We start from the raw sequence: 72,089 nt of genomic DNA on the forward strand, positions 1-72,089 counted from the left end.
ATCCAACAGCAAGGACCAGTTTGGATTGGAGGCCAGTCAGGAAAAGCCACTGTTCCTGATAGGACAGAAGGTGAACTGAGTAGGGCTGGCTCATGGACCCACTGGTATGCACAAAATCTGGCATTGGGAGAGGTTCTGATGGAGGAGCCTGGGCAACTCCTCTGACGGGACACAGACCCTGCAGGTAAGTGCAAGAAACATGATAGAAAACAGCCCAGAATAGGCCATGGAAAGTTTCCCACTGGCATACATTTGGCATGGGTCAGGGGAAGACCAGGCTGAATCAGTTCTCGTCATCCACTGGCAAATCTGAGCACCAGAACAGAGTGTGGGTCGAGCCAGGTTTGGTCACGACAAAAATCCGTGCACAACATGGAATGCCAAGATGAGGTTGCCTGTGCCGGATGTGAACATAACACCCAACCAGCAACGTGAGAACCAGGAAGGGAGGGGGCAGAGCCGGCAGGGGAATAAGGGGTGGTCCCCTTGCTGGACAGCTACTCCCACTGGAGAGCGTGGGTTAGGATGGGGGCAGACCAGACTGGGCAGGGCTACAACACCTGTGCGCCTCATGTGGACCAGATCAGGGAAAAACCAGGCTAGGCTGATTATTCCTACTGGTGCAATCTACAATTAGAGTGGGTGAGGGTTGTTGGGGCTTAGCCACAGCATCAGCTGGCAGAAGCTGGCACTGGGGGCTAATTCTGTCAAGTTAAACCACAGAACCACCTGGAAAGTGCATAATCTGGGAGTGGGAGTGGCCTGGGAGGGAAATAGTGGGCTCCTCACTCTTGGGTTACCACTCCCACGGGAGGGCATGAAAACTAGGACAGGGTCTGGGGTGGCTAGACAGATACCCAACAGCATCTGTGTGGGCTGCATAGTGGAGCTGGTTAGATGGAACAAAGCTTTAATACCCAATAACATGTACGAGAGCCAGTGCAAACCAGGGTAGGGGGCGGGCCTGGTGGGGGTTATTGTGGGTAGCTCTGACTAGGCTGCAGCTCCCACTGGTTTACGTGAAGGCCGAGTATGTGCTGGCTGGACTGCAACACCCATTGGTTCCAGTGGAAGGCGGGGCTGAAAACAGAACCAACCCAGCAATTGCAACCACCAGCTGATCCGGGCGATGGACTGTGCCGGGCCCTGTACTTGCTAGTACATACAAGAATCTGGTCTGAGAACAACTCAGACAAAGTTTCTTTGGAGATCTCCCCAATCGAACTTCCGGACTCAGAACCCTAACCAAGAAGAGACAGAAGACAGAACAGGTCAATCAACCATCTCAGCAATATGTTGGCAATGAAAATACTGGGCAAACAGAGACTCTATGATGGACTATGTCAATCAGTGGATTCTTCAAAGACCTCATCGTGCTTGGAGTGGCAAGATTGGCAGTGATTCATAACTGGTGAACTATCAAAACCACTTGAGCAAGACCCTAGGAACATACCCCACATCAGGGACCTGGGGAGGGTGGAAAATTGGTTGGGCCTTCTCCCTTAATAACCCCCTTTAAACATGAAGGAAACAATATGGAACTAATAGTCTTACCCACTTTCCTATAGCCCTTGAACCTTTTTACCCTAATTAACTATGTAAAGATTGTCAAAAATATAATAAAGAAAGAAAGAAAGAAAGAAACTAAGAAAGAAAGAAGGGCTCAGTGTTTGAAGCAAGTCTGAAGTGCCTGAGAAACTACCAGATGGAGTTTTCAACTGCTCTCTGGAGCAACGGATCTGGAACTCTATGATAATTTGCATGTAGCTGCCATGTAACTCCCAACTAGGATTTAGGTGATGGAAGGTGGCTCCGAAGGCTATACAGTTGCTGGGACTTGAGGCTCTACAATCATTCCTGGAACCCAAACATTGTGTCTGACCTGTATGGAGGAATATACTATTTTCTGGTTTTCCTTGCAGCTTGAGCCAATTTGATAATTTCTCCACATCTAGCTGCTTGATTGTTATTGTTGTTGTTGCTTTCTTATTTCTAGGCTTTGGTTTCTTCATTTATAGATGATACCAAGATTTTTTAATCTCCAATATATGATTCTATGATTTCCTATGTATGGATAATTTTTTGGTTCAACAGATTTTAACAAGATAGCAATGTCCATAAACTCCAAACAGACAAGAGGCAGACTAACAAATTAACTGGGACTATACTTGTGTTGCTTGTGGAAAGTTTATTCAAGAAATGGCAGAAATGTTGGCCCAGAAATTGCACACAAAGAATTGTAGCTACTATTCAGCTGGAATTCCCACTAACCAGTGATGCACTGCCCTTTACAAAAGATATTCAAACTTTAATTAGTGAACTTAATTTATCATTGGGCTGACTATCACCCTTAGATTTTTTTCCCCTGTAAGTCTCAGTAATTACAATTGGGGGTAGTGCAGCGTCTGGCATAGTGGGAAAATGTGCTTGGGTTCACCTGTATCCTGTATTGCAGTGCGTGGGTTTTGAATCTGTTCTGTTTCTGATTCCAGCTTCCTGTTAATAAATACCCTTGAGGCAGTAGATGAGGGACCAAGTGCTTGGTTCCCTGCCCCCATATGGGAGACCCATGTTGAGTTCCTGCTTCCTGGTTGCTATCCAGTCTAGCCACAACTGTTTCAAGCATTCAGGGAGTGAAGCAGCAAAAGGAAGATTTCTGTCTTATTTCCTTATCTCTGTGTTTTTCTGCCTTTCAAATAAGTAAAAATTTAAACATAATACTAATTGTGCATGATGCTTAATGTATATGCATTTTTTATTTTTTAGAAGCGAGATTAAATTTATTTTATGCCTCACTAACTAACAGCTAGATTTACCTAATTGTTCTGAGTGCAGAGTTAGTATCATGTATATGCATTTTTACAGCCTCAGGGAAGCAGTGATGGTACAGCATTTGCAGGACACACATTCAGGAGTTTCCTGAATCCTTGTGAGACATATGTAGTGATCTTAGCTCAACTTACAAACATCAAGAACATCCTTGCTGTATATATGTGTACAGTACTGAAGAGTTGTTTAAATTTCAGTTGTAATCATATGCTCTTCTATAAGTTATAGTCAGATGACAATATTATATTTTCTAACCTCCTTGTCATCATTATTAGCATTACCATACAGCTTTATTGTTCAAATAAACATATTTATACTCACATACGTACACATTTCCCTCTTAACTATTTCTTATCAGGCAATTGTTTCACAAAATATATATTATTTTGTATGTATAATTTACACCAAGCTCTGTTGCTATTAATTTAAATAACTACAGTCTTCTTTCGGTATTTGTGAGACAGTGGAACCAGGGATAACAAGATCTGCAGATATTCAAGCTCTTCATATAAAATAGCATAGGTTTTTGATACAACCCACTCACATCCTCTTGTATATTTCTGATCATATGTAGATATCTTATAATACTTGGTACAATGTAAAGGTTATGGAAATAGATGCCATGCTGCATTGTTTAAGGAGTGATGACAAGAAGAAGTTTGTACACATTTGGTACAGACACACGTTTTTCTCCAAATCATTTTGATCTGTGGTTGGTTGAATCCAAGGATACAGAACTTAAGGATCATTTGTGTATCTAAACATTTTGCCAATCAAATTGGGTTTTTTTAGGCCTCATTTGCACTCAGAGAAAACATTGGATGATGCTGTGAGCCAATCTTCACAGAACACATTACATTCTTGAAATGTGTACTAGAAGTTTAGGAACAGTTCCACAATGTTTTCTGTAGGGCCACTTTCACTTCCTGATTTCTCAAACTGTATATGAGAGGATTTAACAAGGGAATCACCATTGTATAAAACACAGAGACCATCTGATTTCCTGCCTGTGACCCATGTCGAGAGGGCTGCAAATAAGTATACATGGTTGTTCCGTAGTACAGGCCAACAGCAGTCAAGTGGGAAGTACATGTGGAGAAGGCTTTCTGTTTCCCAGAAGCTGAGGGAATTGCCAGGATAGTCATGATAATGGACACGTAGGAGATCAGGATCACCACAATGGACGTGACAAGTGTGAATCCCCCACATCCAACAACCAAGATCTGGGTGAGCCAGGGATCTGAGCAAGCCAGTGCCAGCAGTGGAGGGATATCACAGAAGAAGTGGGGAAGGAAATGTGGTTGACAGAATGACAGTTGTGTGAGTGCAGCTGTAACAGCAATCATGTTCATCAACCCACCAAAGTAGCATCCTGCTACCAAGAAAAGACAGCGACCTCTTGACATGGTGATGTGATAGAGCAGTGGCCTACAGATGGCAACATAACGATCGAAGGCCATGGAAGCCAAAAGGTTGCATTCAGTTGAGGCAAAGATTATGAACAGACTCATTTGGGTCACACATTCAAGGAAAGAAACCTCTTGCAGCTTTGATAGCAAGTTTACCAAGGTCTTTGGAGTTATGGTGGAAGAGAAACAAACATCAAGGAAGGACAGATTCGAGAGGAAAAAGTACATGGGGGTGTGGAGCCAGGGGCTGGTTTTGATAAGGACCACAAGGCCTAGGTTACCCAACACAGTGATCACATAAATGATAAGGAAGGTTCCAAACAGCAGGATCACAAGGCGAGAGTCATCTGTCATGCCAAGAAGGATGAAATCAGCCACCATAGACGAATTTTCCATTGAAACTGGGAGAATTATTCTGGACTAGTTAAAAATTCTCTAGACATTCTTTAAAATGGGGAGACAAGTGAAAACAGAAAAATGTGGTAAGGCACTTCCACTCAAAGCACATTAATCCATGACACTCTTCAGATGTTACTACATTTATATTGTCACTTTAAAGCTCTTCCCAAATAGTATCACCATTTCCTGTGCATAACATGGAAGGCCGAAAAGCTGAAGAAAAAACAATGAAAACAAAAAAGAGGTAAAGGAAACTCATGGAATAAAAGGAGATGAGATTTTAAAAATATAGAGCAAAGGCCCAGTAGAGAAACCTTTATTCAAGTGTTCAATAAGTGATGAGATAACGAAAATAGGTGTCATTCAGAGCTCTAAAAAATCAGTGCCATGGAATTCCAGTTCACTTTCCCTTTCTTCCAAATCACGCCCAGGGAAATATTAGAAATATGGTAATGGGAAGATGATCATAGCAATTTCATTCTTCATGAGCAGTCCTTTTCCTTCATCTTTAGTGCCTGATACATAATAATATCTGAAACAGTAGAAGTCACCAATACTGATGTTTCTGATCAGACAACAGAGGATTTACTGGAACCTTGATTATTTCTTCATATTCAGATTGTAGCAGAAGTCAGAATGTCCCTGAACAAGCAGAGCAAACAAGCGCAGATTTGAAGTCATCATTTGTAACCTGTGAAAGCCCAACCAAAGGACAAAATAACCATAGAAGTCATGCAGTTCCTGGCTGAGCATCACCTAAATGATTCCTTTAACCATGCTTGGGCAAAATAATAAAGCTGCCAAAGGAACTGTGACTGTCACAAGTTCTTATGGAGCAGCTAAGTGTGATCAAAGCTTAAGGTTACACAGTGTTTGGAATCACACAACCGAATGTATAGATTCTGTCCCTCTCTTTCATGATCACAGGTCATTTCAGATGTTGGTTTGCTGCTTCATGCCTATGTCCAGCTCTTACTCTGGGGGAAGCAAGAAACAAGGGAATGGATGGATCCATGTAGATTCTTTTCAATTTATAGAACCTACACTAACTCTGAGCCACTGTGGCTCTCTGGATGACTGTCAGCAAGTGGTGTCTAGAAGGGATTGCTATGTTTGGATAGATGCTGGATAAGGAGACTTCTGGGATCTTTACCAGTTTTGGTTCAAAATAAATCCATGTCTGTTTCAATTCACCAGACAACATAAGTTCTTTACTTGGTGTGAGATCTCTGATTCTGGATCCACATGATTGAATTGGAGCCTTAATTCAGGATATCACTGGCTCTGAGACCTATGACTTCACCTATCTGTGCTTTAAGTTTATAAATAAAAGAAGGATATTGGGCGTAACATGATGGTTCAGTGACTAAATCTTTGCCTTGCATGTGGTGGGATCCCATTTGAGCTCTGCTTCATGTCCCAGCCCCACTTTCCTTCCAGCTTCTTGCTTGTGGTCTAGGAAAGCATTAGAGGATGGCCAAAAACCTTGGGACCTACATCCATGTGGGAGACCCAGAAGAAGCTCCTGGCTCATGGCTTTGGATCAGCTCAGCTCTGGTCATTGAGGCTATTTGGGGAGTGACCCAGCGGATGGAGGATCTTTCTTTCTGTCTCTCCTTCTCTCTGTAAGTCTACCTTTCCAACAAAAATAAATAAATATTTTTTAAAAAGAGAGATAAATTAGTAGGACCTGTGTCCTGAGGCCAAGATGAAGATGAAATGAAATATTAAAATTAAAACACTCGTACTATGTTAAATACTCTCTGAGCTCTTTTTCTCCATTCCTTTACAAGCACTCCCATTTATGTAGGAAAAGACTTTAAAGAGTTCATGAAAAATATGTATTATCAAAAATATGTGTAGATTCCAAAACTTTTTGCATCAAAGTGAGCTTATCCTCTAATTCTGCTTTCCAGAAATTTTTAGCAGTTTGTTTATATTTACCACATTTTGTCTCCCTCTCCATTTCACAAAATGGAAGCAGAGATTATGTGTGCGTGTGTGCATGTGTGCATTATTGTCATTTTAGATGAACAGAAGTGAATTTAGGAGAGATTGGCTGAAGCTTATTCTTTATAACTTTCTCTCACTCATGCACACAGACACACATTTAGACACACATTTAGACATACATTTAGACACACACACACAGAGCAACGGTAAGAAGAGCAAAGGTAGGACGAGTCTTTCCCTGGTGGTATTAATTCACTTTCTTTTGCTCTACCTGAACTGCTGGAGTTAACTCCTGTGTCTGTTGCCCACTCCAGCTCATCAATGCACTAAGAACAACATTCATCAAACTGCAAGCGGGGAGATGAGAGGAGAAAAAACCAAGTTGAATGGAGGTAATGGAAGAACAATGGCTTACGGGGACAAAGTCAGGAGTTCTAGTCTTGGTATTAATGTGCATTGTCATTTGGCTGTGGAAAAACAACTTCTCCACTTTTAGCCTCGGGTATTCTGATTTGGAAAACTGGGAGAAGCAATACGCATATTTTGCCTCTATTGAGGATTGGCGTGAGGATCAGATCAGATAATGAATGTGAAAACGCTCTGTAAACTCTGAAGGATGATACAATACACATGGAACAGATCCCTATTATTATTCTATCATGGGAGGTGGGAGAAGGAGGAGGAACGTGTCAGTCTGAACATTTTCTGTGCCCTGCCCCGCTGCTGCTTACAGAACTATGCTCTTTGTCCTCCCACTTACCCCCTACACACATCTTCTGCTCTGCCTCTCCACTGTGCAGGTGTCAACCTGTGAAGTTTTAAACAAACAACTCTAGGCTGTTCAAATATCTTGTGTTACAAGAAAGACAGGTTTTTAATGTTAGTTTCACGTCCTTGCATCTTCCTGTGCTTGCTTCGGCAGCACAGATACATTCTTACATCATCCTTTAAATGTCCCATTTTATAATAACTCTATTTCTGGGCATCCACATATATTGTAGGTATTCAATAAAGAATACTTGGATGAATAAATGACTTTCTATTAGTCCTTAAAGCATACTGAGGTCTCTTATTAAAGTAAGATCGAATTGCCTTTTCTTCCCAAAGGAAATAAACATAGAAAATTAAGACTTTACAAAGGAAATAATTTGATACTGCTATCCATACATGCCACTACATTAACTAGTGAACAAGTTTATTAATATTTTGATTAATGTGTCTTGGATATTTACTTCTTGGAAATAAACTCTTTTTGTTGAAGAAGTGGCCTTTCATAATTTTTAAAAGATGCATTTATGTATTTGTCGCCAGGGGAATTTATGTTCATAATATTGGTTGTTTTAAAATGCTTACTTTCTATTTTATAAATTCCTCAGCTTAGTTTACGGTATTTTAAAAATAGCCTAACATTTGCAATCTAAATAAATGTTCATCTAATTTTGTATTAGATAAAATTTCTTATTAAAGGCAAGGCTTTCACAAGTTCATATATTCCAGTCAATTGAATTCCAGACTAGTAAAGAGAAGTACAAAAAGGTGAAATGACTTGTCTAAGCTCTTGCAATGAATTAGTGGCTGAGCTGGTGTGGAATTCTAGAACTTCTGACCTGATCCTTTTCATAATGCCATCTGCCTTTCTTCTCAACTTGTTTGCTGAAGTCATTCTGGGGGAAATTTTCACCTTTGGTGAATTTGTCCTTCCAATAACAGATGAAAGGTCATTTGTTGACACTGTATTTGAACCACATAATCTTGAGCAAATTACTTGCTCCTTTGGTCCTAGTTTCTCCATCAATAAAATGAAGAAGCTAGACTAGGTGGTCTCTGAGGCTATTTCCAAGGTTGAATTCTGATTTCCCATGAGTGTGGGAGTCATACCATACACAGATCACTATTGATTCTCAGTATCTGATAGAGAAAACATGAAGGAACAAATTTCTGTGATTCCATGGCTCTATGTCAGATAAACCACTTTTTAAAACAGTTGTCTTCTCAGCCCTCATAGTGCCAGAAATGTCATGTTATCATTTGGTCTCCATGAGCAGGCAAAGTGTTCCAAATCTCTGTCTTCCATCTCTTTACCGAAACTTACCAGGCAAAGTTATTGGGCAAAAACACACAACAAAGTAGTTAAGAGATTCTCGAGGTGTGTCAATTTGAGTCCTAGCTCCAATTTCCAATTCTAACTTCCACTGACGCTCGCCCTGGGAACCAATAAATGATGGTAGTTAGATATCTGACATTCACAGGAAGACCTACATTGAGTTTTGGGTTTCTGGCTTTGGCAATGTCTGAGCCACAGGTCTTGCAAGCATTTGGAGAGCAATCCAGTGGAAAAAGACATCTCTGTGTGTATCTGTCTCTCTACCTTTCAAATGAGTGGAAAAAAGAAAAAGAAGAAAGAAAATTGCCTAATGTAACTGGCTGTATCACAAGTTAAATAAGAAAATATAGATAAAGTATTTAATAGATATATAGGTGTTTAGAAATGTTGCTTTGGGTCTGGTGCAGTGGCCTAGCAGCTAAAGTCCTCATCTTAAACACACCGGGATTCCATATGGGTGCCAGTTTGTATCCCAGTGGCCCTGCTTGCTATTCAGCTCCCTGCTTGTGTCTTGGTAAAGCAGTCGAGGACGGCCCAAAGCCTTGGGACCCTGCACCCATGTGGGAGACCCAAAAGAAGCTCCTGGCTCCTGGCTTTGGATTGGCTCAGCTCCTCCTGTTGCGGATGCTTGGGGAATGAATCATTGGACAGAAGATCTTCCTCTCTGTCTCTCCTCCTCTCTATATGTCTGATTTTGCAATAAAAATAAATAACTCTTTTAAAAAGAGAAATGTTACTTTGTCTCTTTTTAAAAATGTGTTTTTGTTGCATGATTCAATTTATGTGAAATGCCAAGAAATAGGAAAATTAATAGGCATTGCAAGTTGATGAGTGGTTTCCAGGATCTTGAAACATGGTGCAGGGAAATGGTGGCATGGGAATTTTTTGTGTGTGTGTGTGGCTGATGAAACTATTCTAAGACTAATGATGGTTATGGTTGTACAACTCAAAATATATTAAATGATGAATTTGTGCATTTCAGAATATGTGAGTTATAGAGTACATGAATTATATCAAAGACAACTGTTACCCCTAAATCATGATCGATACAGGAGAAAAATTGTCCATTATGTACCAGTCATCCTTGGCTGCACCTATATCCTTCTATTGACCTACAACTGAGTCCTGATAAGCACTGGATGAGATCATCAATTTAAAAGTATTTTTAAAAATTTTACTATGACAAAAGAAATGTATTCAAAGGAAATGTAAAATCATAATTGGGAAAATAAAGAAAGACGTGTAAGTGGAAAGAGACCTCCTGTCTGGCTGGCAAGGCTAAAACATAGGAAAGATGACATTCTTTAAGTTAATGCACTGATTTAATGCAATATCAATTAAACATTTTGTAGGATATTTTACAGAGCCTAACAAATTTATAGTGAAGTTAAGCTCAAAGACTAAGAGGACAAGAACACTGTGTATTAAGTAATGATGCTAGGTAGATTCTCGGATTTTAAAGTTTACTAAAAACTTTACATATTAAAGGAGTATTTAGCATTGGACTAGAAGCAAAGAATGACCAAGAAAATAGCTTGTGTTGGAGGGAGAAAGCGATACTCTTACAAAAAATAACCTCCAGACCATAAATAGCATACTAACAAATTCCAGAAAACTATTACTAAGGAGAAAAGTGGATTTTTGTATGTAACTCACATCATAGCCTTCAAATTCCAGATGTATCAAAAAGTCAAACATAAAAATCAAATCTGGGAACCTAGGAAAATAGAGCAGCTTTGTTAGTGTGGCTATTGTGGCCACTGAAAAAAATAAGGCGTCATTAAAACCAGAATGATGTGCTCAGAAACAGGATGATGTGTTCAAATGTATGACTAAAAATCTCTTACACACTGTACTATAATGAAATTAACATCTAAAAAGAAGTCATTAAAAGGGAAACTCACACAATGAGCAGAATTTTTCAAATGCCTCAGTCAAAGCATATAAAGAAATAATACAACATATGATATTAATGTCAGAAGCTCACCTGATACTTTTTTTAATAAATTGAATTGATAGCATGCCCATTAGTAAACACATTGAGAAGTTGATTACACGACAAATACATAACTTCATGAAAATATAAACTGAAACACAACTTTACCTGACTTGGTATATATGTATTCAATAAAAACCACTATTAGGAAACAAGTCACCATGCATATTGCTAGTGGCAATGTATATTTCTGGAATATGCTACACAATGTGTAACTGGTTTCTGCCTAGGCAATTCCATTTGCAGGAATATACCCCAAGGATATAATCTAAAATAATTGAAAATATGCAAAATATTCATTGCATCACTGTATAAATATTCATGAAGAGTATATATACATATCTTTAAATCATCATGCTTGAGGGATTCATTTACATGTAAAGACCCAGTTTCTACCCTCAAGGAACCTTAGTACAGTAGGGAAGGCAATTGTACATGTAGTAAATTCTTTCATAAAAATAAAAGCTGAGAGATACAGGAGCAAAGAAGGAGGGATGGTTTTATTCCAGGGGAGGAGAGAAGAGTGAGAGTGGGGAGAAGAAAGTTCTCAAGGAGAGGCAGATGGGGTACGGTGCATAGCCCTTGAAAAAAGGTTTCATAAAGGTTGGGAGTGGTAAAAGGAAAATGAAAATTTTTGAAAAACAAAATCCAAATATCCAATAACTAGGGACTGGCTAAGAGATCATTGATTATTAGGAAACTGAATGACAGTGCAGTCACCAGAAACTGGTAATGGTGACACATCACCAAGTTACCTAAAAGCATGACCATGCTTTCAGCAGGTCAGATAGGCACGCAGAGGGATGGATATCCCACAGTGCTGGATTCCCTAAGGTTACTAAAGTTACACAATTGAAAAAAAGTCAGCAATACAATATAAAGGTACGTGCTAGATCGAACCCACCAGCATTTGATCTGGTCCATCTCTGGGACTACCACGTCAAGTTTGGAAGGACTGTGGCAGTTGGGTTCCCACAGTGCTTTCCGGAAAGTTTAGATTGGGAGTTGTTTAAGCAGGGGGCTGGATCTGGCATGCTCCGATCTGCTACAAACAGAAGTCTTTCATAGATGTGCTTCCTCCCCTTCCTTCAGCCTCCCCAACCCCCCCTCCGCCCCGCCACTCAACCTGAGTTCACTAAATCCTCTTCTATTTCAACAAAGCAATCACAACTCTCAGTGTCCAAAATCCCTGAGTAATGGGACGGGAGTTAGAAGGACTCAGAACATCTGTCTTGTTTTACTAAGTCTACTGACAAGGAAAAAGCAAAGCACCAGAGACTGGGAACCTTGGTTTATGTAAGCTTGGAATTCATCAGCTCTGATTTCTGCCTACTACATTCTTACCCAAATTTATGGTGTGTTCTCTCTGCAGACATAAAATAAAAATGTGAAAAGCAATTTAGAGTTACTCAAAGAAAAACTTGTCTCTGTGCCTGAAGTTTTTTTCAAGTTATAGGCCCCAGGCAGTCACATCAAAATAGATCAGTTTTTATTGTATGGCCAGATCAGTACCTCTCAATGAAAGGGCTTGCCTCACTTTTCACTCCCTTACACTCTGTGTGATTTCACGAAAATACGCAAGGTGGCTATACTCACCTGCAAATTTTGGTTCTTTCCCTTTTTGCTTCTAAGCAGACCTTCGGCATTTCACTCAACCCATCCAATTGTTTCTTCTGAGAAGATAAAGACCATTAGCTCCTGGGACTCCTCTACATATAAATGGCTACACACGCAATTCACATGGTGTGATGCAGAATCATTCTCTCCTGAGGGACTCTGAAGCTAACCTGAGAGCTTCTGTGTAAAGGGACTCTTTCCTTAGTGTCTTAAGCTTGTGCAAATAACAACGACAAAAAAACAGGAACAACATCAACTCCTTCGACTAATTTTTTTTTCAGCCAGATGTCACTCAGTTGCATTACAACCATTCTCTTGTCCTAATTCCCCTTGGAGGCTAGTAGGTCAGTGACAGCACGCATGTATACCTCTGTGCTGATTAGTATAGGGTCACATTTTCAGGCCACTGTTTAAAAAGAACTATGAGATTATAAGATGGGCCCTGTGACCTAAATCTCTCCTTGTATCTGCCCTGATCCCATATGGGTGCCAGTTCATGTCCTGGCTGCTCCATTTCCCTTTCAGCTCCTTGCTTGTGGCCTGGGAAAGTAGTAGAGGATGGCCTAAAGCCTTGGGACTCACGTGGGAAACCAGGCAAATGCTCCTGGCTTCTGGATTTGGATTAGTTCAGCTCCAGCCATTGCAGCCACTTGGAGAGTGAACCAGCTGATGGAAGATCTTTCTGTCTCTCCTCTCTGTAAATCTGACTTTCCAATAAAAATAAATAAATAGATCTTTAGAAAAAAATATGGGTCCTGGCCTAAGTTCTAACATTTGCTGGATGTCTAACTTTCAACTAATAACACCCCTTTTCTGGTCTTCAGTTTCTTCATATGTGAAATATCATATTAGTCAGATTATTTATAGGGGACCTTTTCTACTTCTAAGATTCAGTGATTCAAAGACAATTGACATGTTTCTGAAGCAGCCTGTACATGATACAGTCTCAATGAATGATATCACTGTTAGCTGCTTTATAGGCCAACACACTATTACATTATGCCGAAAATATACATGTTAAATATTTATATGCACTCTTTTTAGACCTCAAAATAAACATGGATCTTCTCCCCTTACTCAATCTGAATAGATCAGTAACAGTATAATTATGATATCAGAAGTTTGATTTTGCATATAAGAGAAATTATCTTAGATGAGCATTCCAAAAACAAACAGTGAGTTAATGACAGAGCGCAAATAAAATCCAGAACACTTCATGTCCAGATTGGTAGATGTTCTCTATGAACTGTGATATAAGACAAAATTAATAGTGATGTTTTATTCTCTCCATGGCATAGTTAACTCTACATTAAGAGGAAAATAGCATACTGTAACTTTGAGTAACTCATGCTAAAACTTTTTTATTTTGAAGAAAAAGAGCAAATTAAAATAATTGAGCACTTGAGGAAGCTTCAGAGCAAATTAATGTCACCATTTGTTTCTCATACCTCCTCTTGTCTCTCTCCAAGTTAGCCTGACCATTTGAGCAAAGTACTCCAGAAAGCTGTGAGTCATCCTTAGCATCCTAATGCCTCCTGTTTTTATCATTTCTTCCCTTAACAAAAGATAACCAAATCTTTCTAACTTAATGTTCAAAACTCTTTTTGATTCTGATCTGCTAAGATTTGGATGTCTCCTCCAAGACTCATGCTGAAATTAATTGCTATCAAACTAATGGACCTTCTTGAGGTGATTAGGTCAAGATATCTGCCCTTGTGAATGGATTAATGCAGCTTCTTGGAAATGGGCTAGTTATTGTGCAGAGTGGCTCCTTTGATGAAAACGATAAATTCAGCCCCATTTTCCTTCCTCTGTCTCAAGCATGTTCTCATGTCTTCTGCAATGCTATGACTCAGCCAGAGGATTCTCATTAGATGTATCTCTCAGTCTTGGACTCCCAGCCCCCAGAATCATGAGCCAAATAGACTATGATCGTTTATAATTTACCTAGTCTGCAGAATTCTCTTAGAATGGCAGAAAATGGACTGGGAGAAGGTCAGCTCTTCCTATCTGCTCTTACAGGTCACAACCATTTCTCAGCTGGGTTACTACAACAATTGTTAACAAATATTCATTTGGGCTTTCCATATTCCGCTAGAATCAGTGTGCTATATAAGTGTATACACACACGCATATATAGCGCATATATATGTATATATTTATAGATTGACCTTTTAAAGTAAAAAAGTCAAGATTGAGATTGTATGTACTATTTTTAATATATCTTGTGCACATTTCCATCACTAATGATTGCATTTTCCTTTGGCTAGTTTGCTGCATATATGTTTTGGCTTTTCCCTAAAAATGCTATCACATTTTATTGCTATAAATAGCTTTTCTAACTGTTCTAAATAATAAATTGCATGTGACTAACTTATTTACCTACTATGTACTAAGAATTTATTACACCTTAGGCATTAGTGATACATAATGAGCAACACAATGTCTCTATTCCTGTAAGTATGCATACCAGTTCACAGAGACAAATAATAAATGTAGAATGTGATGAACGTTTCAGAATAAGAACATTAACTTTCATGATGAAAGATAAACAAGGATGTTCATTTATAAAAAGTAGATTAGAATCATGTTTATTTGCAAATGACATTTCAGAGGTATAAATCTATAAAGAAAAAAACAAAAAACAAAAACCCTCCAAAAAAGAAATGGTGTAAGGATAGCCACATTTTAGGAATAGGAAAATAGAAACGAAAATATTAACCAATTTCCTGACCCAAGAAAGCTGAATCGTAAAGCAGTACTGAGCCAATGAAGAAGACTATTTGCACCAGTGAATTCTCACAAGGTTCAGAAATTGGCAACATCAGGTACCTTTGTGAGTGCGAAAGTGGAACTTAAAATACCAACAGTGTTGGAAGATGATTTGCGGCCCTCTGCCCTTCAGCCCACTTTATTCTTCACAGCTGGGTAACTTCTGCACATAACTTCTCATTCACAGATGACTAGATGTTTTTCTTGAGATTAAAACATTGTTTGGACTGGATGTCACATACAGAATTGACTATGAGATTAAGCGAAAAGCTGGCTTTGTACTACATTTTGAGATCACAGACCATCCTCTCCTATGTGGCTCCTATAGTCAAGGCTTACATACCTCCTATGGATTATTAGAAAATTAGTTTTGAGAGAATTGGACTGCAGTTACAGAAATTTTTGTAATGATAATTAAAACTTCACTGAAGTAAGAGATTCAGTCTCATAATGAGGTTCATCATGACAAAAGTCTAAGGATTTGTTTTGTGTCCCACTCAAATAAGAGTATAAGGAAACATTCAAAAAGTCTAAGACATCTTTTTAAAAAATGATTTCGCAATAGTAGGAGATAAAAACAAGGAAAAAATCTCTGGAAACGAGATGAGCACTTAAAAGTCATTAAGTTGATCAGAAATATAATATGGTAATATACTCTCTACAAAACTAGAAAAAATAATTTCAAAATTTATAAGGAAACAAAATGTTCCAAATAGCCAAAGCATTATTTAACAACAAAGACAGAATTGGAAGCATTAGAATACCAGATTTTAAGACATACTACAGGGCTATTGTAACCAAAACTGTGTGGTAAGCACAAAAGTAAACATATAGACCAATGAAACAGAATAGAAACATGAGAAATAAATCCAAGCATCTACAACAAACTTATCTTTAAGAAATGTGCTGAGAACATTCCCAGGAGAAAGGACAGTTGCTTTAGTATGTAATGTTAAGAACATTGGATTTCCAAATGCAGAAGTTTGAAACAATATCCCTAATTTGTCCCTTATACAAAAATAAACCCCAAATAGATGAAGGTTGCAAATTTAAGACCAGAAACTATCGAACTATTAGAAGAAAACAAGGGTGAACATTCCAAGACATTGCCAGAGGCAGTAAATATTTGAATAAAACTCCAAAATCATAGGCAATACAAGCAAAATTGGACAAATGGTATTATATCAATCTATGAAATTTCCTGACAGCAAAGCAAACAATTATGACATTGAAGAAACAACCAACTTAATGGAGGAAGATAGTCGCAAACAATGCATCTGACAAATGACTGACTTCCAGAATATGTAAAGAGCTGAAAAAATCCAGCAAAAATGAACAATCCAGTTAAGAAATGGCCAAAGAACATAAATAGTTTTCAAAAAGAGAAAGATAAATGGGCAGAAGACCAGGAGAAAATACTGAGGATCACTTACCATCAGGGAAATGCAGTAAGTACCCCGGATGAGGTATCATTTCACTCCCCTTGGGTTGACTGTTATCCAAAAGTCAAAAAATAACAAATGCTTGTCAAGCTATGGAGAAAAAGTAGCCTTAATACACTATTGATAGGAGTGAAAATTAATATAACTGTTATTTAAAACAGTGTGGCAATTCCTCAGGGGGAAAAAATAACTGTGTCATATGACTCAGTCATCCAGTTTCTGGTAATAAAGGCAGTGAAATCAGCTCATGGAAGAGATACTTGAATTTCCATATTTACTGAAGCAAAATTCTCATTAGCAAAGATAGGGAAACAGCTTACATGTCTTCCAACAGATGATTAGATAAAGAAATGATGGTATATATACACGATGGCGTACTGCTCACTAATGAAAAAAGAATGACCTGGTTTGATGGTTCAGTGACTAAATCCTCACCTTGCACATGGCAGAATCACATATGGGTGCCAATTCATGTCCTGGCTACTTCATTTCCCATCCAGCTCCCTGCTTGTGGCCTGGGAAGGCAGTCAAGGATAGCCCAAAGCCTTGGGACCCTGCACCTGTGTGGGAGACCCGGAAGAAACTCCTGGCTACTGGCTTCAGATCGGCTCAGCACTAGCTGTTGTGGCCACTTAGGGAGTGAACCAGTAGATGGAAGACCTTTCTCTCTGTCTTGCTTTCTCTCTGTGAACATGCCCTTCAAATAAAAATAAATAAATCTTTCAAAATTTTTAAAGAATGAAATCCTGACATTGAAAACAAAATTAATAGAACTGGAGTTTATTATGCAAAGTGAAATAAGTCAGACATGTAATGACAAATTCTACATGATTTGTCTCATATGTAGATGTTAGTACATATAGAGCTTGTATAAAAATATATGGATGTCATATTATTTGATATGTAAATCATTATAAAAATAAACATTGTCTTCACTAAGTTAAACCTTGTATATAACAATATGCCATTCTTTCTTCACCTAATGAACATTGACATGAATCCCAAATTATGTAATATTAATATACCCACTTTAAAGAAAACTCGTATTTGTATGTATACAGTATCAACATATGAACTGAATATAGAGCTAGGTTAAGAATTCTTAAATCTCAAAAGGTAAATAATTATAATTTAAAAGTAAGTAAGTAAAAGAAAAGATTGTACTCATTGGAAAAGAACAATAGATTGCTAAAAAATTAACTTTAAAGTGCTCACAAATATTTTAAGACAGTAGAAATTAAATTTCAATAACAGTAATGGAAAATCAAGTTGAGAAATTCTTGCAAAATACAGGCCAAAAGAACCCTAAAGTAATAGAAAATAAGAGAGAAAACATTTTTTTTTCATTTTTTTTCTTTTTATTGTATTGTTGTTGACAATCTTTACATAGTTAATTACAGTTAAAGGAAAAAGAAGAAAAGAAAAGAAAGAAAAAGAAAGAAAAAAAAAAGGTTCAGGGGGATAGGAAAGTGGGTAATGCTATTATGTCCATATTGTTTCCATCATGTATCTGAGGTAAAGGGGGATATTGAGGGAGAAGCCCCACCCGGTTTCCCGCCCACCCCAAGTCCCGGATGTGGGGCATGCTCTGAGATATGTGCTCAAGTGGTGTTAATAGTTCTCCAGTTATGAATCGCTGCCAGTTTCGCTCGATGAGGTCGTCCACTGATTGATATGGGCCATCATAAAGTCTCCGTTTGCCCCATAATTTGCTGCCAACATATAGCTGAGATGAATGATTGACCTGTTCTGTCTTCTGTCTTTTCTTGGTTAGAGTTCTGAGTCCAGCAATTCGATTGGGGAAATCTCCAAAGATACTTTGAGGTATTCCCAGATTAGTTTCTTGTATGTTCTAGCAAGCACAGGGCCCGGCACAGTCCATCACCCCGATCAGCTGGTGGTTGCAATTGCTGTGTTGGTTCTGTTTTCAGTCCCGAGTTGCACTGGAACCAGTGGGTGTTGCAGTCCAGTCTGGTTCGGCCCTTACATCAACCAGTGGGAGCTGCAGCCTAGTCGGGGCGACCCACAATAACCCCCACCAGGCCCGCCCCCTACCCTGGTTTGCTAGTATGTGTAGCAGAAGACCAGTCTGTCCCCCATCCCATTTGGCTCTGGTACTTATCAATGGGTATTAAAGCTTAGTTCTATCTAACCAACTCAACCATCCAGCCCTCACAGATGTTGTTGAGTGCCTCTCTATCTAGCCATCCCAGCCCCCGTCCTAGTTTTCATGCCCTACCACGGGAATAGTGACCCAAGAAGGGGGAACCCACTTTTCCCTCCCAGGCCTCTCTGTCCTGGTTTATGCACTCTTTAGGTGGTCCTGTGATTTGACTCGACAGAATTAGTCCCCAGTGCCAGCTTCTACCAGCTGATGCTGCGGCCCTGATCTAGTCCACATGAGGCGCACAGGTGTTATAGCCTTGCTTAGTCGTGTCTGTCTCTATCCCAGCCAACACTCTCCAGTGGGAGCAGCTGACCGGCGAGGGGACGAGCCCCTTAATCCCCCCGCCAACTCTGCCCCTTCCTTCCTGGATCTCACGTGTGCTGGATGGGTGCTGCATTCATATCCAGTACAGGCAACCACGCCCTGGCATTCCATAATGTGTACTGGTTTTGTCGCAACCAAACCCGGCCCATCCCATACTCTGTTCTGGTGCTCAGATTTGCCAGTGGTTGACATGAACTGATTCAGCCTGGTCTGCCCCCGACCCATGCCAAATGTATGCCAGTGGGAAACTTTCCATGGCCTATTCTGGGCTGTTTCCTATCATGCTTCTTGCGCTTACCTGCAGGGACTGTGTCCTGCCAGAGGAGTTGCCCAGGCTCCTCCATCAGAACCCCTCCCAATGCCAGATTTTGCGCTTGCCAGGGGGTTCTTGAGCCAATCCTACTCAGTTCACCTGTCCTAGCAGGAACAGTGGTTTTTCCTGGCTGGCTTTCACCCCATTCTGGTTCTTGTTGTTGGATGTTTCAGCCCAGCCATGGCTCGTCCATACCCACATACAGCTCACACATGGCTCAGAAGAGGAGTGAGACCCAGCCTAGTCAGTCCCACATCTACCCTGGTTGTCCATAACACCAGATGGTGTTGGGATCTGAACCGGCCTGGTGCATCCAATCCCAGCCCACACTAGTGCCTCGGGTGACTACAACTGTTTCCTAGATAGAACACAGCCCCCATTCCAGCACATACACTCCTTGGTGGGAGCCTCATTCCAGTTTTGGTGTCCCCTTACCTCCCAGATTAGGCCTGTTCCTAGCCGTAAATCACGCACCTGACCGTGGTTGCTCTGAGGACCATTAGGTGCAAGCCTCAAGTTCATTTGGGATTCCCTCATTGCCAGCATTCTGTTTCCTCCATTTTGATTGAAGGGGTCCCCAAAGAGACTTTGAGGTGTTCAGAGGTCAGGTTACTAGCAAGCACAGTGCTTCACGCCCCAAGCACTGTGGGTTCAGGAGGGAGCCTCCCAGGCAGCAGGTCAATGAACCAAAAGTCAAAATCTCTCTGGTCCGGTGGCCAGCAGGCGGAGCCTGGCGCCAAATGGCGCACTGGCCGCCCTGAAGCAGCTCCCCATGTGTACGTGGTAGCTACTGTGTGTTCCCAGGCTTGAGGCGTGGCCATCCCAAGGCCCCCCCGGCAGGCAGCAAGGTAGCTGCCTGCCGGAGGTTCAAGTCCTTGGGCCCCAGTCCCACCCTTTCTGGCTCCTCCCCCCAGCTCCAGCCACATGGCGAGCAGTAGGGGAGGCCCAGACTCGCTACACAGACCCCTGGGACTCACCCAGAGAAGGGGTAGCCATCGAGGTTCCGGCAAATCTGGGAGCAGCTCCCCACGTGTACGTGGTAGCTACTGTGTGTTCCCAGGCTTGAGGCGTGGCCATCCCAAGGCCCCCCGGCAGAAGAGAGAAAACATTTTTAATGAAAGATTTATTGTATTTATTTGAAAGTCATAGTTACATACAGAGAGTGAAATATAGATGAGAAAGATGTTCCATTCAATGGTTCACTTCCCAAATATCTACAACTGCCAGGGCTGAACTAGACTGGAGTCAGGAGCAAGGATCCAGGAGCTTCTTCCCACTCTTCCACATGGGTGCAGCATCCCAAGGTCTTGGGGCATCTTCTGCTGATTTTGCAGGCCATAAATAGGGAACTGAGTGGGAAAGTGGAGTAGCTGGGACTAGAACTGGCACCTATATGGGATACCAGCATTACAGACAGTGTGTACCTGATATGTCACAACGCCAGCCATTAAAGAAAATGTTTTGTAAAACTTAGAGGATCGGAAGTGGATATTTAGCCTAATAGTTAAGATGGACATGCTTCAAATTGGAGTACCCTAATTGGATTCCCAGCTCTGGCTCCTGGCTCCAGATTCCTGCTAATGCATACTCTGGGAAGCAGGAGAGATGACTCAAAAGATTAGGCATCTGCCATTAATGTAGGAGAAATGGATTGTATTCTTAACTCCAAGCTTCACCCTGTGCCCAGCTTTGCCCATTGTATTTAGGGGAGTAAAACAGTGGATTGAAACTGTCTGTTGGTCTATCATTTATCTGTCGTTTATGTGTCTATCACCTCTCTCTCTCTCTCTCTCTCTCTCTCTCTCTCTCTCTCTCTCTCTTTCTCCTTCCCTAAAAATACAATAACTTTAAAAATACAATCAGGGCCCTGACGAGATGGCCTAGCGGCTAAAGTCTTCTCCTTGAACACCCCTGGGATCCCATATGGGTGCCAGTTCTAATACCGGCTGCCCCACTTCCCATCCAGCTCCCTGCTTGTGGCCTGGGAAAGCAGTCGAGGATGGTCCAAAGCCTTGGGATCCTGCACCCACGTGGGAGACCTGGAGGAAGCTCCTGGCTCCTGGTTTCGGATCATCTCAGCTCCAGCCATTGCGGCCACTTGGGGAGTGAATCATTGGACAGAAGATCTTCCTCTCTGTCTTTCCTCCTCTCTGTATATCTGTCTTTCCAATAAAAATAAATAAATCTTTAAAACATTCAATCAGAAGATCAAGCAAAGTGGTCTAAGTCTAGGAGTAATAGGCTTCTTAAACGAGAACAGAGAAAATGAAAGTGGGGTGATCATGAAGTAATATATTCAAAGAAAATTCCTAGAGCTGGAGAAACAGTTTCCAGATCAGAAGAGATAATAAAATTTCTAACAAAAAGTAGGTCCACACTAAGGTTCACCATGTTAAAATTTAAGAATGTTGGAGACCAATGGATTATTTGGAATAATGGTGATCGAAAAGTAAAGATGAGGAAGGGCCCCAACCGGACCATAATTGCATGACAATGTGTGTCACTATAGCCAACACATCGATTTCTTTCTATGCTACTCTAAAAGGTCATCTAATGCGCAAAGATTTCCCTTATCTCCATTGTTTCTTTTTTGTGCAATTCACTATAAGAAACATCAAATAGTTCATGAAATAAGAAATTAAAAAAGAATTTGCATTTCCATGAACTTTTTGAAGACCTTCTAAAATTATCTTTTCTATGGAGTAATGCAGTAGCCTATATATAACTGAGATCTCTGCTTTTGTTCTGATCCTCTGTAGCCCATTCTCTAGATAACAGCCAAAAGCATTTGCAACATGTGACCAAGACCTGTTTTCTCCTCCTACTATTCCAATTACTTTTGGGGATATTTTTGTATTACTTATTTTTGCTTTTAAAAAAAGATTCATCTGTTTTACCTGAAAGTGAGAGTTACTCAGAGAGAAAGCTTCCATCCGCTGTCTTCTTGGCCTGGCTGGACAGTTGCTTTCCTCACCACGATCTGACTTGGAGTGGGGTGGGGCTTGGAGCCTGCTTTGGCACCCATTCTGATAAAAGCACTGATATCATCATGATGGGACTACCCTCAAGACCTCTCGTAGCCACAGTTATCTTCCAAAAGCCCCAAGATACAAATGCTATGACGTGCTAGTAGCTGATGTTTAGGGATTCAACATATATCATTTGGGAGGGGGGAGTGGGTACAAAAAACTTCACAGCAGTAACAAAAGTGCAAAAAGGCAAAATTGCTGATTAGACTACTGGGAGATTCAATTGACTAGCTAAAGTCCATAATCAGTTGTCTTTTACTCTGATGGAACTATATAACATTTGTTCACGATGGAATTCAGAGGTAAGTTCATTTAGGCACATAATATTTTTTTCTTTTTTTTCTTTTCTTTCCTTTTCTTTTTTTTAAACTTTGTTTATTTATTTATTTATTTATTTTTGACAATCTTGACATAATTAGGGTAAAAAAGTTCAAGCACTACAGGAAGATGGGCAAGACAATTAGTTCCATATTGTTTCCTTAATATCTGATGTAAAAGGGGATTTTAAGGGAGAAGCCCCACCCAGTCTCCCACCCACCCTTCCCAGGTCCCTGATGTGGGGCATGCTCTGAGGGTCTTGCTCAAGTGGTTTTGATAGTTCACCAGTTATGAATTGCTGCCACTCCCACCACTCCAAGCACTATGAGGTCGTTGGAGAATCCACTGATTGACATAGTCCATCATAGGGTCTCTGTTTGCCCAGTATTTTCATTGCCAACATATAGCTGAGGTGGTTGATTGACTTGTTCTGTTTTCTGTCTTTTGATGGTTAGAGTTCTGAGTCCGAAAGTTCGATTGCGGGGATCCCCAAAGAAACTTTGTCTGAGTTGTTCTCAGACCAGATTCTTGTATGTACTAGCAAGTACAGGGCCCGGCCTAGTCCATTGCCCCATCAGCTGGTGGTTGCAATTGCTGGGTTGGTTCTGTCTCCATCCCTGTCTTCCACTGGAACCAATGGATGTTTGCAGTTCAGCCTGGTTCTGCCCAGCACACACTCGGCCTTCACATAAACCAGTGGGAGCTGCAGCCTAGTCGAAGCGCCCCCTAATAACCCCCACCAGGCCCGCCCCCTACCCTGGTTTGCCAGTATGTGTGGCAGACTAGTCCAGTCTGTCCCACATCCCCTTCTGCTCTCATACATGTCAATAGGTATTAAAACCTTGTTCCAGCTAACCAGCTCAACTATCCAGCCTTCATGGATGTTGTTAGGTATCTGTCTAGCCACCCCAGACCCTGTCCTAGTTTTCGTGCCCTCCCGTGGGAGTGGTAACCCAAGAATGAGGAGCCCACTACTTCCCTCCCAGGCCGCTCCCACTCCCGGATTATGCACTCTCCAGGTGGTTCTGTGATTTAACTTGACAGAATTAGCCCCCAGTGCCAGCTTCTGCCAGCTGATGCTGCGGCTAAGCCCCAACAACCCTCACCCACTCTAATTGTAGATTGCACCAGTAGGAATAATCAGCCTAGCTTAGTTTTTCCCTGATCTGGTCCACATGAGGTGCATAGGTGTTGTAGCCCCCTGCCTAGTCTACCCCCATCCCAGCTCACGCTCTCCAGTGGGAGTAGCTGTCCAGCAAGGAAACCACCCCTTATTCCCCTGCCGGCTCTGCCCCCTCCCTTCCTGATTCTCACGTTGCTGGTTGGGTGTTATGTTCACATCCGGCACAGGCAACCTCACCTTGGCATTCCATATTGTGCACTGATTTTTGTCGTGACCGAATCTGGCTTGACCCACACTCTGTTCTGGCGTTTGGAATTTGCCAGTGGATGACGAGAACTGATTCATAGGCACATAATATTTTTAAGGCCATAGGATAATATGCATTTTTCAGGCACAGATTGATGGCCTATTGTATAAATCTTGTAGTATGTCATTCTTTATCACTAGTTTGACAAAACCAATAGCTTTAACATCTTACTATGTATTGAATAATTTTCTATTTATTTTTCCTATACATATTTTGCCATATTTATTTCTGTGTACATTATGGTTTGTTTCTCTTTTAAATGGAGTCATTAGAAATCAAGTTATTGGGGCCTGGAATGATACCCTAGTGGCTAAATCCTCACCTTGCATCCATTGGGATCCCATATGGACACAGGTTCCCTGTTTGTGGCCTGGGAAAGCAATAGGGGATTGCCCAAAGCCTTGGGACCCTGCATCCACGTGAAAGAGCAGGAAGAATCTCCTGGCTCCTGGCTTTGGACCAGCTCAACTCCAGGCATTGCAGCCACTTTGGGAATGAACCAGTGGACCGAAGATCTTTCTCTCTCTCTCTCCCTCCTTCTCTCTCTCTCTCTGTATATCTGTCTTTCCGAAAAAATAAAAAAATAAATAAATCTTAAAAATATGTATTTTTCATGAACCTTTTTGGAATCCCCATGCGCTTATATATTCATCACTCAACTCTCTAGTGTACTACACTTCGGAGCCACTCATTATGAGACAAATATAGACTGTCATATCCTCAAATCATTCAAAGGTAAATAGGAAAGTGTTTTTCTTTAACAGGTTAGAAATTCAACATTTAGCTTAGAGAAGTCCTAAGTTCAAAGCCACAGTGAAAACAGACTCCAAACCATACTGGGAACATATAGGTCATGTTTTCCATTTTAAGGCTTTTCCAAGTGAAGATTTTGTTATTATTCCAAGAGACTCAAACCTTAGTTTGCTTCTTAATGAATTCAACAAAAGTCTAAAGCTTGCTCAAACACTCGGTCACTGTGGCCCTCACAGTGTACACTTCAATTATGTCTTTCGGAAATGATAGGAACGTAACTAAAAATCAGGAAGACCACTCCCCTTCAGAAACCTTCAAATATCATTTCTGAAGGATTATCATGTGTACTTGTTCCCTTGGCATTTCAGGTAGCAAAATTTCAGCCTTTCTCAAGCCAATCATAAGCTTGTAAGCACTTTGTTCATATGCCAGCTGTCTTTAAGAACAGTGTGCTCCCTAAGAGCCACACGGCAATAAATATTACTTAACAGACCAATAATTCCATGCCGTAATTGAAAAACGCCAAGATTAGTTCTGAGACTGAAATACTGACTAGGAAAGGATCTCAATAATCTCGTGATTGTTAAACATGTATGAGGGTAGGAAAGGTCCCCTTTCCAAATCTCAAGCCCTCCCAGGAGTATATTTTGTGAAGACATACCTATTTCTTTAAAAGGCAGAGTTACAGAAGTTACAGAGAGGGAGGGAGGGAGGAAGGGAGAGAGAGAGAAAAAAAAAGAGAGAGAGAGAGAGTATTTTCCATGTACCTACTGATTCAATCTCCAAATGACTACAACAGGGAGGGCCAGTCCTGGTAGAAACCAGGGGTCAGGAGCTTCATCTGTGTCTCCCACATGAGGGCAGGGGACCAAGGACTTGAACCATCTTCTACTGCTTTCCCGGGGAGCTCGAGCAGAAGCAGAACAACTGGGATTTGAACTGGCATCCATATGGGATGTTGGCATTGCAAGTGGCAGTTTAACTCACTATACCACAGTGCCAGACCCTCTGAAAAGTATTTTTGTAGTTCAAACCCACCCAACTTGGACTAGTCTTGCTTCATTTCGGATTGTTTTGTTTACCCTTGTTCAGCTGTTGCATTGAAAACACTTTTGTGGGGGTGAAAATGCATAAACGTCCACATACACACTTCCCCTAAATAGCTTGTTTGTTAGACATAGCTGCTTTGGGGTATGGTCCCAATCACCTAGGCTTTGAAAGTTATAAATTTCTGCTTCTTGAATCTGTTTCCACTGATGGAATAACATAAACTTGTAAGAAGGCATAGGAGTTAAGATTTGTCAAAATACAGCTCAGACATCTAATAGTGCATACTTTATAGTACCGATGCTCAAATATCTCACTTCTGATATCACCTTTCATTAGTACCCCTATGTGTTGGTGCCTCACTTATGTAATATCAGGAAACACTTGTTGAAGCTAATCGCTACAAAGTTGTGTGCATGTGAAAGAAAAAATTATTTTTCCTTAAGGACATGAACATGTGAGAACTCTTCCGGAGGATCTGCTGATCAGTGAACTTGGCAGGTAATCTGCTCCTTTTCCTCCACAATTCCGTTTCCTTCTTTTCTCTGCCCTGTTAAGGGTGTTTGGGGGGGGGGGCGGGGGGAGAAGAAAAGGCAAGAAGGGGAAACTGTGTCCATGGGCCAATGCCATACTCTTCTGCCTTTACTTCCTTCTCCTGGATCCTGAAGAACAATTTCAGTAGTGCTTCCTGTCCTGTGTAAACGAAGCAACAAACCATTCATAATCCTGGTGGTCCACCTCAGAGCCATTTCCAATGAAGCTGCGGGTAAGAAATATGCTCTGCGTTAGCTGGCAGGCTGCTGCAAACAGTCCCAGTGTTTTTCCCACACTCTTACTGAGCAGAGGACTCAAAACTATTTTATTCCTTTTCTCCTTCTTCTCACATTTCCTTATCTCCAACAAGAGCCACCTCCACCACCACCTCCAGATGACCCCTCCTTGCTAACACAATCTTCTGAAATAAAGTCACCTACCCACACACACAAACATAGGTGAACTGATTAGGCAGAATGTAATTTTACTGTCACGAACTCTCTCAAAGCTGGAAATTGGGAGATATCATGAATTATACATCAAAACACACACACACACACACAAAACCCACTGTTTTGGATGAGAAGAAATTTTATCATTTCTACTACCCACCTTCTAGTCATGGAAGATCACATCTCCACTATGACAGACAAAACTGTACCCAATTACAGATTATAGAATTGTTGTATGTCAGTGTGAAGGGAGTGCAGAGAGAATGTAGTCCAAGCACCTCGTTTTGCAGAAGTTGTGAAACAATGCCCAGAGAGACAATGTTCTAAAGGTCGCTCAAAAGGGAGACTTAACATCGTAGGCATGCTTGTAATGCTCTTTGCTGAAACAAACAACTGTATATTTAACGCCAAGCTTAACTGTATATGGATCTACCCCTGAAATGAAGAAACACCCATCTCTTTTCACAGCACAGATGACCCCGTTCACCATGTTTGAATACCCCTGTTCTCTTCGGCACTGCTTTGCAGCTTGTTGTCAATTCCCAGGACGCTTTCCTTCCCTTGTCTCTGAACAGCTCCCAAGCATGAGGAATCCTTAAATGCATTTGCTATGACGTATGCTGAGGCAGCCTTTCAGAGAAAAGGTCAGTGTCAGTGTCCTCTGTTTCCAAATACGACTCTTTTACAAAATGAGACATTCCAATACTGAATACCAATTGCCTAAAGACTTACAAATCTCCTCTAGGAAAGCCCAAGACTGCCAAAGAAGTGGCAAGTCCAACGATAGTTGCAATATTATTTATCAAACTGAAAAAAAAAAAAAGGAGCACAAAATGGGCATGAAGAAACAGCATCTGCTGGCCTGGAGGATTTTGTTGATAGGTCTGCGGGAGGTAAACATGACTCCTCATTCTTCTGTCCTTAAACTTATTTCTCTTGTGCCTTAGAAAGTCAGTTATGTCTAAGAGCTACTCTCTGGTCACTAAAAAATAGGAGTCAAATCTCTAGAGAACTACAGAACAAAGAAGTGGAGTCACAGAGAGAAAAGCGATTATTTGTATCCACTTTGCCTTGTAGTTTCTGATGTTAGTCATTCTCTGTTACCTATATGTCTGGTCTGAATGCTGAGTCACACTCACTGCTTTGCTTACGCACTGTCACATGCATTGTTAATCAGATGGTACACACGAAGACCTTTCTGTAACACCTAATCCACATTGCTTGGTCTCAACCTTGTTAACCCTTGATTTTAGCCAAAAGGCCGAGAGGCGATAATCTCAACCTTTTTTTTTTTTACAAGCTTGGAAAGCTCAACTTTTTACCTCTGTATGTTTTTCAAGTGGAATTTTGACTTGTAGAAAGTTTCCCCATTTTCCTTTAATTTTTCATGTTTCATTCCGAAATCACTTTGCTCCTAGTGTCTTCTGTAATCCCTACTACCATATCAAATTATTTCTTCCGTATGCATTTTATGCTTTCAGTTCCATCATTCACAAATTGTTGCCTACCCATTTTTCAGGTACTGTGCTTAGCATTGATACTAGAGCAGAATTTATAGACTAAGAAAGAGAAGAGTTCCAGCAAGTAGTTTTTATAGGAGATGGATAGGTGGCTATAGCATGTAACTGCAAGGAATCTAGCCTTAAACTGAGAGGTCATATGAAATGTATTTGAAAGGACCAATTAAATTGAGACCTGAAATCAGAATATGAATTAACCAGAAGAGGTTATTTCCTTTCAAAGAATACAGGCGGAAGGAAAGACAATGAGGCACAAAGTAACTCTGGCATTTAAGAGGAAAGGATAAAAGGGGAGAGTGGTAAACCTAAGAATTCAGAATAATGTCAGACATAATAGTTCACTTTAATAATTTTAGACCTTAAAATAAGCAATAGGAAGTCACTGAAATACATTAGCAAGGAACCTCTTTGAAGGAAACAAAAAATACACACTGATCCATGAGACTAGCTAGCAATGGGGGATGGGAATAAGTGGATACTTTTGAAAGAAATTAAAGGTGGAGTAATTACAAGATATAAATAATTGAATCTTAAGAAACAGTTAAGGAAAAATGGAAAACAGCCCAGATGGGCTTCAGGCAGTGAGCTTGTTAGACGATGAATATACAGGTGGAGATAACAAATAGTAAGTTAGGTATATAGTTTTGTGGCTCAGAAAAGACAAGTAAGCCAGTGATGAGAAGAATTATCACTGTAATGACAGAAGTGGAAGCCCTGAACATGGGTAAGTTTATTCTAGGAAGAGCGTAGAGTAAGCAATGAAACATCTGTGACATTACAATGCATACTTAAGTATTACATAGAAGAATCATGAGAAGAGCTGGAGAAGGAAGGGTTAGAGAAGTAGAAGGAAAAGCAAGGGAGGGAGGGACTCAAAAATTCAAGGAAAGAGGATAAATTCAGATACAATGTGATTATCTGAGGTGAATACTATAAACTTGCCAAGATGGGTGAATTTAGTAATATGTGTCATGGTGACCGTATCAAGAGATATTTCAGTGGAATTATGTAGGGCAGAAGACAGATTGGAGTGGGCTGAGGTGAAGAAATGCAGACAGAAATATAGACAATTCAAGAAATATTTGTTTAATGGTGGGAATGAGAGAGTTCACTAAATTAAGAGGTTTAAGAATGCAGGGGTGGGGGAGGTTGTGGTATGTTGCAACACTGGACAGACTAAACCATGTTTACAAACCTAAGACAGAATCCAGTAGACAAGGATTGGTTTTAGGTATAGCATAGTTTCCAGGAGCCAGAAGAAAGAATTGCCCTTTAATGGCAAGAAAGGTATCCCTCCAGATCAACCTGAAGGGGAAAAAAAGGGATTACTGAAATGTCTGGGGTCACCAGGTTTGGTAGTAGTGTTTTCTCTAGATTTAGTGATAGAGGCTTGGACGTAAATTTGAATACGTCATGAGGACATTTGCTGAGATTAGAGGAGAACGATAAGAGGAAAGTTTTCTCAGATAACTTTGGATCAACTTTCACACATGTCATTTTTTCTTCTCCCTGAGGTTCCCCATGATTATTAAGAGATGAGATAATACACTGGGTAAGAACATGGAATCTGAAGCAAAGTATCTTGGTATGAATCTTGTTCCCACCATCACCTGGCTGTGTAATTTGGGGGTAATTCACTGAAGTTTTCTGCCCCCAGTTTCCTCTTGTATGAGAAAATGGTTGGAATTGTATCTATCTCATAATTTTATTCTAAAAGTTAAACGAGTTAGCACACATGAAGGGCTTAGAGCAATACAACAAATGGTAAGCATTCTGTTGTCCCTTTGGTTAATATTATTCAAATTTCATCAGTTTGCTATTGTATTGCATGAAGATGCTATGAAAACTGTTCAACATTCAAGAGGGTGAAATTTTTTCCCAAAGTGGATAGTTTAGTTTTCAAATTTGAGTGAGTATACAACAGGGGCACACTATTTGTTTCTATTCTCAGTGATATATATATATATATATATATATGTTCTAGGAAATCAGTGACTACTGAATGTAACCCAGTAGGGAGGCTATGGTCCATAGAGGATGGAATTAAAGTGGTTTCTAATAAGGAGGCTTGAGTCTGTGTCCTGAGTCTCAGGGGTATTCTTATTTGTAAGTTCAGAAGCACAGACAACACAACCAATTGAAATTTACTATTCCAGCCCAGCTTTCTGTCTTTTCTATATTACAAAGAGGAAACTTTCACCTATAGATGAAAAAAATCACCAACTATTTTTTCAGTCAAGTGAAACTGTTGCTTTCTGGAATAACTTTGGAAATGGTCACATAATATCTGGGTAAGTGTCTTAAGAGGGGTGACCTCAACTTGCAAACATTCACTTCCCACATTCACTGCAAAGGCATTGTGTTAACTTAGTGACTTGACTATAAAAGATAAAAGCCTGAGAAGAGATAGACATCTGGCTATAAAAGATGGCGACAGTGTTGGGGAGAGATGAAAACAGTCAGTTAAGTGGTGCTAGCTGATACAATGCCTTGAGGGTCATATCAGGAATGGGGGTTGTCAAGCTTTGCTAACACAATCTACATTAATGAAAAAGCACAAATTACAGGAAAAATAATAATGTGCTACTTCATTATTTTAGTACATTCTGTACATATGAAATGGCTCAGTGTTGCCTGGCAGAGATCCCATCAGACCCGTTCCTGCCTGACTTATAATTAACACATTTATTTGTTAGCATGCAAATTAGCACAGCCATAGTACTCAGGAAAAAAATGTTACTAAATAAGTGCCACATTCTTTCCATAATCTTGGTCCAACTATTCATCAGTGTTATCCAATGCACATCATAGAATGCACAAAGTTTAACAGCAAACCAGCCAAAAACAAGAAGTAAATTTATACAATGGAAGCATAGTTTTGTTAGATTGGAAGGACATGATAAGGAGCCAATGTGTATATTGAATCTCGAAGGAACACAAAGCAGTTTACATTTTGGTACATTTTGGAATTTAAAAAAAAAAGGTAAAGCTTCCTATTCTTAAGCACATTTGGTATTATTTAGACTTAACACAGGTATGAGAAAAACTTCTTGCAGATAAGATTCAAAGCCTAGTTCTACTACTTACTAGCTCTGTGACTAATGGAGCAAACCCTTGCATACCTAGAATACAGATGATGCAATTAACAACACCCATTCCTCATGCAAATTGTGATATAAGCAGTATAGTGGCAATGCAGTGTCAAGGATTAAGTATGAAGGCTCTAAGATCAGACTGATTGAGTGCACTATCCTGGATCCACTGCATTATGTATCATTTTAATCATCTCATGTCGACCTTCTTTTATGTTCTCACTCATTAACTGTGTCTCTTAGTAGTCCCACTTAACTCTCAAGGTTGTGTTCAATATTTGATGAGATAATCCAGGTAAAGCACTTCACATAGTAATCTATAGTAATCACAACATAGTAATCCATCAGTAAACTCAAGCTCTTAAAGTGTTAGCTGTATCTTCCTTCCTTTTGGCTTCTGCTCAATTACATCATTTATGGTCTTGTTAAGGATTCTAAACACAACCTCTGTGTTGTTTAATTTAATAGGCAATCTTACCTGTTGTCTCTGAAGTCTTTAATGTAAGTGAATGCTTACAATGGGGAAGATTGCAAGAAGATGTAAAGAGAATTAATTGAAAGATGAAATTTTGAATCAGATGCCACAAGGAGATGGTGTCATCTCTGGGGTGATAAAACATCAGTTTCCGAAATGGAGAACGTGCAACACACAGGTTATAAAAGACCCATGAAATCATTTGATCTGACCATGCCAAGAAAACCATATGTGGGACTTGAAATTCAATAAATTTATATAGCAGACTAATTTTAAATTGATAATTTTGTGCAGGCCTCAGCTCATGTTGTAACTATCTAAATGGTCCTTGGTAGGTTCTCCTGCCTTGAATCATCATATATATGTTGGATATGTGCCTTTCTAAAAATAGGAGCTGGTTTAAATTTAACCTGAAGATTTCTTTTTGCCTTCAGAATCTGCAATCTTTTTAAATTAGTGAATAGTAATAGTTACTATTTGTGCAATAATTAAACCTGACATTTTACACAGAATCTTGTAAATCTCACAACACTCCTGTAAACCAGAAACTCTTTGTAGCTTAAACTGGGTGAAAAGCTTAGAAGAGGGCCCGGCGGCGTGGCCTAGCGGCTAAAGTCCTCGCCTTGAACTCCCCGGGATCCCATATGGGCGCCGGTTCTAATCACGGCAGCTCCACTTCCCCTCCAGCTCCCTCTTGTGGCCTGGGAAAGCAGTCGAGGACGGCCCAATGCTTTGGGACCCTGCACCTGTGTGGGAGACCTGGAAGAGGTTCCAGGTTCCCGGCTTCGGATCGGCGCGCACCGGCCCGTTGCGGCTCACTTGGGGAGTGAAACATCGGATGGAAGATCTTCCTCTCTGTCTCTCCTCCTCTCTGTATATCCGGCTTTCCAATAATAATAAAATCTTTAAAAAAAAAAAAAAAGAAGAAAAGCTTAGAAGAGCACAGAAACATGATCATACAGATAGGTATACATTCAGAATGTTCCTTTTTCATTCATTCACTCCTGTTCAGGTACAATTAATGTTTATTGACCACCTATTGCACCAGACTTTATGTTTGGCAGTCATGTATAGCCCTGAATGTGGAAATTCAAGCCCATGCTCTTTTGAAACCTGTTTAAAAAAATAGGGAAATAATATAACCAAGAAATGGCCAAGCTCAAGGCCTGATTCTATTCTCTATCATGGTACAGTTATGCCACTTCACAATTTTATAGTGAAATTAAGTTCTTTTCTTTTCAGACACAACACAACCACACATGAAGGAAATCAGACTACTATCTGGGAATTCTTCCTTCTAGGACTCATGGTGGATCTGAAAACAGCAGCTCATTTTATTTAGTCATCTGGTCACCATGGTAGGAAACTTATTCATCATTCTGGCTATTATTAGTAATACTCACATCCAAAGCTGTATGTACTTCCCCCCGCTCATCTATCCTTTACTGACATGTGCTTCCCAGCCACTGCAGTACCCCGAACACTGGCAGATATTATAAACCAAAGCCCAAGCATCTCCTTTGCAGAATGCCTTATATAAATGCTCCTGGTGGACCTAGCTAATTTCCTTTTGGCAGCCCTGGCCTATGACAGGTACATTACCATCTGTCGCTCACTATACTATGCTGCATTATTGACTCCTAAACATTGTGCTGTGTTCCTTGCGACTCCCTAGGTTACCTCCAGTTTTATCTCAGTGGTGCATCTCAGTAAGCTGACCCCCTCGGCTCTCTGTGATTGGAGAGTAATCCCACGCTTCTTCTGATACCCGGAACCCATTTTAACACTTGATTTTTCAGATATCCAAATCAACTACTTGGCAATTCTAGTTGTTGGTGGAGCAGTTCTCTTTATGGCCTTCATTTTCACTCTTGTTTCCTATGCCCTTATTGAAAGTACTGTGCTTCAGGTTCCCATCAGCCAAAAGGAAGTGGAAAACTTTTGATATGTGGTTCCTATCTCTCTACTGTGTCTCCCTTCTATGGATCCTTATTGAACTCTACTTTCTCACCTCTTCTGCCTACTTAGTAGAAAAGGATAACGTGGTTGCTGGCATGTATACAATTGTAAGACACATGATGAACCCATCCATCTGTAGTCTAAGAAAGAAGGACATGTAAGGAACACCGAAGAGACTACTCAGTAGAAAAAGCTCACTTTGAAGTCCACGAGTCATACCAAAACAGACATCTGTGTCAGGTGCTTAACCTAGGACAAGCTTGTAGACAATCCAGAACCCAAGGTTACTGTGTTATCTTAGTGATTGTCTGCCTATAAATTTCTTCCCCGGAATGTCACGGAAGATTCTAGACCATACTCATTTCCCATAGGAAAACTATTAACAAAAAGCACGAAATAAAACACTTCGTTGTGCCATAGTTTCTACCACTTACATGCAGAGTCGTATCTGAAATTTCATAGCTGTGTAGTCATTGTTTAATAATTGTTGATTTCTTAAAATTTCTGTCTCCTTTCCCCTTCCAACAAATCTTATGTTATATCATGGGGCGGGGAGTGCAGGATGGGAGGCAGGAATTAATAATGGTGCCTCACAAACTTAAACAAGAGTGTTTCAAAAATTTCATGATGAATAAACTTGAAAAATAAATTTGTACTATGATTACAGCACAGTGGGTAAAGATGCTGCCCATGACAAAATGAGTGCTGATTTGTGTCACAAATGCTCCACTTCCAAATTCAGCTCCATGTTAATGGCTGGAAAAAACAATGGAAAATTCCCTAATTATCTGGGTCCCTAAAATCCACGTGGGAGATGAACCTTCTGGTCCTCACTGTGAGCTGACCAATACATTTATTTTGGTGCCAAGAAATTAAAACCAATTCACAGATTTTTCCTGGTACATACTATCCATGAACTATTTCCCTCTCAGGTTGCTCTCACTCCCAGATTATGCATTTTCCAGGTGGTTCTGTGATTTAACTTGACAGAATTAGCCTCCAGTGCCAGTTTCTGCCAGCTGATGCTGCGGCTAAGCCCAAACAACCCTCACCAACTCTAATTTTGTTTGCACCAGTGAGAACAATCAACCAAGCCTGGCTTTTCCCTGATCTGGTCCACATGAGGTGCACAGGTGTTGTAGCCCTGCCCAGTCTGGTCTGCCCCCATCCCAACCCACGCTCTCCAGTGGGAGTAGCTGTCCAGCAAGGGAACCACCTCTTAATCCCCTGCTGGCTCCGCCCCCTCCCTTCCTGGTTCTCACGTGTGCTGGTTGGGTGTTATGGTCACATCTGGTACAGGCAACCTCACCTTGGCATTCCGCATTGTGCACTGGTTTTTGTCGTGACCAAACCTGGCTCGACCCACACTCTGTTCTGGTGCTCAGATTTGCCAGTGGATGATGTGAACTGATTCAACCTGGTCTTCTCCTGACCCATGCCAAATGTATGCCAGTGGGAAACTTTCCATGGCCTATTCTGGGCTGTTTTCTATCATGCTTCTTGAGCTAACCTACAGGGTCTGTGTCCTGTCAGAGGAGTTGCCCAGGCTCTTCCATCAGAACCCATCCCAATGCCAGATTTTGCGCATACCAGTGGGTCCATGAGTCAGACCTACTCAGTTCACCTCCTGTCCTAGCAGGAACAGTGGCTTTTCCTAACTGGCCTTCAACCCAGCCATGGCTCGCCCATATCCACATACAGCTCACATACGGCTTAGTAGGGGTTGAGACCTAGCCTAGTCCATCCCACATCTCCCCTGGTCCTCCAGGACAACAGATGGTGTTGGGGTCTGATCCGACCTGGTGCATCCAGTCCCAGTCCACACTTGTGCCTAGGGAGACTACAAACGTTTCCTGATCAGAAGGCAGCCCCCATTCCAGCCCATGCGCCCATTGGTGGGAACCTCAACCCAGTTAGGATGTCCTCTTAGTTCTCCAACCATGCCTGTTCCCAGCCATAGATCACGCGCCTGCCAGTGGTTGCTCTGACTCAGCTTAACTCAGCCCGTCACCTGTCCTGGCCTCTGCCTTAGACACTGTGGCTTAGCATCCCTGGCTCACGCAGACTAGTAGGTGCAAGAGCCTAGCTCAGCATGACCTGTGCTCCATACTGGTTTCTAGTTTCAATTGTGGACTAAGATTTGCTCAGTCCTGTTCAGTACACCCTGTTCCATTACCAATTGACACATTAGCCAGCTGTTGAAGCTACTTTGCCCAGCTCGTCCGACCCCCAGATCTGGATCCCACGTTCACCAGCAGGAGCTATGACTCGCCAGGGGAGTTTCCCAAGTTCCTCCACTTGATCCACTCCCAACCCAGTTCTCATACATGCCAATGGGTTTTACCAGTGCCCGGCTCAGTCTGGCTTTTCATTTGGCCATGTATGAGCTGGTGAATGCTGTAGCTGGCCCACCCCACACCCTATTCAGGATGCACATTCGGGTGCTGTTGCCTTGACCAGTCCAGACTGTTGTGGGTCCCTTGGCCTGTGATTGATGGCAAGCTCCTTGGTCACACCTAGTTTAGTCCATCACCACCCAAACTCTTGAGCTAACCAGTGGGGCTAAAATTTCCACAGGTTGTGGCTCACACATCCCCCGGCAGAATCTACCCCCAGAAATGGTTCTCGAGTGCTAGTTAATGTCATGGCCCTGCCTAATGTGACCCGTCTGCTGATCCATCCTCATGTCAGGTAATAGGATATCCTGCTGGACGAGCCCCGAGCCTTAGCTTTTGCATGAACTGGTGTTCAGTGCTCAGCACTGTTAAGTGATTACAAGTCCTTCAAAGGAAAAGTTACTGTCATTGGGCATCTTTAGGATTGACTCACATCCCAGAAGCACTGTGGGTTCAACCAGGAACTAGCTAAGCAGCGATTCAAAGAACAAAAACCCCAGAGCTCCCCGGCCGGGTGGCCAGCAGGCAGAGCCTGGCACCAAATGGTGCACTGGCCCGGGGACAACTCAGCACATGCACATGGTGGCTGGCGTGTGGGATCCGGTTATGAGATGCCCCATCCTAAGGCCCATGGTCAATTAATTTAAATATGCTTCTGATAATAGTGCTTTATTTTAAATGTAGAAACTAAAAAATGCTTAGTCTAAAATCTCATGGGCCAATTAGAGAGCTCACCAGGGCTTCTAGTATCCAGGAGAGAAGCACTTAATTGTGACTGTGATCATGTGATCATATACTTACCATGTCATGCTACAATTAAATATCAGAAAGTTAAATGTGTAATCTGTACTAAGGGACTGTACTGCTGTGATATCATGGGGACATAGTTGGAGAGAGGGAAATGGCAAGGGAGAAAGGGGAGGCGAATGGAGAGATCTCTGTATCTACAAAACTGTATCAAAGAGGGCCCGGCGGCATGGCATAGTGGCTAAGGTCCTTGCCTTGAATGCCCTGGGATCCCATATGGACGCCGGTTCTAATCCCGGCGGCTCCACTTCCCATCCAGCTCCCTGCTTGTGGCCTGGGAAAGCAGTCGAGGATGGCCCAATGCTTTGGGATCCTGCACCCATGTGGGAGACCTGGAAGAGGCTCCTGGCCCCTGGCTCCAGATCGGCACAGCACTGACCGTTGCGCTCACTTGGGGAGTCAATCATCGGACGAAAGATCTTCCTCTCTGTCTCTCCTCCTCTCTGTATATCTGACTTTATAATAAAAATAAATAAATCTTAAAAAAACTGTATCAGGGAAAAAATTTAAAAATTCGACTTGAAAAAACATTATTGTGAAAACATACGGTTTAAATCTGCGGGCCATTAAAAAGTGGTAGGTGAAGATTTAGATTTAGAGTCAATTACATCTTACAAATGTATAACACATCACTTACGTAGTCAAGTGAAATGCCTATCCCTCAGAATTATTGTCAAGAGCAAAAATCGACCCCCTCTTCTAAATTCTGCCTCTAATATAACTCAGCAAAACACAACAGCACATCATCTATCTGTAAAACTACAACATGAAATAGAAATGAGACCTGAATTTACAGATACATCATTTTAAAAAAAGCCATGAGCATCATAATAGGGCTTAGTGGCATGAGCTGAATCACTAAGCATGTGCACAAGGCCAATTACTCGTTGTCATGGAGCAATGATCGGGATTCTGACACTAGCTCCATGGGCATCTTTTCCTTTTCATTTTTGTGAGTCTCCATTTACCAAATAAGGAGAATGGACTATGCACTTTCAACATATTTTTTTACTTCAACATTCTGGGGTTATATTTTAGTATATTTTTTTGATAAAAATATTGCCTAACACCAATGCTTAATATTAGCTTATACTATTTGTGAGAAAATCAAAATCACATTAGAAGCATTTGTGACTTCAAGTTAACCCAGCTCAAAGGGTGACCACAGCTCTCATGTCAGGAATAATAACTTAATACAGGTTATTGTTCCTTGGAGCAAAATGTGTTCTTTGAGTATTACATAGCACAGTATATTATTTTTAATATTTCTTTAGGAGTCATACAGAAGGCCAAATAAGATGTCATACTTAATTTGAAGAAATTATACCATCATAGATCCACTAGTTTACAGCTTTTTCTTATTACAATGCAAGAAAGGAAAGGTCTACAGAAAAAAAAAAAAAACCAGAAGTTCCAACTTTTGAATGTAAATAGGCAACTACATTTTTCTTTTTTCTCTCTGGTGCAGCAGAGTTTTATGAAGCACTCACAGAAGAGATATTAGAAATCTAAATTCAAGTTAACTTCATAGAGATCTGAGAGTATCCGCAAATTCATTGGGTCATGAAATCCACATTTACATGAGAATATGTGTAACCCAAAAATTGAACCTTTGTTCAGATAACTCTCCCAGAGTGTGTCTTCAGAGTAGAAGGATGAACTAGAGATTTTAGTTACATTGGATTTATACAAAACAAATATACTTAATACAAAAGGTAATACACACACACACACACACACACACACACACCCCTATACATAGATATCAAGTTACACAGGAACTACAATATTTAAATGTATCCTTACTGATGAAAATATTTCATACATGATTGAAATCAAAAGTATGCTTTGTGACATACTTACCAAATAACATTTTGTAGAACAACTACTAAATTTTGGGCCCCGCGGCGTGGCCTAGCGGCTAAAGTCCTCGCCTTGAAAGCCCCGGGATCCCATATGGGCGCCGGTTCTAATCCCGGCAGCTCCACTTCCCATCCAGCTCCCTGCTTGTGGCCTGGGAAAGCAGTTGAGGACGGCCTAAAGCTTTGGGACACTGCACCCACGTGGGAGACCTGGAAGAGGTTCCAGGTTCCCGGCTTCGGATTGGCGCGTACCGGCCCGTTGCGGCTCACTTGGGGAGTGAAACATCGGATGGAAGATCTTCCTCTCTGTCTCTCCTCCTCTCTGTATATCCGGCTTTCCAATAATAATAAAATCTTAAAAAAAAAAAAAAGAACAACTACTAAATTTCAAATTGGAAACAAGGTGAAACTGAAAAAGTACAATAATGTTAAATGTCAAATGCCAAAAATAATTGAGGACATACATAAACACTTGTGAAATAAAGATCACAAATAAAAGCTAAAAGATTTGTAGAAGTTTCAAAATTATAATTTTGACCATTTCCTCCCACATCAAATGTGAACTGGAAAGAAGGTTAAGAACAGCTTACATCCATGTTATAGATACTCCCCCACTGTACCTTGGCATGCTTGAAAAACAAGAGCTCCTGAAAGAGAAAAAGAGGCCAGCAAGAGAGAAGGAGCTAGAAGAAGAAAAAAGGGCAAGAGGAGTCAAGTGCCAGTGCGGGTTCCTGGGAGCCTGCTGACACTGCAAGGTGCCCACCATAGGCTGCTCATTCACTGATCTCTGACCTCTCCCCATGCCCACAGCACAAGCTCCCTTTCTGGGGAAGCCTGCTCATGGAGGAAGTCCTCCAGCTGACGTTCGTTGTACGATTGACTCACCCCAGCTCCCTTGGGATGCCTGGGAGTGGCTGGGGAAATGACCAGGAAATGGATGGATGGATGGATGGATGGATGGATGGATGGATGGATGGACGGACGGATGGTACATGCCCTGGCAGATCCCAGCAGTAGACTCAGTAGAGGAAGCTGGGGCCACTGCAAGAGGCCGAGGCAAGATGGCTTCCCTCACAACCTGCACATGGTGGCACCGTGCCTGCCGTGGTCACCCTCAGAGAGATGCCTGGCTGCAAGCAAGCGCCAAGCTTCTTGCTATGCTAACAAGAGCAAAGTGACGCCTAGGACACAGCATCCTTGCTCAATGTCTCTCTTCCACAACGGTAATTTGCCACATCAACTTACCTTCCCAGACGCAAAGCGTCAGAGGGTTAGCTATTAAAAGACAGACATTTTCTCGCTCATTACAGCCTGCAATGTAAAACATCCAGAGATGCAAGGAGCCCTGTTTTCACCATTAAAACAGAAATTATTTCTGGCGGCTTTGGGAGAAAACGCAATTATTTTCCTTCCTGTTGCAGTGTTTCCACACTCACCTAGGGATGAGAGCACCCTGTTAAAACGGACTTGTCTTCCCTGGAAGGGTGCCAGCAAGCGATCTTCGCCAACCTGAGGGTTGGGAGGGGCTGGTCCCCGAGTCCTCACCCCTTGGCATTCGCAGTCAGCAAGGACAGAGGTAATTAGACAACACTGACTCACTGCCACTCACACGCTCTTGCACAAAGAGGCAACCTGGCAGGCAGAAGAGTGAACCGTCTGGGCATTGCCCACCCTTTCGGCAGTGGCCAGAGCCCATTTGGGCCAGATCTTGGCATTTTCAGCTAGACCGTCTTTGATCATCCAGTCAGGAATGGGCGTCTCCATAGAGCTTAAGATGGCTGTTCCCATGCCTTAGTGCACAGGCTTGAATGCCTCTCTGGCTTCTCATTCCAGCTTCCTGCTAATGTGCATCCTGGGAGGCAGCAGTGATGGCTCACCTAGTTGGATCCCTGCTTTGTCCCCATCAGTCCTCACATTTTCATGTCTAGGCACAGGTCTTTTGCCATTTGCCTGCTCCTACAGGAGAAGGGAGACACTTGCAGCCTGACCTACACTGCCACTGGCAGTCCATATTGATTCTGGTTCAAATTCAAATGCCTCACTTTTGACATAGCTATCTTATTTTGCCTGAGAAAATACTCAAGGATGGCCCAAATGTCTGTGCCCTTGTACCCATTTGGGGACTCAGATATAGTTCCTGGTTCCTGGTGTCTGCCCTGTACAGCCCTCTGTTTTCACAGCCATTTCGAGAATGAACCAGCAAATGTAAGGTCACTCTGTCTCTCTTTCTGTGTTTCCTCCATCTCTGTAACTCTGCCAGTCAAATAAAATAAATATAATATTTTAAAGAAGAAAAACAAAGTTGGATGAATCTTGCGTTTCTGGCTTACATAACTGATTTGAAGTGAGTTTCACCACTTACGTTAGAAAATCCATACTAAAGAGTAGGTTGTGAGGGAAAATACTAGTAGTTATTTTAAATTTCTAGCTCTCTGTCTCTGCTCCTCAAGCTTCAGAACTCTCATCTCTTTGGTCAGCTCCATCTGTTCAAGCTAGCCAACCACCACACAATTGTTTCAAATGTTAATAGTGTATTTTCATTTTCATGTGGATGCAGCTCAGACTGTAAAGAGAATAAGTCTCCATAGAGGCAACGTGTGTACAGTGCTAAATGTTCTGACCCAAAATTTAATCCACTATCAAGAAGTTTCCCGTTACGAAAGCACAGATATGTAAACTCTTTATTGAGAAAGTTAAGACCTTTTTAATTCAGATTTTTTGGAACTTTGGACCATATTTCGAGCTTTATGCCAAAGGAAAACAAGAACTATGTGGTCAGCCTAAAGCCTACTCAGGGGAATCGTTTTCTTCCTGGCACACTCATGTAGTGAAGTGAACTATCATAGTTATTTGACCACCTGCATCACCAATGACGCAAATGCCACAACCTCAGGCATCTGGACATGTTATTACACTTTTCTTTGTCAAGGGAGGATTTGTTGAGGCTGTCATTCTTAAAAGAGTTGTAATAAAAATGTCATGATCTACTTCCTTCTTAAGGTAGATGCAAAGCCTGGGTTGCCATGACACCAAACAATTTAATAAAAGTAGAAAATTCAATCAATCTATCAATCAGTCAATTCTTCCATTTCCAGAAGTATCAAATCACTTACCTGGGATAATACGATCTTTTTTTTTATTGTCTTTTGGGGGGACTGGAACTATTTTAACAACTTTCACTGTGGTGATAAAAATAATTACAAGAAACAAATGTCCTTCAAGTTTCCAGGTTTTTAGGATATTAAAAAAATACTCGTAATGTTGTTGAATGGGATTGAAAAATGTTCTAAAACTCACATACTACTTGAGACCTCTCACCAATGTAACCTATATTCATATTTCAAGCACCTAATACTAATAAAAACATGCCTGCAATAACAGGTTTACTGGGAGTACATGAAAGTCCAGAGTATCATCATTAACAGTATATCAGAATGATGGTTATAGGATGTTATATGTGTTGAAAGTTGTGTAACATAACGTAGTTACAGTGAACCACTTAAAAACACTTGCCACTTTGGGCAAACAGTGTGAATTTTTTGAAATCTTGTTTTCTGAATCAGTAAATTTGTGGCTGCTATGATGAATCTCTCTGACACTTTTGGGCTAGATTTGTTTATCTGTTTTCTCTATACAAATCTATGTATCCATTGATAATTCTATCATTGAAAAACTATTTGGTGCAGATAACAGTGAAAGATAAGTACAAGATACACATAAAAGTATAACACCAATGTGATGTATATGTGTGTATATGCATGTGTTTACATGTATGTATATGTATATGTATATGTATATGTATATGTATATCTATATGTATACATATGTAAAATTTTTGTATACTGGAATTAAATGTCTCCCAAATTTCTTTTGGACTCACACAGTTGGAAAGGCACATTATTAACAACTGATGTCCTTAAGAGCATTATGAAGCATAGTTTTCAAGAGTAATGGTTTTCTTAGTACTGAATTCAGAGAGAAATTTGTGCAAGGGGTCTTTGTAAAATTAGAAAATACAGTGTAGAGAACAGTGTCCTAAAAAGCAATCTGGCAGAGGAATACAATAAGAAGGTAGTTCCTTCATACTTTTCTTTTAGTAATGACACACTTCAATGTAGGCTGATAGTGCTAGGTCATAGGTTATTTTCATTAAACTAACTCTACAAAATGACAAAATAATATGGTCTAAATATATGTTGCTCTGATGGTTAGCTTGATTACTAAAAATATAAATCCAAAGAAATAAATGTATTTCATTTAAGCTATTACACATAACATTTCCCCCTCACAACTTAGCATTAGATAAGGTACAAATAACCAAAAATACTACTATACTCTTTTATGATTTATTGTAGGTAATGGTTTTCCAGGTTGCTAATTAAGGAACAACTTTTAAGATTTGTTAGTTGCCTAACTTTGAAGTGGATATTATGCCATGAAAATTACTCAGCTTAAATAATCATTTCTGAATGAATGGCCCAAATATGACTATCCTATGGTCTCCAAGGTATAATCTGATGGGCTGAAAAGGTTCCAAGTTCTATCACAAGGCCCAATATGTTTTTTTAAGTTTAAGAATGAACTTTTACAACTCAGTGTTTTAAGATGCATTCACAAAGTTGTGCAAATACCAACAATTATCTAATTTTAGAGCATTTTCATCAACCCAGTGTTTTCCATTTTTCCATTCCACCCAGCTACTATTTTGCTTTCTGTCTTTAATGCTTGCCCATTCTGTATATTTCATGTAAGTAGAATAATACAATATGAGGTTTTTTGTGACTGGCTTCAAGCATGTAGGGTCAAGGTTCATCTATAGGGCAGCATGTATTAATAATTCATTCCCTTTTGTAACTAAATATTTTCTAGTGTATGAATTTATCATTCTGTGGATGCATTCATAAATTGATGCATATTTGGGGGATTTGCCATTTCTGAACTACTATGATTAATACTAATAGTATTTGGTGTACAGGTTTTTGACCACGTTTTTAGTTGTCTTGGGTATATATCTAAAAGTGTAACTGCTAAGCCATAAAATAACTTTAATTCTGAGTGCTGACATTCTGATTCAATGGGATAAACCACCCCTCAGGACATCCACAGTCCATACTAACGTGCTGGTTTGAGGGCCAGCTACTGCACTTCTCATCTAGTTTCTTGCTAATGTGCCTGGGAAAGCAACAGAAGATGAAATAAGTAATTGGTTTCCTGCCACACAGGTGAGACGCATGGCTAGAGTTCCTGATCCAAGAATGTGTAACATCTGTCACTGCCTTACCAGGCATGCCATCAAAATAAATTAAAAATTACAAGGAGCCTTGTCTCTGCCATTAAACTGAAATATAAGTGGAAGTAGCATACGTACTCATCAGCTGAATGATTAAAGGAAATGTGATCTACACATGCTCCTCGAGTTATGATGTGGTTACATGCAATAAACCCAACACAAGATGAAAGTATTGAAAGTTAAGAATGTGTTAAATCAGCCTAAACTACAGGCCATCTTGTTTAGCAATACAGTATACTGTAGAGTATCATGTAGCTACCAGACAGTGGCAACAATCTGCCATTGCTCAACATTGCAAGAAAGAATTGCTTTGCATATCATTAGCTTGGGAAACCCAAAACTCAGACGTTGAAGTCCAGTTTCTATTAATGCATATCATTTTTACATCATCATAAAATAGAAAAGCCATTAAGTCAAATCATCATAATTTGGGGAAGGACTGTATATGCATACAGAAATATTACTCAGGCTTTGAAAAGAAAGGCTATCCTGTCACTTGCACTAACATTGGGAAAATGGATAGGGAAATGGAGAGGATAGAAGGGGAACTGCATCATGAAAACTAATTTTTAAAATAAATTTAAAAATAATTTAAAAAGTGAGTATAAAACATTTCTAACACATAGAAGATAATAGTGCAATGGTGATTAGCTCAGCCCAAGGTAGAAGAGTGTATTAGGAAAAGGGAGATGTTGACCAAGCAGCACAAAATTTCATTTAGATAACAGGAATAATCTTTAGTGATCTTATGCATAAAATTACAACTATAACACATAAAAAGTGTGCCAGCAATATTTCAAAATAGCTAAAATGAGATATTAAATATTCACCCCACAAAAATGCCAAATAAGTGGAGCGATGACTTTGCTAATCATCTTGTATTAACCATTTCACAATGCAAATGTGTATGGAAACATCACATTATATCCCCATAAATAAATAATGCATCCAATAAAATAAATAAAAGGAAGTTATATAGATGGAATCAGAAATTAAAGCACTGAGATCTCACTATACAGCTTCTAAAACGGCTAAAATTTGTAACATGAACAAAACCAAATCCTAACAAGATCATGGAGCAAAAGTTTCATTTACTGTTGAAATAATTCAAAATGGAATAACAACTTTGTAAAAACAATTTGGCACTTTCTTGTGTAACAAAATACATTCTTACCATATGATCCAGCAATTGTACTCCTTATACTTACTCAAATGAACTGAAAGCATAAACAAAAATCTGGACACATATCTGTACATCATTTTTATTAACATTTGCCAAAACTTCAATATGGCCAAGTTGAATTTCAATATCAATAGATGTATTGGTTAAAAAAACTGTAGTGCATTCATGTAATGAAATATTATTCAGCAATAAGACTAAGTGAGCCATAAATCCACTAAAGGACATGGAGGAAAAGTAAATGCATATTGCTAAGAGAGAGAGTTATCCAAAAATTCCACATACTGTATGAAACACACTGTCATTTGTAAGAGTTTGGGAGGGAATGGGAAATACATTGAGTGCATGAGATTTTTAGAGCAGTGATGTTATTCTGCATTATATTGTAACTTTGCGTAACTATCATAACATTATATATTTGTCCAGATCCACATAATATACAACCTCCAGAGTGAACTGTAATGTAAGCTATTAACTTCAGTTAATAATAAAGTATGGGCTCAAATTTCCACACTGATGCAAAAAAAAAAAAAAGTTAATCAAGATACAACCATGTGGATGGGTAAGGAAGTTTATGAGAACTCTCTGTACTTTTTGCTCAATTTTTAAATAAAACTGAAAATGTTCATAAATGAGGATATTCTCTAATAGCCATCCATTAATTTAAAAACATAATACAATGCGAAGATTATACTCATAGGGCACATCTGCAGTGATTTTAGTGTGGACAATTTACAAAGCAGGTGTTACTGGTTACTCACCACAGTCATAGAAACTTCAACAAAAGGACTACAGAACATCCAGTTTGAAGCAAAAGCAAAATAGCATATTTTCTTGTGGAATTTGTCTCATATATAATGATCAATAAGAGGTACAAATGCTTTGATACTTTCTCAATGCAAAAATGGGTGACAAAACAAATATATAGCCATTCTGAGACCCTCTATTTCATTTTGTGAAACATTTTTCTGACTATTTCACATACATATTTCGTCAAAAAGGAGGCTGGCATACATTATTGATGGATTGTTAATAAGGCCCATCATTTCAGAAGAGTAATGAAGCTTCCCTTCTAAAATAATTTAATAGCCTATATGCTAAGTTTAAAGCAATGAGGCTCTAGTGGTACAATTATAAGGATAAACAAATTTCAAGTGTTTGAGACCTTTATTGAAAATAATATTTAAATAGTTCGGGGCTAAGAATTTTTCATTAGGTGCTTCATTTGTTTAGAGTAATAAAATACTTTATAGAACATAAAAGAATATTACCATCTAGGGTGAATGAGAGGACTTAAAGAATGAAAATTAGGGAAAAGTTTACAGCCATTCTCTGGAGCTTGATGAATGGGCTGTTAATAGTTTCTGCTCAGTTTTTGAATGAACTGAAGAGAAATTAGAATAATTTCTCAGCTGTTTTTATTCACTCTTGAGATGATGAGAACTCAAACAGGACTCTATTTACTACCCACATCCCCTGATTTTTCCACTTTAGGGTGTAATGAGGTAGTCGTGCTGTAAAAGACAGATTCAACCTAGTACAAGATCAGTTATAAAAGGAATTGGGTCTTAATATACAAATGCCCTGTTACAAACCACTGACATTTTAAAGTCAGTATGGATAGCCTTGGAAGTCATTGTGCTTTCCCAAAGAAAAACAAATGTTTAGATTGATCACAGTAGTGAAAATTATGGGGACCAACGCTGTGATCAGGAAGTTATGCTAGAGATCAGAATCTCACAAATTTGCAGGATTGAAGCTAATAGCAAGAAGATATAAGAAAAGAAGTTGGCGACTTTGAACATATAGAACAGCTAAGGTATTGTCATTGATGTTGTTATTGAAATATATATTCTCTCATGGGAACAAGTAGTCAGTAGTAAACAAAAAAGCTTAGTTACTGTGAGTACCAGGAAGAGGATGAGTCACAAATGACAGCATCACAATGATAGGTCTTGGAGACCAAGGGCTAAAATTCTGCAGTAACAAGGATAATAAACAAACTGAATTTTAGCACACATCAAAGCAATTAAATAATCTGAAGCGGAAGCAAAATGCCTCCTGCCTTCCCTAAGAAAACTATCCAAGAGTAATAGAAATCTTATAAGCCAGGTGGGGAAGAAATGAGTACATGGAAATGTGGAGTTTATGATTGACACCCATAAGAAAAATTAGTCTCAGAAAACACATGGAAGAAAAGAAGAACACAAGATTATACTGTTCACTATAGGGCAGTGGTTATCAAAACAGCCTGGTACTGGCACAAAGACAGAGAGGAAGATCAGTGGAACAGAATAGAAACAACGGATGGAAACCCACACAGATACAGTCAATGAATCTTTGACAAAAAGACAGACAACAATCCAAGCAAATGGAAAGGTCTGTTCAATAAATGCTGTTGGGACAACTGGTTGATAGCCTGCAGAAACAAAAAGATAGACCCACATCTCTCACCATACACCAAGATCAAATCTAAATGGATAAAAGACCTAAACCTACATCCAGAAACCTTCAAACTTTCGGAAGAAAATGTTGGAAACACACTGCAACACTTAGGAGTAGGCCCTGACTTCCTAAAAAGGACTCCAAAAGCACTAGAAATCGAGACCAAAATAAATAATTGGGACCTCATCAAACTAAGAAGCTTCTGTACAGCTAGGGAAACAATCAACAAAAGTTTAAAAACAACCTACAGAATGGGAGAAGATCTTTGCACACTGCATAGGAGATAGAGGGCTGATCTCCAGAATATAAAAAGATCTCCAGAGAAACCAAAACACCAGAACAAACAAACTGCTCAAGAAATGGGCACGGGAAATGGGCAGACATTTCACAAAAGAACAAACCCAAATGGCAAACAAGCATATGAAAAAATGCTCAAGTTCCCTGGCAATAAGGGAAATCCAAATGAAGACAAAAATGAGGTACCACCTAACTCCAGTAAGGATGGCACACATACAGAATACCATCAACACTTGTTGGCGAGGATGTGGGGAAAAGGGAACCCTTCTCCACTGCTGGTGGGACTGCAGACTTGTACAGCCTCTATGGGAATCAGTTTGGCGAATACTCAAACAACTGAAAATCAACATACCATATGATCCAGCAATAGCACTCCTAGGGATATATCCAAAACATCTCCTACACAAGAAACCAACATGCACTCCTATGTTCATAGCAGCACAATCTACAATCGCAAAAACCTGGAAGCAACCAAAATGCCCATCAATAGAAGACTGGATAAGAAAGCTATGGTTCATCTACTCTATGGAATACTACTCAGCTATTAAAAAAAAAAAAAAAAAACGAAATGCAGTTCTTTGTGGTCAAATGGGCCCGACTGGAATCCATCATGCTGAGAGAAATGAACCAATCCCAAAAGGTTAAATTCCACATGTTTGCTTTAATCTGAGATGAAAAGATGACAACCTGGAAGATAGTACCTATATATTGTGATATTAGTGCAATCTCTAACAGCCTGTATCCAATGCAATAAGATAATGCGATATAATCTATAAACCAACAATTAATGTCAGAATACTTAAGATCTACATCGAAAAACTGTAAAGCCTACTATACCCTCAATACGCTATGTTAATCCGTAATTGGGAGGGAGTGCAGGGAAGTCTTTCAGGACCATAAAAAGAGTGAGGAAAAAGTACAATATAGCCTATCAAGATCAAATCTGGTAATTCATAGACAACAGACTCAAAGCGGCACTAAACAATAGTAAAACTACTATACCAATGCATGAGGGGGGAATCGGGTGCAATCCTGACAACCTCTTAACAGGAGGTCATGTGCGTGGAGCAGGGGGGCACTCCAGAGTGGAGCAGGTGGTAAGGAGAAAGCTTGGATCCCAACCATGAAGACTCCCAGACCTTCACCACAAACTATTAATACGAGCAACAAGGACTATATCCCAACTGCCAAGGAGGCCACAGGGAATTGGATGCCCTCGGAGGCCGAGTACTCTGAGGTCACCCACCCCCAACCGGAGCTTCCGCAGGGGATGGAAGAAGTCCAAACACTACCGTGCGAAACCAACGTCATCATAAAGACAGCCAGAAGCCCTGAGCAGTCCGCAGAAACAGAAGAACAATAAACGTCCTTCGGGACCAGGGAGGAGAGCTTTCTCTGGTCCGAGCCTGGCTCGACCTCTGGACCCCCGCCCTCCCTCGCAATGACCATCGGGATCACTCCGAAAACCCCTCATAGCAAACAATCATACAAACTAAAAAAAAAACTAAAATAAATAGACAAACAACAAAAAGTAGAGCTTGAAATCTGACAAGAAAGAGCTGGCGTGGATTGGCTCATGCCTCGCTGGGTGGGACACATAGATTAGTCACTCCTCACCATGGTGTTGAGGATTTTCCTGCACACACACCCCCTCCCAAAAAATGTTCTGCACCTTAAATGTCGACAAATATCTTGTTAGAGTTACAAGCCAGTCTAGATTATCCTAAAATCTGCCAAGATCAGCAAAATTATACTTCAACACAACAAATGGCTAAATACTAAAATGAAATAGACATGAGACAGCTGAATGGCACCTTATAGCCATTTTAAGGTATATAGCAGCCGGTCCTGTATATAAACTAAAATTGAAATGTCAATGAGCTAATCAGAGGTTGTGGTTAAGAACTTGCTTTTTTTTTTTTTTTTAAACATACTGGTTACTCAAAACCATGTCAATTCCATAATGTTGCAAATTGCTGTTGATGTTATATTGGGACTCTTAATTGACTGGGATGATATTCTACCAGCTCTAACTTCAGACCAGAAATGGTCTCCCCAAGAAACTGTTCAACCCATCTGGACAATAAGTAGCTGGACTCTATGCTTGGTATATGTTTGCAAGGAAAGAATCTTGATAGAATTTGAACTGTAATACTGCATCAAGGTGGAGGAATCCACCAGGGGGGAGGGGTGTGGGGAGGGGTGGGGGGATTACCAGAGCCTAGGAAACTGTCACATAATGCAAAATAATTAATAAAAAAAGATTATACTGTTCACATAACTCAGAAATTCTTGAAATCAGGAAATCATCCATTTTCTGTTACTCTCTCCTGTCAGATCATAGTACTCTGTCAGAAAACAATCTGATCTTTATAACCAAAAATAATATGAAAATGTAAGATCTGTAATTTGTCTTGTGAAAATCTAATTCCTAGTTTCTTGACCTCCTAAGAGTTTGTGACTAAGTTTTAAAAAAAAATCTAAGCTATGGTTGTCTCATCATATATGGTCATTCCTACAATGTTCTTTGAATATTGCCTGGAACATACTTGTTTCTCAATAAATCATTGACAATCGTCTTAAGCACAATGTTGAGCCACCTTTTAAAGGATGTGAATTGACTTGCCCTCAAAGGGATTCTCAGAGAAGACACTCTCACATTAAGATACAGCACCAGAAATTATCACTGACCATAGAATTTCCAAGAATCCAGGCATAGTGATTTTGCAAATCCTTTATATTATATAATTAGGTGGAGTTAAGTATCTTGTTTTATTACACCTTCAAGCTCTCTACAGACTGTCTTAGTGAGAGGCAAAGTGTGATTGGAGATTCACATACCAGCATTTAGGGGAATATGAGGCAATGCTTGATTGTACAATATTAAGTATTAAGTGCTCCCAAGCAGTTAATTTCTCCACTGAATTATTCCACACCACTGACTATTTGTATCACCAACTGATTTCAACAAAAATTTTGATAAATATTTGCTTATATATAGAAGGTTCGTGGGAATAGACTAACTCATGTCCCCTGCTCATATTTATTCACATTCATATTGTTTTTGGTTGAATATCCATTTTTATAAATCATTGATTGTGGCAGGTTCTAGAACAAGGGACTAACTTCAAGGACCTGAGAACTAAGCATTGGAGGGGAAGAGTCACTAAGGCAGAGTATAGAGCAGAAATGTTCTTTCGAACATTGATGCAGAAACTAATATCATTAGTGGTAAGAAAGGACCGAGAAAGTGTTTGGAAGATCTTGCAATGAGTTAATCTTTGCACTTGTCATTATTTTAGAGGGACATTTCAGACATGAACAAAATCAAAGCAGCAGCAAAGTATGAGTATGTGTTTTGGGGAAAAGAGAAACGAATTACATAAGAAAGACGACGAGGGAAGTGTTGTCAGAGACTTGATGATGGTGATGATGCTGCTGCTGATGAAACATCATGGGTAAGTGTCTTGAGTATCATCGTCAAGGATTTCAACATGTTTTTGTAGGCAATAAGCAATCAGTGAAGATTTGTGGACCAAAAATGACACAGTCAGAGGTATACTTTCAGGAAAGCTAACAGAGTACAAACATGCAGATTGGAACAGGATCCAGACAATCTGGGGGGAATAATAAACCTGAAAAATAAAATTTAAATTGTCTGGGGACTTCAATAGTCTGATGAAAATTGACTTGATTGTGAACAAGGAGATCAGAGAGGAAAGAGAAAGGAGATGACGCAGTGAAACGATATTGAAGATGTATAATTGTCAGCTTTGGCAATGGATGGAATGAAAACGACATGAGAGATGATGATAACAAATATGACTGACACCTTTCAGCCTGGCTGACTGGGAAGATTGCAATGCCATTAACCAATACAAGAAACACAAAAAGGAAGAAAAGGTACAGGAGGTGTTAATGATGGATTTGCTTTTTCAGAACAGCTCTGGAGAGGAGTGCTTCACAAACTTTTAGGTACATGTGAATCATCTAAGGATTTTTCTAAAATAAAGATTGTTTTATTGAGGAGTTGTTGAGGAGCTGTACATGAGATTCTATATTTCTAACAAGCCTTGGCTCTTGGGCCACACCTCAGAGCACTAAGGCTGCAGACGATAGCAAGCCAGAGAATTTGGATAGAATAAGGAGAGACTGATCAGCATGTGTACAGAGATAGAAGTTTGAAGACAATATTATCTCGAACATCTGTGTGAAAGGAAAAACAACACAGCTCAACTTCACTATATGTTTTTTAGATTACTACATTTATTTTAAAATTATTTTTAATATTTTTGGTATTTGGTAAAAGTATCCAGATACACATACTCAAACATTCACCTAGACACATACAACTTTTATTCTGACATTAAATTATTTAGAGTCCCAAAAGAAACCTCAAATAAACACTTGTGAATTCAGTTGCAGAATTGAGAAGTCAAAAATCTTTTTAAAATCTTTGTAAACAAAGGCATACTTAACTAACTCCAAGTTGCTCTTTCTTTACCTCTATCAGTGTCATGATAAATGTGATCTTATTTCTCCTTGTGATTCTCAAGGTGAAATGTAAGTTCTCTCCATATGGAACCTTGTCACTAGTCAATAAGTAATCGTTTCTATCATACAGTCTATGCAGTTCAATGTAACAAATTAATTGTTCACTGCTTTGTATCCACTCTAAATAATGTGATTAAGCCGATCTATATGTGACAACAGAGACATATCTTATTTAGTGGGATGGGAATATACACTGGAACAAAATTAACCCTTGACCTCACACAACGTCTCAGGGAAAGTATGGATTTTCTTTTAATCGAGAGATTGTGTTCTCTGCTATCCAAAAAAAAAGGACAACCAAATAACCCAAATGCCTGATGTCGTAAACAATCTTTCATCAGCCTCTGAATTCTCAGTTTCATGCTGGTTTTCATAAGAAACATCAAATCTTCTCTGCCCATCGCCTAAAAAGCAATGATGTCAACCACCTAGCACCTGCGTTACAAAAAAGCTAAAACCAAAGGGCAAGAAGAGGCAGGAGGATAAACAGGCAAGGGTAGTGGCAGCCCCATTCCGGGTAAACATTGTGAACTTGCAAAAAGGAGTACTGGGCCTGGCAGGTGGCATTTCCCCTGGCCCTTGGTTTGCAGGAGGCTCCCTGCAAACTCTCAGTAGAGGAAATAGCAGGAATGATGAGTCTATTTCCAAAGCCCTTTCCAGCAACCATCCAATTTCATGCATTCAGATTGCACTTAAAAATATCAGTCACCTCACCAGTCTTCTTAGGAGTCTTCCAAATGGGTCGCCTTTCAAAGACGTAATTGGTGCCAGGCAGAGAAAACAGCAGGCACTGGATAAAGGCTTCTGTGAATGAAGGAGTGAAATGAATGAACCTGTGAAGAGGTGAATGAAAAGCCTACAAACTCCAGGATCTAAATCTGTAAATGACCAGAAAAGTGCATTTCCTCTGGAACCATTTCATCTCAATTTGAGAATACTAATTTTTGATCTCAGGGCATATAATGTATTTTCTCATTCAGTCAATTCACATTTACAACAGTTTTTTTTTTTTTTTCACAAAAACCATTACAGGAAAAAAAACTGATAGCATTTTCACATCCTCTGCCTGAGACTTTGATTTTCTCTGTTCAAATGAGAAACGTGCTCCTGCTGAATTTTGTCGACGGCTGGAGCCCTTATACAAGCTGATTTAGACTTATTCTTAGCCCATTAAAACCCACAAATCTTTGGGGCAAGGGTGGTAGAGGGACCCCAAGGTAGGAAAGACAATAAGATCTTTGCTGCTGCTATCCAGTCCCTTTTCCTGTGGTCACTACAATTTCATAAAAAGCCAAAAAAGTCAATGCTATCTCTTTTTTAAACTTTTTCAGGGGAAATATTATTTTATTTATATTTTTGAATACATTTAAGGTGTTTAATATGACACATGTATTTTTAAATATTCATGTATAAGAATATGTAAAAAGAGAAAAAATTGCTGGTTAAACAAATTTAAATAATCAAAGATTAGGTAGCTACCATTTTGTATGCACACCAAAAATATCTAAAACCTAAGCTCTCGACAAATATCCAGTATACAGGACAATATAACTAATTGTGTTGTCATGCCACATGTTAGATTACTAGAACATTAATCCTATGTAACAGCAATTTGGAGCCAGTTCATCTACATCTTTTCCTTTCCATCCTTTCCTCCTCCTAGTAACCATCACTTGACTCTAGTTAATCTGTTTGAATTTCTTCTTTATATCCAGTGTGCCAATTTTATCTCCGATAAGCAAATGAGCATATATTCCGAGAAATCATATTGTGAAGTACAGAACTGCTTATGTTATGAGCTTTAACATTTTCAAAAGCAAATGAGAGGATTCTTAAGTTGACTTTGGAAGTCCTCTATGAGAATGTTGTTTAGGGCCCGGCATGGTAGCCTAGCGGCTAAAGTCCTTACCTTGCATGCCCAGAATCCCATTCAGGCGCTGGTTCATGTCCTGGATGCTCCACTTCCCATCCAGCTCCCTGCTTGTGGCCTGGAAAAGCAGAAGAGAATGGCACAATGCCTTGGAAGCCTGCATCCACGCGGGAGACCTGGAAGAAGCTCCTGGAACCAGATTTCGTATCAGCTCAGCTGTAGCAGTTGTGGCAACCTGGGGAGTGAACAAGCGCAAGAAAGATTGGTCTCTCCGTCTCTCCTTCTCTCTGAAATCTGACTTTCCAATAAAAATCAATAAAATAAATCTTTTCGAAAAGAATAATATGTAACAATCTAGCTAGATTCTCTTCAGCCTACAAATGAAATAATACTAAAAATTTAATTTTTCATAATTTAAAGAAAACAGAATGTGTCCTTCAGATATATCTTTGTTGAAAATTATTCATATTAATTGCTTAACAGCAAATTTCAGCTAAGTTCATAAGCAGGTATTACAAACAAATTATAACATGAATGATTCCATTTTAAAAAATGAAAATACAGGACCTGGGGCGATAGTGTAATGGTTAAGGTTCTCACCTTGAAAGCCCCAGGATCCCATATGGGCGCCGGTTCTAATCCCGGCAGCTCCACTTCCCATCCAGCTCCCTGCTTGTGGCCTGGGAAAGCAGGAGAGGACAGCCTAAAGCCTTGGGATGCTGCACCCATGTGGGAGACCCAGAAGGACGTTCGTGGCCTCTGGACTCGGATCGGCGCAACACTGGCCGTTGCAGTCACTTGGGGAGTGAATCATCTGATGGAAGATCTTTCTCTCTGTCTCTCCTCCTCTTTGTACATCTGACTTGCCAAGAAGATAAATAAATCTTTTTAAAAAATGAAAATACAGTAAGTAGAAACTGCTTAACTTGAAAAACACTTGAGAATGGGACCTACAGTAATATCTGTAAATTGAACCCTAAGTAAAGGCAAGTTTAACAGTATTTCATACTTAAATGAGGTGTTGATTGTAGGAGTATATATGCACTCTGTACTACTACACAATTTTCACTTTCTAAATTAAAACTCATGAAATAATATGGCAAAAACTTCTAGAAGTTTCAGGATAAATGTGATCATCTCCTACACTGAGAGAACATGAACCGGAGAGAAGGTTAAAGACAAGTTATATCCATATTATAAACATAAGGCAGGAATCTCAGCGTAAAGAGGACTCCGATCATACATTGATATGTTTGAAAAGGAAAGTGTGTCACATAGGAGAAAAAGAGGCCAGCAAGAGAGAAGGAGCTAGAAGAAGAAAAAAGGGCAAGAGGATTCAAGTGCCAGTGCGGGTCCCTGGGAGCCTGCTGACACTGCAAGGTGCCCACCATAGGCTGCTCATTCACTGATCTCTGACCTCTCCCCAAGCCCACAGCACAAGCTCCCTCTCTGGGGAAGCCTGCTCATGGAGGAAGTCCTCCAGCTGACGTTTGCTGTATGGTTGACTCACCCCAGCTCCCTTGGGATGCCTGGGAGTGGCTGGGGAAATGACCAGGAAATGGATGGATGGATGGATGGATGGATGGATGGATGGATGGACGGATGGATGGATGGTACATGCCCTGGCAGATCCCAGCAGTAGACTCAGTAGAGGAAGCTGGGGCCACTGCAAGAGGCCGAGGCAAGATGGCTTCCCTCACAACCTGCACATGGTGGCACCGTGCCTGCCGTGGTCACCCTCAGAGAGATGCCTGGCTGCAAGCAAGCGCCAAGCTTCTTGCTATGCTAACAAGAGCAAAGTGACGCCTAGGACACAGCATCCTTGCTCAATGTCTCTCTTCCACAACGGTAATTTGCCACATCAACTTACCTTCCCAGACGCAAAGCGTCAGAGGGTTAGCTATTAAAAGACAGACATTTTCTCGCTCATTACAGCCTGCAATGTAAAACATCCAGAGATGCAAGGAGCCCTGTTTTCACCATTAAAACAGAAATTATTTCTGGCGGCTTTGGGAGAAAACGCAATTATTTTCCTTCCTGTTGCAGTGTTTCCACACTCACCTAGGGATGAGAGCACCCTGTTAAAACGGACTTGTCTTCCCTGGAAGGGTGCCAGCAAGTGATCTTCGCCAACCTGAGGGTTGGGAGGGGCTGGTCCCCGAGTCCTCACCCCTTGGCATTCGCAGTCAGCAAGGACAGAGGTAATTAGACAACACTGACTCACTGCCACTCACACGCTCTTGCACAAAGAGACAACCTGGCAGGCAAAAGAGTGAACCGTCTGGGCATTGCCCACCCTTTCGGCAGTGGCCAGAGCCCATTTGGGCCAGATCTTGGCATTTTCAGCTAGACTGTCTTTGATCATCCAGTCAGGAATGGGCGTCTCCATAGAGCTTAAGATGGCTGTTCCCATGCCTTAGTGCACAGGCTTGAATGCCTCTCTGGCTTCTCATTCCAGCTTCCTGCTAATGTGCATCCTGGGAGGCAGCAGTGATGGCTCACCTAGTTGGATCCCTGCTTTGTCCCCATCAGTCCTCACATTTTCATATCTAGGCACAGGTCTTTTGCCATTTGCCTGCTCCTACAGGAGAAGAGAGACACTTGCAACTTGTCCAAAATTGATTCCATGGCCTTCGCTTTTGGTGGTTCTCTCAGTGTTGTGACTGTTAGGCAATGCTGGCCACAGTAGTCCCCCTGAAGTGTATCTGAGGCTTTTCTGCCTACTGTGCTGCTTGCAGTCTTAGTTGCTGCCCTCAGTTCTTGTTAACAAGGAACCCAGGGAGATGGTGTCTCCGTATCAGTGCTCTCTTGTCCCCATCAATTGAAGACCAACACTGTTAACGATGATTCATGCACTACGTCTCGCTTCATGAAACTGCATATCACCACCCCAGATGGATCTAGGAAAAACTACTTAGTAAAATCTGTGCGCACATAGCTTACCATCTGACTTTGCTTCTGGTTTTGTTTTTTCTTTTTATGGTGCAAAAAAGAGCCCAATGTTAAAATATAAGCCAAAGAATAATTGATGCTAATTACATTCTTAATGTTTCCTTTATGTATCATGGATATCATTTTAATGCATATATAAAGGACTTTCAAATAATTTTGCACCAACATCAACTTATCTTTGATTTCCCCTTTTCTACAAACCTTGTAAGGTGTTCCTATAGTGATATGTGTCTTTTTTCCTGTAATTTTATTAAATTGTGTGTTTAGTATAATGTACCATTGACTCTAGCACTATTTAAGAAACCCCAAAGATGAAACAGAACTACTAATAAAGGAATGACTTCTTCATTATGTTTAGTGGGTGTTTTTGGTTTTGTAAGTGACTGCTTTATATTATGCCCAATTTCCAACCTTAGGTAATTGGGTATCCTTTTAAAACTTATTTATTCATTTGAGAGAGAGAGCGAGCGAGCGATCCCATCATTTTATTCATTATCCAAATGCCTGGAATTCTAGCAGCAGCAAAAGGAAACAATTCCAGAAGCTAGGTACTGAATCCAGGTCCCACATGGGTGGCAGGGGTATCAACTATGTATCAGCCGTCATTACTCTCTGCAAGGATACACAATAGCTCGAAGATGGAATTAGGAGCTGGAGTCAGGATCCAAACCAAGGAACTTGAATGTAGTAGATGGATGTCTTAACCACTCATGTAACCTTTATGACAGTCACCTTTCATTGAATACCAGGGCAGTGGTTCTTCACAATGCATAATAGTGTGCCCTGGATGGAATTTTGAGGCATAACCAGTCTAATAATTCTTGTGGTATGTTTCTAAGACCAATCTTTTACCAAAGAAAATTGTGCTGTGCTTTTAAACAGCAGAGAGCCTGGTAGGGTAGAAGGCTTTGACAAAGATGATTTTTGGACTAACAGTGTGAAGGTGCCAAGATTTGTGGTAAAAATGTGAGAGGAAATATAAGCCTGGGGCTCATTTATTGAGCTGAGAATATCATCTTGGGCCAATGTGCATCAACAGTAAGAGAAGGAAGTATTATATTAAATTTTGGAAGATAGTGTCATTGATATTTTCTCTAATGATTACTACAATTGAGAATAAGCACACATCAGCAGACTCTGTAACAGACATAAAGAAAGGAAGAGGATGTCAAAAGCTTAGAATACCTAACAGTGATTATCAATTAATATAGTCAGAAAAGTAATTTTTAAATACAATGGTAAAATAAGGGGATTGATAGATACATGCAGACTATGAATATTTGCTGCTTAAAAGTAACCCAATGAACTTTGAAAGGTTACATTACAGAGCAAATTATTCTACAAGGAATGCCTAGGATGCAAGAAGTAATGTGAGCAAAGAAAATATTAACTTTATGTGCACATACAGGCAAATACTGTCTTTATGAGTGATGATTAGTAGTAGTTTATGGAACTATAAAAGGATCAGGAATAAGAACTCGATCAACAATATTGAATTGGAGAGTAAAACCTCAAAATTGAAGCAAATTGTTCGAATTAAGAATTGAGATTTTTTTATGTCATAATTTGCCTCAAGTAGGCACAGGTAAGTTTGCAGGTAAACATTAACAATGGCAAAGATTTATAATGTCCAAACTGAAAGACTAAAATAAGGTTAAAAATAAAAATATGTAAATACACACATAAACACACACCACAGTAGAAAAACTAAAATATGGCAAGTAAAACAAATTAACATTATAAAGGAACATTATAGGGGCACATGTGGTTGTGCAGTGAGTTCATGTGCCACTTGGGACATCTGTATTCAATATCTGAGTGAGAGTTCGAATCTCAGCTGCTCTGCTTCCAATTCAGCTTCCTGCTAATGCACCTGGGGAGTAGCACATTATGGTCAAATAGACTTGCTAACCTGCTACACACATGGGAGATCTGGATGAAGTTCTTGCCTGCTGTCTTCTGCCTGAATGAGTACTGGCTGTTGCTACCATTTGGGGAGTGAACCACCAGGTGGAAGACCTTTCTGTCTGTTTCTCTGTCTTCCGAATAAATAAATAAATCATTTCAATGGGGACACTGTATAAACAAGTCTAAATATATTGATAAGCAAAATACCTTTAAATAGATCCAATTTTCTACTGAAAGATTTTAACATTGGGTATTATAAAAATCTAAATATTGAAATCGAAATATTTGCTGTTACAAATCACACACTTAAAGCATAAGGGCAGATTATTGAAAGCAGAGTGGCGACAGAAGATATACCAGGTGACTACTAATCTAAAAAATCTGTGCCATCCACATTATTATTATTTAAAGAAAAAAAATTTAGGATAAAACAACCATCACTGGAAAGAGAAAGTCACTACATAATAAAATACTCAGAACAGCAAATAATGCTTAGTTTTTATGAAACTAATACACTTAGAGAAAGGAATAATCCATACACTTTCCTGGTGAGATTTCAGTGCAACTTTTCTTAATTATTGAGAAGTTATTCGGATAAAAGCTGGACTATAACTAACTTTACCTAATTGAAATAAATTGAAACCTACAGAATTAAATTCTACAACAAAGAATACCAACATTTTACACACGTACCTGGGACATTCATAAATGCTTATTGCAGTAAATGAAGTAAACCAAGTCAAGCTTTCATAGAACTGATATCTAATGCATAATTAAGATAGATATAAATATAAAATATTTTAAAATTATGTTATGCTTGGAAATATAAAAACAAAAGCTGAAGTCATAGATTAAACAACTAAAAATGAAAGCTCTGAAGTCATTAGATCTGAACAATGAGAAAATGTTTCATATAAAAAAAGTAATAAAAGTTTCTAAACCAGTTACTAGAAGGAAAGTTATTGCCATAATACTCAAAAATTTCTAAAATTGTTTTACATTTATAAGAGATTTTTCATAAAGTTTTATTAGACAATTAAATTGTTTCATATTAGTAGTGTTCAAATTATATTATATTAGGAGTAGTTGAGAAAAATATTTTAAAGAGGAATAAAATACAGATTGTGTATGTCTATTACATCTCAATAAAGTGTTTTTTTTTTAATAGGAGGGAGATAAATATAAGAGCATCAATCAAGGAAGCAGAAAAGAAAATGAGCCAGACAGGACACACATAACCAAGGATGCTCCTATTTGACAAATCTTGAGTAAGTCTGATCAAAAAAGAAGATAAAAAAAATTCTACATATGAAAAGCAGGTCATCAAGGGCCCGGCGGCGTGGCCTAGCGGCTAAAGTCCTCGCCTTGAACGCCCCGGGATCCCATATGGGCGCCGGTTCTGACCCCAGCAGCCCCGCTTCCCATCCAGCTCCCTGCTTGTGGCCTGGGAAAGCAGTTGAGGACAGCCCAATGCCTTGGGACCCTGCACCCGCGTGGGAGACCCGGAAGAGGTTCCAGGTTCCCGGCTTCAGATTGGCGCGTACCAGCCCATTGCAGCTCACTTGGGGAGTGAATCATCGGATGGAAGATCTTCCTCTCTGTCTCTCCTCCTCTCTGTAATAAAATAAATAAAATCTTAAAAAAAAAAAAAAGAAAGAAAAGCAGGTCATCAGTCCAGACACAGCACAGGGTAAAATTACAGTAACATTATGAATAACTTTTTGTCAAACTGAACCTTATAGGCCACTGAAATTTTTTAGAAATATGCTCCTAGTAATAAATAACTAATCAAGTTGAAGAACTGATTAATAAATCTGCCACCAAAATATTTTTGCTGATGTTTTCTACCAATCTATCAAACATTCGATTACTTATATATTAAAATGCATATTAAACAGAAGTTTCTGATAAGCAAAATATGAAATATTTTTCATTCATTCTATGAAATTATAATTTACTGTAAAACCTATAAAAGACATTATGATAAAGGAAACCCACAGGTTGTTCTGACTCATGACTCATATTTTTAAATCCTCAATTAATATAGATATTAATATATAATAATTATAGTATAATAATTATGAATATAATTATTAATAAAATTGTGATGTTATACTATTAAGTAATTGATACTATTAATATATAAGTATACATATATTAATATATATAATCAAATTCCAGCAGTGCATAAAAATAACCACATGATGACAAAGCTGAAATAACAAGAAATCAAAGATGTTTCACTGGTCATAGAGGGTGAGTAAATAATACTTACTGTATTAACAAACTAACTAAAGGGAAAATGTAATAGCCTCAGTAGACACAGAAAATACAGTTAGTACAACTCAGCAATTAGTTCATGAATACAACTTTTAGCAAATTGTGAGCAGAAGTTTCATAATCTCATAAAATATATCTACCAGCATTGTGTGTGCAGAAAACATTACACATTATAAGGAAACATTGAAGTCATTTCCTTTACTATCAAAAAATACAATGATCACTCTCATTGCCACTGTTCAACATTTTCCTGAAAGCCCTAACGTTTTTAGTAAAAGGAGTAAAAGAACATCAAGGCCCAAGATTAAAAGGGACAAGAATATAAATAAAAGATCATATTATTGCACGTGTAGAAAACTGAAATAAATATTTATGGAAATTTTCAGAAAAAAGATGAATTTAGAAAACTGAGGTTACTAGGAGAAATTTTATGTAACAATTGTATCTATACACCAGTAACAATTTGATAACGTATTCTTTTAAGACTTACTTTATTTTTATTGGAAAGGCAGATTTACAGAGAGAAGGAGAAATATGGAGAAAGATCTTCAACAGCCAGAGCTGAGCAAACCTAATGCCAGGATCCAGGAGCTTCTTTTGAGTCTCCCACGTGGGTGCAGTGTCCCAAGGCTTCAGGCCGTCCTCAACTACTTTCCCAGGCCACAAACGGGGAGCTGGATGGGAAGTGGAACAGCCAGGACACAAACCAATTTCCATATAGGATCCCAGCAGATGTAAACTGAGGATTTAGCCAATAGGTTATCACGCCTGGCCCAATAACATGATTTCAAATGACTATTTAAAAGAGAAACAAATTATAAGGTACCCAGAAATAACTATGGCAAAATATGTATAAGAGATATAAGTAGAAAATTATTAAATATCTAATATTTAGTAAGTAAAATACTAAAGTGGTTGGTTTTGTCAAACCAATGATAAGGAATGACATACTGCAGTTATAACTATCGGATCATGTTAAAATTTACATGTGTGAAATGATCATCTTTTCATTTAGTTTATTGCTTATATTCTTGCCTATATTTCTGTAGAATTAAGCTCTTTTTACTTCTTGCTCATCAAACTAGTTAGTGGAGAATTAATCCTTTGTCAATAATGTAAATTAAAATATGTTAAAAAGAAAGAAAGAAAGAAAAACAAATAAAGAGAAAGAAAGGAAGGATGAAGGGAGGATGTAAATATTATATTCTTAGAATTATATCACTGAATTACATCTAATCTATTGTCTGTATTACTATCACATTAACACAAACAGAAAGCACTAAAAAAAGTGATTGCAGTGAATGTCCTGTGTTTATTGATGGAAGACTTGCAAAAGATGTGAATTTTTCCTAAAATTATCTATATATCCAATTAACTTAAATCGTACTTCCAAAATGATTTTTTTTATGAATCTGGGGATTCCAAATTTCATATGAAAGTGCAAAAGGCAAGTACAGAGAAAACAACTGAAGAATGAGGGTGATCAGGACATTTTACAAAGCCGTATTAATTAAGGCAGAATATATATTAGATAAAATATATACAGAATATATATACAGATAAAATATAAGCAAAACCTATTTGATGCAGAGGTATAAACAGTTTAACATGACCAAAAAACATTACCAATGCAAACAGATATTAACAAGGACAGCTACAGTAAGAACCTAGATTTTTCAGCAGACAACGTTAAAGCAAATGATGACTGTGGAAGAGATGTTTTAACATGTCCAACCAACACAACATCAGTATTGAAAAGTCACAAAAAGTCCCTCATAATCAATAAGAACAGACAAACAACCTAATAGTACATGAACAAAAATTTTGGAAAATCTTTTCATAGAAAATCAAATAGCCAAAGACACACAAAAGATACATAAAATTAGTCTTCCACTTTAGATTTATGAAATGATTCAGGAAATGCAAATTTTGATCAACATGACATGCTGTTTTAAACTCAAAACTTTAGAAATGTGAGAAAACTAAATGTTAGAGAGTGAATATATGAGTGGAAATTGATACAAATGTATTGGAAACAATTTAGTACTATCATTTAAAGCTAGATAGCCTTCCTTCCCTACAATTTAGCAATCACATTTCTGAATGTACATCATAGAAAGCTTTCACATCTGCGTGAGGACAGATGTAGAAGTGCTTTTGTGATACCAAAACTCTGCAATTTATCCATGTGCTAGCCAACAAAGGGTAAGTAATATATAGAGATAACAGAATATTTTGCAATAGTAAAATGATCAAGAACATATAATGCCATGGATAGACTTTAAAAAACATCATGTCAATGTAAATGAAAATCCAAATAGATTATGTTGTGTGATATCAATAGTAGAAAAAATAGACAGTAAATTAAAGGTATGTCATTGTGAAAATTAATAGAAAAATAAGAAGAGAAAAGGAAAGTGGAAGTGAGTGAAGGAGTGAGGGAGGACGGGGTTGAAAATATTATTATATTTTTAAAACAGTATACATGAAATACATGAAATTTGTTCCATTTACATAAAGAAAAGAAAAAAGAGAAAAAATGAGATATTACTTAGTCATACACTTCAAAGCAAGGGGAATAAAAAAGGGGGGAGAGGATAATCATGCAATATGAGTACTGAAATAAACAGTTATCAGGATCATTTTCCAAACTACAATGAGTAAAGTCTTGTACTTTCTTAATTAAACAATATGATCACCTGCTTTACTTGCAAATATCATGACCTAAGACATTTGAACACATGCTTTTATATCAAAGAAATATGTGTTGGTGTTCTCATTCTCTAAGAAATGCACATAAAAATCATGTTTTGATTCTCCCATCAGTGAGAAATGAAACTAAGTACCATTGGAAGAGTTAAGGTAAAATATACTTAATTTGTATATTGAACATTTTACATTAAAATCACTTGAGAAACTTTTTGCACAAGCATCATTTGTCCTGTCTTTTCCTGTATGCAGCAAGCCAGTCACAAATCATCTTGAAGGAATGTCCTTCACTTGACAAGGACAGAAAAAAGCTTAATCAGTAGACTGGAAATTGGGTTACAATGAACCTGAATAAACTCGAAATAACTCTTACCTTTCACTAGCTTCTACATCTTCCTCACATCCCATATATCTCTTAGTAATTAATCTAGAATGTACCACTCTGGTCCAGAAATCCATTTGCCCCATTTCTATACAAATTGATTATTCTTTGTTTTGAAAGTTAACGTCATGCTTTGGATGTTTCTTCAGACTTCACTCTACTGTTTAGATCCCTACATGCATGTAAAATTCAACTTTTTTATGTTTCTCTTGTTAATTCATATTTTTTGGTTCCTATATCTAATCAATGAGTACACGTAACAACTATGTGGGGATAGTGGTGTTCCTCTGTGCCCTTGCACTATGACACCAAGACATTTAATAAGTGGAGATGTATCATTCAAATGATTGAGTCGTTCATTTCCAGAACTATCAAGCAACTTACCAAAAGTGAGGTAACTGTGTGTGTGTGTGTGTGTGTGTGTGTGTGACAGAGAGAGAAAGAGAGAGAGAGATACAGCCAAACAGATTTCAGTATCCCTTGAATAGCAATAAAAAGAATTTAAGCAACTATCAGACAGCCTTTTCATTTAACAGGATATTTAACAGGATATTGAAACTGCCTTAATGTCTCCAAATCCTTACATCATTTTTTTTTATTTCTGTTAAATCCAGTTGCCTTCCTATTGTTCAAAAGTTGTTTTACCCCATTCAGCTCACACTTATTTATCTGCTTAAATGCCTCTGTTCTCAACAGGTACGAGAGAAAAATGTACAACATGCCATAGTGAGCAAGTGGAAAATGAAAAACTCATTCTGAGTATGCATTTGGCACCATGTGGAACCAATCTGTCTCCTATTGACATTCAAATATATTTAATGTGTACAGATTCTATTCCAGGGACTGTGTTTGCAATGTAGTGGTCAATTCTGCCCTGTGATTAGTTTCTTTGAGGAGATCTTCACAAAAATATAACATTGCAGTACAATCGTTATAGATAATGTTAGATATATGGAGACTATTCTAGTGAATAGAACGAGAGGACAGCCAATCCAATTTGGAAGTAAAATCTTGGAGAACACATTTTAGTTGGTGGTACTTAAATATGATCTAGCCTGTATGTGGAGGAAAGAAACTATAAAGGACACTTCACAATGAGAAAACATGCTGTGTGTGAGTCAGGGTTGATAAAATCATTCATTTTTGTCAGAGTTCAAAGTGTGACCCATTGACTGATATAAGCATCTTCTGGAAGTGTTGGTGGATAATATTGAGGAATTTATTCCAAGTGTACATGTTGGTTCCTTTTTTGGATTTTTATTTTGAATTTTATGGTACAATTCCGTAAAGTCTTGGATCCCCTACACAAATTCCCACCCCCAACTGATTTCCCCATATTGTTACAGTATTATAGTCCTTCATAAGGAGCTATAATTCTATCAGTCTATTATTTAAGTGTGTCCCGACATTGTTGATACACACAATGTCAGACAGTCCAGCATCCCATTGTCTAGATATGTCCAAAAGTTTCACTGGGAGCATGTTGTTTCTTATGAACAAGACCTATAGCACCACCTTGCCCCTTCCAGCACGTGAGGGCTCTGAGAGAAGGCCATATTTATGAACTAAGGAGTGAACCCTCACCACACACTAAATGTGCTCATGTTTTCACTGTAGACTGTCTAGCCTCTGGAACAATATCAGTATCACACTATCCAGAGAATTTATGAGAATTGCAATTACACAACATTTGCTGGACCCCTGAGGATCTAAGGGGTGCACATATGTTCCGTGGAAACAGTGAGTCTCCATAGATCAATGTATTCTACATGGGATGATTGCATATCCACTTTTTTTCCAATTGGCTTAGATTAAAAGGAATAGGATAAATTGTAAACAAATCAATAAGTATTTTCTACATGTATCCTCTACCCTGTAATCCTCTCTGAATTCAAGTCCCTGGTAGTTCTGAGCATGAAGTTTTCCATGAATTCACAGAAAGCACATTTTTTTCTTAATTTACCTATCTTTTTTAATGTTTATTTTATTTATTGAAAGGCACAGTGACAGAGAGTGGGAGGGGGAAACAGGGAGAAAGAGATCTTCCATCGGATGGCTCACTGCCTGAATGGCCACAGTAATGACAGCTGGTCCTGGTTAAAGCCAGACACTTGAAATTTCCAGTCTTTGCCATGAACATTAGCAAGGAGCTGGATCAGAAGCAGAGGAACAGGAGCTGGGACTTTAAACCAGCACTCATGTTGGATGCTGGCATCACAAGTGGAAACTTAACCCATTGTGTCCCAGGTTGGGAATCTCCTGCCTTTCTCTAAGGAAGTAGGATCTTTGCCTCTTTGTACTTTCCTCACTTACTAGAGCCCAGATATCTGCATTTTCCCAAAAAATATTGAAGTCATTTATGCTCCAAATATGTTTACTTAAAAAAATTTTTTTTCATGATGCAGTTCCATAGGCACAGGGACTCCTCTTTCACGCGTACCACTCCCCCTCCACACTGTTTTCACTCATATTATTACAAGAATATAGTCCTTCATCAACAATCACAAGTCTAACATTCTTCTACTTCAGTGTGCCATGACATTGTAGATGTAGACAATGGTAGAGAGTCCAGCATCCTATTGTCAGGCTATATTGAGAGTCCTCATTTTATTCAGAAGTAGAGATGCATACTGCAACATATCTTCATTTCCTGACATACTAGCTATGATTCCACAGTTCATCTGTGAAAATATGTATATATACATGTTTACTTATGTATGTATTTGTTTTATATTTTGCATGAAGGACATCAGAGAGACCACATGCTATTTGTCCTTTGGGGATGTGCTTACTTCACAGAACATAATGGTCTCTAGTTGGAAACATTTTGTTGCAAACAGAATTTCATTTTTTGGTAGCTGAGCAATATCACATGGAGTACCACAGTTTCTTTATCCATTCCTCTTTCAATAGGCATTTGGTTGTTTCCATGTCCTCACTGTTGTAGATTGTACTGCTAATTATATAGGGTTGCAGGTCATTTTCTCATATGCAGATTTTGCTTCCTCTGAATATATTCCCAGGAGTAGGATAGCTGGGTCATATGGTAGATCCATTTTCTGTTGTTTTAGCAGTCTCCATACCAACTTTCATAGTGACTGCACTAGCGTACATTCCCACCAACAATAAAATAGGGTGCCTTTTCCCCCATATCCAGGCCTAATCCTTGCTGAATTTGATGAGGGAACCATCAAATGGAAGATCTCTCTCTCATTCTGCCTTTCAAATAAATGACTAAATGTTCTTAAAATATTTATTTATATTTATTTGAAAGAGTAACACACACACACACAGAGGGATATCAGAGAGAAAAAGAGAGAGAATCTTTGTCCACTGATTGATTTTTCAAATGGCTCCGACAGACACAGTTGTAGCCATGAGCCTAGAACCCCATCTAGGTCTCCTATATGAGTTTTCAGAGTACATGATTAGGGTCATCGTCTGTTACATAAACAGGTGCATGAGCAAGGAACCTCACCAGAAATAAAGTAGCTGGCACTCAAACAGCGCTCCTATATAAAATGCCAGTGATTGTAGGCACCCCCAAACTAGTTAACAGAGAATAACTATTCCAAGACATGCTAATTGCTGACCTCAGAAAGCCTATATACAGTATATTGACCCATATGATCAAATTCTATTCTTAAAAATATATTGTCCACTGTGAGCCTTGGGGGAGGGGTGTCAGATGGGGTCCGAGTCACCTGCCCTGGGGCCTTCAGCCTGCCTGTGTGGTGGGTGCTGTGTCCGTGAGCCCAAAGGTGGGAGGGGTTTGGTAGGACTCAGGTCACTTGGACTGGGTTCTTCGGCCCACCTGCACAGTGGGTGTCAGGTCCATGAGTCCTGGGGTTGGAGTGTCCAACAAATCAGATTGGGCATCCTGGGGTGCCAATGGCACTGGCCAAAGCCCACTGACTGCCCAGTGGCATGCTGGGTATGGCTTTGTGTGCAGGGTTGCAGGGAGTTTGTAGTATGTCACAGGTGGGTGTGTGAATGGATATGAGTGCTTATGTCTAGAGTTGGTGGTATGATCATAGAATCCGTGTGTCCGAATTGGACCTCATCAGTGAACAGACAGAGCAGTAGATGGCAGGCCTAGTGGTACATGGAGGATATGGCAACTCATTGGATCTACAGAAGACATCTGGTACCATAGCAGAAGAAGGAGGGCAGAACAAATTGGACATTGCTCCAACCAAGCAATGACAGCAAGTATCTCTGTGAATGGAGACTGTAAGGTTGACTATGTCAGCATATGAATATTGGAAGGATTTCTTCATCCTTGGATCTGCAAGATCGACAGTATTTCAGAACTATCAAAACCACTTAAGCAGAACATTAGGAACATGCTCCACATCGGGGACCCTGGGTTGATATCTGGTGACCATTCTCCATCCCTGGTACTGCAGTGTTTGGAAGGCTGGGCGTGGCTTCTCACTTTATTTCCCTCCTTCCCCCAGATACTGGAAGCAGAAAAAGAAAATTTGGAAACAATGGTCTCATCCGGTTTCCCCTAACCCTAGATCCTTCCCACCCTGATCAATTATGTAAACATCATCAAAAATAAAAACTAAAAAATATATATGTACATATACATTTTTTCAAGATGAAACTAAGAATTGGAATAAATAAGAATTGACAGCTTTCCATGTTGTGTTGTTTCGATGTTGTCTTTTGGATGGAGCTTAGATTATTTTCTTTGGTCTAAACTTGTATATGAGGGTATTTCAAAATATCATGAAAAATGGAATCAAAAGATAAATAAAATTAAAAATTTATGCATACACAAAATCTTGAAAAGCTTATGGAAATATATATTATGAAAAACTATATGCATATTTCAAAATTTGTGACAAAAGTAAAAATATCATTCAACTACATTCTCCACAAATTTTTAATTTTTTTAACTCCCATCTTTTTTTTAAAAAGATTTATTATTATTATTGGAAAGCCGGATATACAGAGAGGAGGAGAGACAAAGAGGAAGATCTTCCATCTGATGTTTCACTCCCCAAGTGAGCCGCAACGGGCTGATGCGCACCAATTCGGTGCCGGGAACCAGGAACCTCTTCCAGGTCTCCCACACGGGTGCCGGGTCCCAAAGCTTTGGGCTGTCTTCGACTGCTTTCCCAGGCCACAAGCAGGGAGCTGGATGGGAAGTGGAGCTGCCGGGATTAGAACCGGCGCCCATATGGGATCCCGGGGCGTTCAAGGCGAGGACTTTAGCTGCTAGGCCACGCCGCCGGGCCGAAATTTCCATCTTTTTAAGTGTCTGTTTCCCTAAGTCTTTTTTGAGTCCTTACAATGCCCATATACCCTAAAACAAGGGCTAATGCTCCATGTTTCTCAAAAGAGGAGGATGATTTACTACAGTTATAGGTACTCACAAGTTTGTAAAAGACTAGAACCCTGATTTCCCCACAAGCTGTACACATGTTGACGTTTGAGGTCAGCTGTGATGGTCTCACATTCCAAAATATGTGTCAATTAGATGAGCGTATGTATTACAATTCTCTTGAGTCAAACTCATAAAAAGTTTTTGAAGTTAATTCCCACAGCTTGCCTTCTGTTTGCTTAGGACATTTTTTTTATTTGCTTTGAAGCCTTCATTTTCTCTAATGTTAAGGAAACATTCTACACTTGCCCTATTGTTTGCAATTAGTGTGTCATTATGGGCTGGAATTTTCAGGTGAAGTTTACTGCCAAGTCTGCCAACTTTTTAACAATGCCCAGTGTGGTATCTTTGGAGGTTTACAAAAAAATAGTTTTTAATTGCTCAACTTTGAACAGTACACTGAGGTTAATCATGCCCCTAGAGTCTGAAAGAATGTCTGAGATGCACAGCTATTAGGAATATTCTGTTTATCTGAAACCAACGCAAAGGAACACAAGCAAGAATATTTTTTTTCAGGTTAGGAATGGAACATCATTTGTCAATGTTGAGTCAACGTTTCTTAGACTTCTGTTTAAAGGCTTGCAGGAGGCATTTTGCCGGTCATTCCTCCTAGTACATTCTTTTTCAGCCCATGTCTCTTAATCCATGACTCAGGCCTAGCTCATAACATAAGAGACAAAGAAGTCAGAGTTGTCACTTTCTATATTAGGTTCATTAAATTGTACATAACTCCTAGACAAATACAGACAATGACAAGTCATTGCCTTGGACACAGACCTTGGGAATAAAGTATACACTGTTTCTTTTGCATATCTCTTCTGACTGAGCATTTTATTTTTTTTAATTTTTTTATTATTTCTCTTTTTTTATTAATTATTTTGCAATATGTGACAGTTTCATAGACTCTGGGAATCCCCCCACCCCTCCCCCTCCCCTCCCCCCTGGTGGATTCCTCCATCTTGATGCAGTATTACAGTTCAAATTCTATCAAGATTCTTTCCTTGCAAACATATACCAAGCATAGAGTCCAGCTACTTATTGTCCAGATGGGTTGAACAGTTTCTTGGGGAGACCATTTCTGGTCAGAAGTTAGAGCTGGTAGAATATCATCCCAGTCAATTAAGAGTCCCAATATAACATCAACAGCAATTTGCAATATTATGGAATTGACATGGTTTTGAGTAACCAGTATGTTAAAAAAAAAAAAAAAAAGCAAGTCCTAACCACAACCTATGATTAGTTCATTGACATTTCAATTTTAGTTTATATACAGGACCGGCTGCTATATACCTTAAAATGGCTATAAGGTACCATTCAGCTGTCTCATGTCTATTTCATTTTAGTATTTAGCCATTTGTTGTGTTGAAGTATAATTTTGCTGATCTTGGCAGATTTTAGGATAATCTAGACTGGCTTGTAACTCTAACAAGATATTTGTCAACATTTAAGGTGCAGAACATTTTTTGGGTGGGGGTGTGTATGCAGGAAAATCCTCAACACCATGGTGAGGAGTGACTAATCTTTGTGTCCCACCCAGCGAGGCATGAGCCAATCCACGCCAGCTCTTTCTTGTCAGATTTCAAGCTCTACTTTCTGTTGTTTGTCGGTTTATTTTAGGTTTTTTTTTAGTTTGTATGATTGTTTGTTTGCTGTGAGGGGTTTTCGGAGTGATCCCGATGGTCATTGCGAGGGAGGGCGGGGATCCAGAGGTCGAGCCAGGCTCGGACCAGAGAAAGCTCTCCTCCCTGGTCCCGAAGGACGTTTATTGTTCTTCTGTTTCTGCGGACTGCTCAGGGCTTCTGGCTGTCTTTATGATGACGTTGGTTTC

At 39.5% G+C, this 72,089-nt stretch overlaps 1 protein-coding gene across 1 annotated transcript; it reads right to left on the bottom strand.

Annotated features, from left to right (window-relative positions):
* Window positions 1–3,710: 3,710 nt before the first annotated feature.
* On the bottom strand, window positions 3,711–40,787 carry LOC101522482 (olfactory receptor 1052-like). The gene is made up of 3 exons (XM_058659166.1): window positions 40,619–40,787; window positions 40,245–40,310; window positions 3,711–4,639 (listed from the first exon to the last, which is right to left on the bottom strand). Exons 1-3 carry the CDS (start codon window positions 40,785–40,787, stop codon window positions 3,711–3,713), a joined length of 1,164 nt encoding a protein of 387 aa, XP_058515149.1.
* Between the last annotated feature and the right edge of the window lie 31,302 nt (window positions 40,788–72,089).

Source organism: Ochotona princeps, chromosome X (assembly GCF_030435755.1).
Source record: "Ochotona princeps isolate mOchPri1 chromosome X, mOchPri1.hap1, whole genome shotgun sequence".
Lineage (NCBI taxonomy): Eukaryota > Metazoa > Chordata > Mammalia > Lagomorpha > Ochotonidae > Ochotona > Ochotona princeps.

Bases quoted from the DNA above. Each gene is read 5' to 3' on its own strand.
- LOC101522482 (XM_058659166.1), bottom strand. From the start codon at position 40,787: ATGGGAACAGCCATCTTAAGCTCTATGGAGACGCCCATTCCTGACTGG. The intron at 40,311-40,618 runs GCAAGAGCGTGT...TTTACATTGCAG, and splicing joins CTGCCAGGTTGCCTCTTTGT to GCTGTAATGAGCGAGAAAAT. The intron at 4,640-40,244 runs GTAAGTTGATGT...TAATTCTCCCAG, and splicing joins GACGCTTTGCGTCTGGGAAG to TTTCAATGGAAAATTCGTCT.